At 39.6% G+C, this 72,089-nt stretch overlaps 2 protein-coding genes across 7 annotated transcripts; one reads left to right on the top strand and one right to left on the bottom strand.

Annotated features, from left to right (window-relative positions):
• Positions 1-1,298: 1,298 nt before the first annotated feature.
• On the bottom strand, positions 1,299-44,867 carry SFXN1 (sideroflexin 1). Of its 5 annotated transcripts, none has more exons than XM_043490667.1 (12): positions 44,680-44,820; positions 24,928-25,102; positions 23,987-24,157; positions 20,224-20,322; positions 19,531-19,606; positions 17,658-17,743; positions 16,366-16,493; positions 13,885-13,934; positions 7,220-7,269; positions 6,332-6,379; positions 5,024-5,047; positions 1,299-3,851 (listed from the first exon to the last, which is right to left on the bottom strand). In XM_043490667.1, the coding sequence occupies exons 2-12, from the start codon at positions 25,095-25,097 to the stop codon at positions 3,755-3,757; spliced, it is 999 nt and encodes a 332-aa protein (XP_043346602.1). In that variant the 5' UTR covers positions 25,098-25,102; positions 44,680-44,820; the 3' UTR covers positions 1,299-3,754. The 5 variants fall into 5 exon arrangements, 4 of the variants coding, with proteins under 4 accessions (XP_043346602.1, XP_038269185.1, XP_043346600.1 ...); XR_005294419.2 differs by lacking the exon at positions 5,024-5,047 and adding an exon at positions 11,330-11,419 and having other exon boundaries at positions 3,826-3,851; positions 44,680-44,796; XM_038413257.2 differs by lacking the exon at positions 5,024-5,047 and having other exon boundaries at positions 44,680-44,867.
• Positions 44,868-65,286: 20,419 nt separating this feature from the next.
• Positions 65,287-71,072, top strand: DRD1 (dopamine receptor D1). Of its 2 annotated transcripts, none has more exons than XM_043490668.1 (4): positions 65,287-65,486; positions 66,218-67,125; positions 67,275-67,400; positions 67,733-71,072. In XM_043490668.1, exon 4 carries the CDS (start codon positions 67,893-67,895, stop codon positions 69,246-69,248), a length of 1,356 nt encoding a protein of 451 aa, XP_043346603.1. In that variant the 5' UTR covers positions 65,287-65,486; positions 66,218-67,125; positions 67,275-67,400; positions 67,733-67,892; the 3' UTR covers positions 69,249-71,072. The 2 variants fall into 2 exon arrangements, with proteins under 2 accessions (XP_043346603.1, XP_038269571.1); XM_038413643.2 differs by having other exon boundaries at positions 67,885-71,066.
• The last annotated feature ends 1,017 nt before the right edge of the window (positions 71,073-72,089 follow it).

The following is a 72,089-nucleotide window of genomic DNA, read 5'->3' on the forward strand; positions in this document are numbered from 1 at the left end:
TGCTACCTCTTCAAAAAATCATTTTCTTCTCTACCACCAGATGGGAGTAAAGAGTAAAAACACAAGAACAGTTTTCACTCCAGAGGTAAACCTACCCAAGTCCCTCCATCCATCGTTTGCATTGCTGCAGGACCTCCACCACCCAGAGCTCTGTGGAGGGGCTTCTTCAGGTTACCAGGAAAAGAGGAAGTTTGCAATGGAGATGGTGTTACTCATACCACAGACATGCCCCAAATATGCCCAGGCCCAGGGCAGGTGCTTGAAATCACATATTAAAACATCTCCCTTCTGTACAGAGAAGGAATGATCAAGCTCATGATCAAATTCATGAATTTTCATGAAATTTAGGATTGGAACTGCCTTTACCTTATGATCCCCTAGCAGATAAACAATTGTATGTCTTTGAAATAGGCATTTGTTACAGGATACAGGTTTCCATGGGAGAAATTCCACCAGCCATAGAAATTTTGCCTGCTTAAGGACTGCTTAACATTCTGCAGTCCCTCCATCTATCCTATGAATACATACCAATTGCAAAGTCTACCTAAGGTACCATGCTATTAAGGAAGATTAAAATCCTAAGAAACTAAAGTGGAATGTCTGGGTAACATCACGCAGAGAGGAACTTTTGGTTTAGTATTGTAGATTTAGTGCCCTAAATTTGACTTCATTTCTTGGTACTCAGAGATAAATATTTCTGGGGTAAAGTCTGTTTGCACACAATGAAATGTGACAGATTGAAGGAGGAAAAGATTAGACATATCAGCAAACATGCCAAAGGGATACATGGTTATACAGAGTCTGCTATTGTAAACTGAAAGTTCCAAAATTTCAATTCATTATGCCACTTGAAAATTTAGAGCCTCCAACATGACAGCAGTAAATATGTGGGCTTTTTTTGTTGCAAGTACTGTTGGCATGAAATATTCTTATATATCGGTAGAGGGTTGACAGCCCTGGAATGAACATCTAAGACTGCCACTGAATTTCAAAGGCATAGCTGGGAGTTGTGCATCCAACTTCCACAGACTTTCACCAGGAGGTGGGTGCCCAACTGCCCTATATGGCTTTGAACCCCTCTCCACCATGTGCTTTTATTGCTTAACATTGGACAAGTATGTTTTGTTTTTAAATATTAGCTGAAAGATCCCACATGTTTAGTTAACTATGAATACAAATACTGTCAATATTAATTTTCAGATTTTTTCCTATGGCATACTTACATTGGAGTTGTACCTGCCTAAGACTGTTAAAGGAGCTGTGAAACAGTTATTTATGATGGCCCATGCGCAACAAACTTTACTGATTGCTTTATTATGAATTTTCAGACATCAGCACTCAAAGCCTCTGAGGTGCAAAAGATGAGCTATAGTCGACTGCACCATAAAATTCAATGTACAAAAATCTATATTTAGAAGACAATACAATAAGAAAAAAATCAATTCATTTCAGTCTGAGTTTATTTAATATTTTATCTAGTTCACTTTAAATAGAACATTAACTCCATCAATACTGGCAAGACATTGTGATAATACTTAAATTAAAAATGTAGTCAGTAACTGCATCACTGAAAATTATATTCCCCAAGTGGAAATATAACTATTCTATTTTTCTTGTTTTAAGTAAGAGTTTATTGCACTTTACTTGGAAATATTTTTTGAAAAACATTCTATTTCTAGCAGATCAGTATAAATTGTCTGATCTTTATATTATTTTGTTCTGCTTAATAATATCATGAAACTGTACAGATATTAGTTCTGTAGAAAAGCATTAATAGACCGAAGCTTCAAAAAAGAAAGTTAACAAAAAATATATACCCATGATTTTTTTTCTCCTCAGATCTATACTTTGGTCACTGAAGTATCTCCTTTATTTAATTGAAATCTATCAATAATATTCTTTAAACTAGGCTATATCATTTTTATAGAACATTTGCACATTTCAGAATTTTCAAAACTGAGGAAGTGAGTTCACATAAAATATATCTGATTGCAAGAGTTCAAAAATTAATGGGTGGAGAAATGGCGTGTTTAAAAATGAGACAAGCTCCTTTAAATAAGAGATTGTAATAATTAAATAAATTCCTTTCTGGCTCCTCTGCAGATGTGTATATACTTCTACATGTATTTCTAAAGCATTCAAGCATAACACAAATCTTTTGGAATTTATGTTTTTCATTTCTTCTCATGCAGAACTATTTATTTGCAATAAAATATATCTAGAGTCAGAATTCACTGGGGAAACCAGTTCACTCCCAACGAGAAAGGTTAAGACAAAAATGTGAAAGTAGGTAATTACAGAAGAAATGCAGGTAAGGCTCAGTGGCATTTAAGGAGACTAAAGCTTCAGATCTGTTAATCCTTTCAGATCAAACATAAACGTAACAAGCCATCAAACAAATCTTTGCTTTATGAGATAATTCACTCTGATCACAATCAAGCAAAATCAGCCACTAGACTGTTCTCTAAACTTCCAGACATTAGTTATGTTATATAGTCGCTGCATAACAACATACCGTCAGTAAAACACTCACCAATCATTGTGTATATTACTTTGAACATCTAAAAATGTGGGACAAAATTCTCTGCTGGTGCAAACTGGCACAGTGTCGGTGGAGATTCACAAATCTGTCCCAGTGGAGAATTTGGCTCTTTAAGTTTAAGCTTTCTAATGTTACATTAAATATGCTGTATATTAAATATAGGTGGGCCTGGGTAATACAACGGGTGTGTATTGGATACATTGAGAATATGATGAAATGTAACAGAAAGTGTTCAGTAATTTTGTGCAGTAATTGATTAAAACAGCAGCATACAATATGTTTCCTTTGTGCTTTTCCAGGAACAGAGAGGTTGGCCAAACAACCATCATATGCAAAAAGGTTATGCAGATTGTACTGCTGCAATATTGATCACTCAGAAAACAAGAGCACTCTTAAAGGACTGAACACAGCAGGACTGTATGTGCTGAATGTAGTTAAAAAGGAAACCCCAGGAACTTTCCACGAAGTTTGAAGATTATAAGACAAAAGAAAATAAGGCAAAATAAAATTAACCGCTTCCGCTATTTATTAGCAATGGCAAACGAGGCTAATGGGGCATGGCCATAATATAACTGTTCTTTGGAGTCATTACTCTTATAAGGCTAACACTGGACAGGGAGGGCCTGAAGAAAAGGATTTGTGATCACAACTTGAACCATGGGGCCAAAGACATTTACAAAGATATTTCCCTACGTTGAGGGAAAAATGAAAATCTGGATTCCTGCCCACTCTGGGTGGAACAGGTAGGGTTGCTCCAGGATTGTCCTAGTGTCTCCAGGAATTAAAGATTAATCTTGAATTAAAGATTATGTCATGTGATGAAATTGCCAGAAAGTTGGCAACGCTAGGAACAAGGAGCAAATCTCAGAAAAGATCATCTGATTTTCCTTCTGTGCTTGATTTTTTTTCCTTTTGAGGAGTTTTGTCTTTAGCTGCTTGCAAGCTAATGTAAACATTTTTGGATATGTGTGATTAAACTTTCAGTTAAAAAATGATGGCTACAAAGTGGGCAATACAACAGTAATGAGTTTGTGATTTAAGATAATTTTATCATAATTTTTTAAAATATATTTATATAAAATAACATGGATGGTCAAAATTGTTTAACAATCAAAGGAGAGGTCAAAATAGAGTTCTCTTCACCAACATTGGCACACAATTAAAAAAGGAGCTCAGGAGATTTTCCTCGAAGGGCATTCTACCTTCCTCGAATTATAATCCTTTATTAAAGTACACACGTTCTAAATCAGGGCTGAACTCTTGGATCTTGGCTCGCAATTCTGGCTCCAAACGTGTTACTGACATGGAACTGAGCAAAAGAAAGATAGTAAAATGAGTACACATACAAATGCTTGGATCTAAACTAAAAAAAGATGATGTATCTGCTCAAGGCGTTTTGGATTAGGAAAGGAGGAGGTTCTGGATCTATTTTTTTCCCCAAGATGATGTTCTTAGATCAGAAGCAAAATAACTTAACTTGCTTGGTAATGAGATGTTCTGCCTATTCAAGAAATAGCTGCTGCTCTAGTACCTTGGACTTCAACCCTGCTGGCTAGGTTCTCATGTAAATTTAGTGCTGGAAGATACAAACTATACCCTTTTATGAGACTTTCAAAAAATATTGTATTTGGCTGCTTTTGACGACTGTGTTATTTTATTCTGTTGAATCAAAGGAACTATTCTGTAGATGCAACATTTATTTCTCATTTGTAAAATGAATTCATCTGACAAGTCATGTAACAGCTACAATTTCTTAAATACATTTAAAAAAATTAATTTCCCTATAAAATTAGAGAGTCAACTCAGGACACATGAAAATGAATTTCAAGAAGCACTGATCTGACTCAGGAATAGTGCAGTGCTCACTACACTGACTTGCCAGTACAAATGTGCCAATCCAACTCAACATAGCCCTGCCATGTTCCTTGCTATTGCAACTCTTTGGCCTTTTCTTAGCCAGGAAGGCAAACAATGTCGTAACTGCATTGTTGGAATCAAGGGAGTTACACCAATCCAACTCAACATAGCCCTGCCATGTTCCTTGCTATTGCAACTCTTTGGCCTTTTCTTAGCCAGGAAGGCAAACAATGTCGTAACTGCATTGTTGGAATCAAGGGAGTTACACCGGTATAAAAATTATGCAAGTGAGATGAGAATGAGACCCAGGGTTTCCAGAAAAGCTAGTGAACTCACCCACTAACTTTGTTAACCAACTAACCTCCAGTTGCAACATTTAAATCACATTAAGTATTTTTTCCACTTGATGCAGTAATCATGACTTCCATTAATGACAAAAGGAAAGAATACATATCAGTGGAGTTTTTACACCAAGTTTACATAATTTATTGCATTTGAGCTGACCTTAATGTTTAGTCTGTCCAGGCTCCTTTAGGATCTCATGGACAATGAATGTCAGCTCCATGTTTATTTTCAAACAAAGCTAATGGTTTTGAGACACACTAACACGGATGAGGCTCTTACGTGGGGACAATCTTATTACCCAAACTACAAATAAAGCACACACAGTTCAGGTGGCGTCCATTCAGTATGAGTTTCCAAATGAAAATAAATGGGATCTCACCACTTTTTTGCATACATTAAAATGACACCACCACCTTAAGGAACAAAAATGCATCCTTTTGACCATGTTATCTCCCGCTCTTTGAATCCCTCTACTGGCTCCTCCCTGTGCTGTGTATCAAATCCAAACTCCTTGTCCTGACATTCAAGGCCCCATGTTATTCAACCCCAATCTATATGTTCAACTGTTTCCTTTTTTCCATTCACCCTATTCTCTCTGTTCCATCAATGATGCCCACTTTAACATCTCCTTTGCATCCCCTCCACTCCTGCTTCTGTATCTTCTTCAGAACTGCCCCTGCCAAAGGAATGCCCTCAAACCCCAGATCCTCCCCTCTCATTCAAATCCCTCCTAAAACTCATTTCTGACAATCAGCCTATCAGATGTTAAACCCTGCTCCCCAACTAAACGGAACTATTAATATGCACACCTGCCTTACTAAGTAACTGTGAAAAGAAAAGGAGTACTTGTGGCACCTTAGAGACTAACAAATTTATTAGAGCATAAGCTTTCGTGAGCTACAGCTCACTTCATCGGATGCATCCGATGAAGTGAGCTGTAGCTCACGAAAGCTTATGCTCTAATAAATTTGATAGTCTCTAAGGTGCCACAAGTACTCCTTTTCTTTTTGTGAATACAGACTAACACGGCTGTTACTGTGAAACCTGTCATTATGTAAGTAACTGTGGCAACTGTAAATGCGTTTCTTCCTAGCCCCACCAGAAGCAGCTGGCTAAGTAGTCACAGTATTCTTGGCTTGGTAATACTTAAAGGAATTTTAGTGAATCTATACCTTCACATTAGTTAATCCCATTCATTATTTTTTCTCATTGAATACAGGTGTGCCATGGAAAGGAACAAAGGCATTGCGAGGGGAAGGGATAGCTCAGTGGCTTGAGCATTGGCCTGCTAAATCCAGGGTTGTGAGTTCAGTCCTTGAGTGGGCCATTTAGGGGTCTGGGTCAAAAATTGGGGATTGGCCCTGCTTTGAGCAGAGGGTTGGACTAGATGATCTCCTGAGGTCCCTTCCAACCCTGATATTCTAACTGTCTTTTCTTTCCTCCCTCATGTGTATGACCCACACTTGTCATATGTGAATTTAGACTATATGCTCTTTGAGGTGCGGGGAACGGGACACTTATTTACTTTTTGCTGTGGAATGCCTTGCATGCTTCTGGGCTCTCAACATTAAAAAAACCCACATTTACCTTTTTTGAGGAAACAATGCACAGCATAGAGGTGTAGCAAACACCAAACTAGAAAAGACAAAAATAAGATTACAATATTTAGGGTAGAATCCTACTTTTCCAAAAGACATTGCTAGACACACAATTCAATCATTTTATTCTCTTTTCTTCTCAAGGACGGTAGGGCCCAGTCCTGTGATATGATTAGTGAAGTCAATTCTCCACTGCCTTGCACCATGTGTGGTCATTTACACCTATGCAGAGGGCAAAGAGGGCACAAAGCACTATCACCCATATAAAGCAGTGAAAATCTGATTTGATGACATTTCATACCCACTTTGCATAGATGTAAGTGTTATGCACAAGAGGTTAGGCAGTGAAGAATCAAGCCCCTCATTGCCTTCCACGAAAGCTTATGCTCAAATAAATTTGTAGTCTCTAAGGTGCCACAAGTCCTCCTTTTCTTTTTATGTGAGTTGAGAGCATTCACAACATTACAGGAATAGGTTCTACATTATCACCTGTTTAGGCAGTAGTTAAAACAGCTTATTTTAATCAGTTGTAGGCCTGAGCCACCATGCGAACCCCCTTCCTTTGCTGTTTATATCTACATTTGTAATTTCTCCACGCTGATGGCTACCATAAAAGAAGCAATGGAAGCAAGAGATTTGTGATTCATTTTTAAAAAACAAATAGGTAATATGACATAGAATGAGTAGATGTAAGCGATATAATCTTGCTAACACTTCACCTCACGAAGGAATGAATCGTTTCTGATGCTCATTGGCTTTACTGCCCAAAAACATACAGCCTTGATTTTTTAAAACATTTGCAAATTGTACCTCTTTACATCTTCCAAGGAAACTATAATCACACCTGCTAAAAACAGTAGACAAGAAACTCACTCACCAGACTCCAACTAATCCAACTTGAATCGGGGCACTCATCCACGGGAACCGCTGTGTTAAAAATAATTATTACATAGTGAATCAAGTGTGCTTTTCCCTCCCCACATTTTTGGAGATTTCGTGTACTCATAAGAAATGGACTGACAGCTATTAAGAGCTAAACATGGTGCAGATATATGGCGCAAGTTCTCCCCACTGCTTTGCCAGCACATTTCAATCCTGACCTCTAACACTGCTAAAGTTGAGGGCCTGGTCCCAAGTCCTCTGAAGACAGTGGAAAGACCCTCATTGACATCAGTGTGCATTGGATCAGATCTGATCTCAGATCTAGCTCCACTAGGAACTAGATTAATAGATGGCTGACAACCCATTTTGCTCATGACTGGATTCTGATTTGAGTCTAGGGGCCAGTTCCATGGTGGGACCACTTTGTGCTGCACTGACTTCAGAATGTAGCAGCAGCACCAGTTTCTGGCCCTTAGAGGATCAGCCCAGTGAAAAGAACCATATGCCAGAATAGAGGCTCATATGCTGCCCACTTTCTTGCCAGCATAAGGAATTTGCTCATGAAGACAGCCCTATGCTGTATTGAATCCTGGCTATTGTTTCAATCTGTTTGCACTCTCGGGTTGCTCTAACTTATGCCTGAGAACTTGCCAGCAGCTGCTTAAGGATCATGGGACTGCCAAGGTAAAGTTTTGCACCAACCTCTCTCCTCACCCCTTGATTTGCTCTGTATGCTTCTCAGCTGTCGCTGAGGTTCTGGCTCTAAATTCCTATGGATAAAACTAGAACTGTGCAACTGTGTGAGGGCCCCATTCCTTTTACAATTAAAGAAAAACATAAAATAGAAGCTGTGATTTGTTTAGCAAAGCAAAAAAAATTTTTTATACAAATGTGATATTTATGGCCAGTTCATCTCTATTGCACTTTCTTTTGCAAATCGCATCAAATGTACTTAGAAAGAAGACAAAACTTTTATTGGAGGTCTTTCGGTGATTTTTTAAAAAATACTATGTTAGAATTTTAGTTGAAATTAAATACTAATGAAATAAGACCAAACATTTTAATGAAACTCTGCTGTGATAGGCTTTTTCATTACCATCAAACGAAGGTCTCTAAAAAGCCTGAAACACACAATTGCTATCATAACAACATGTTGATTTGAAATAAAGCAGCTAATTAGTTAAGATTACACACTACAGTAAGTAAGTATAAAGATGATGTGTCTACAAGAAGCATTCCTCCAGCTGTAGGAAACTGGTGAACCAACAACAAAAGCGAATGTCAGTATTTTAAAGGGAAAAATGGAAGCAATAGGGAATGAAGGCAAAAAGGAATTTAAGAAAGTAAGTATGACAAGATTGGTGCTAAAAGATCACAGCAGAAACAAAGAAGTGGGAAAACATTACAGGAATTAGCTCTTTCTTCAGGGACAGAGAGAGAGAGAGAGAGGAAGTAACATAGCAGATTGTGCCCTTCTTTGTTTGAGGCAATCTGTAGTCCAGAAATGGTTGCAGGAGAGAACTGTCCAATTCATCTATTAGCTACAAAAGTAGATAACAGATGGAAAAAAGCAGCAGCAAGGCAATAAAGGAGGATGAATTCAGTGGTGCTGCACTGTTCTGACATTCCACTAATGCATCTTCATCTGACCTTTGCCCCATATAGATTAGTTCAAACGGCTTTAGTTTCATATAGTAGGAGTGTTAATGACAAGAGATGGTGGGAACAGCATCACAGGAGCAGAAGTGCTCAGAGACTGTATGCTTATCACAAAAAGAAAAGGAGTACTTGTGGCACCTTAGAGACTAACAAATTTATTAGAGCATAAGCTTTCGTGAGTTACAGCTCACTTCATCGGATGCATCCGATGAAGTGAGCTGTAGCTCACGAAAGCTTATGCTCTAATAAATCTGTTAGTCTCTAAGGTGCCACAAGTACTCCTTTTCTTTTTGCGAATACAGACTAACACGGCTGCTACTCTGAAACCTATGCTTATCACAGTTTGTGTACCAGCAGCAGAGGAATGTGGGATTGCTATCCTCTTTTGGGAATGTTCGTCAGATTCCTTACTGTGAAAGGCTATGATCAAGGGAGGATTATGGTTGAGAGATTCCAAGTATTGAACACTGAGGGAGTTGAGATATTCTCATAATACAGAGGCATCAGGTCACTTGGGGTATAATAAGATAGATCTGTGCTTTTATCACAGTAAAGCACAGTGGTATTCAGCCTTCATCTGAGTGGGATACTACTCAGAAAAACCCAGGTGTGTCTAACAGCCTGGACAGCATCATTGGCATAAACTGGTTCACTTGATGAAACGTTTTTTCTTTCATGACAGTAGGATGTAAAAAATGCCTGTTATGCAGATAAAGTTCTGACCTTTATTTTCCAAGAATACTGCTGGACTATGTTTATATTAAAAAAAGAATAGGAGGAAGAAGCCAGCATTAAAGATCAGTTTTAAGAACAAATATCTGGAAGGGTGAAAAAAATCTAACCAAATAAGGAGGCATAAGTAAAATACACTTAACTAAAAACAAGTTAGAGGCATCAGATGCAGAATGTGCATCTGGCTGGAGAGAAAACAAAAACAAAGAAACACAAGATAACAAAATAATTTGGTGAATACGAATTCTCTCTTTGAACTCATGAAGACAGTAGTTCTGAAAGTATCAGGACTTAGCTTTCAGATGGTTTGTACGGCAGGTGTCATTGTTGGATAGTGCACACAGCGAGGTTGTAGAAATGACAATTAAATATGAAAACTTGGTATTTTAGTTACTGCTTCTATTCACTGTTAGAAGAACTTTTGAATCTGCCATCTTGCCCAGTGTGACTATGCACTATTTGCAATTAGATAAATAAATAACATTACTGGAAACAGTTAAGGAATTAGAGGTATATGGAAGGAACTTGAATGCATCATAGGATAGTTCTTTGAAGAGCAGAACTATATGAGAGAAGACTGCAGAATAGGTTCTCTTTCTAATTAGGAAAAAAAGTTTGTAATGGTTGTTACAGTTGCAGACTAAGAAAATCTGATTAGATGGTTATATGACATGAAAGGGGAAAAAATACACAGGAATCAACCTGAGTATCAGAAATGATGTATATAGCAACAAGAGAAAGTGAACTTATATGAATTTATGAACCACGTTAGAAGTGGTTTAAAAATCTCAAAGTTCAGGCGGCAACCGGAATTTTCAGAAGTTTGTACGGAAGAAGCATCCAAAGCATTCTAATGGAATGGTTAGATGAGATGGAGGTGCACCTATAAATTCTGCATTTTTATACTTGTATAGTTTATGGCTCCTGCCACTGGCAGCAGCTATTGTGACTTGGTTTTCAGACATACATACCCAAGCATGAGTCAACAGAGATGGTGAATATAAATAATAATCATATAGTCATATAGCCTTTGTTTTTATTTCAAATATCAATGGAATTTACCATGATACCATTAAAACTGTTAGACATGAAGAAACAGAAAAAAGAGAAGATGTTCTATGGTAGTATATAAAGAAATGAAGACTTGCTGATTGACACACATTTGTTTATTTTCTGGCTTTTTGGTCTCTAAGGGTATGTATTCACTGCAATTAAAAACTGGCAGCTGGCCCATGCCATCTGACTTGGGCCAAGGGGCTGTTTAATTGCAGTGTAGATGTTCAGGCTTGGGCTGGATCCTGAGCTCTAGGTCTCCCCAAGGTGGGAGGGTCCCGGAGCTTGGTCTGCAGCCCGAGCCCAAACGTTTACACCATAGTTAAACAGACCCTTAGCCCGAGTTCTGCGAGCCCGAGCCAGTGGGCACAGGCCAGGTGCAGGTTTTTGATTGCTGTGTAGACATACCCAAAAAGGCACATAAGAATTATTTTCTGGAATGCTGGTGCACAAAGCGAAGACTGAGGGACATGTGTTAGTAAAGCAGATTGTAGATGGTGGTGTCACAATACTGCAGATGGAATAGTGCTTCTGGAAACCTCAAGAGGACATGCACAAGCTGCTAGTTAAAAATGCAGCTCATTCCTTAATAGTTTTAGAACTAATCTACACCAAATGTTACCACTGACTAACTGCAGAGCAAGGTTTCACCTGAACTCACAGTCTGTGAGGCTGAGGGGAAGGAACAGGAAAGCATGAACGATCATGATGGTACCAAAGAACATTGAAGAAATCTCTCGTGTGTGCTGATCTGCAAAATTCACAACACCCTTATGTTGATTATACTGCACAACAAATACTTGAAGTTTGACTCCAAGGACACACTGATTCCTCCCTCACTCTTTTTGTCATAAATGTCACGTTTCTGCCATGCAAGTTGATATGACACATGACAATTGTTTCATGCCGTGCACATGTAAAACCATTTTTGCTCTGAATTTGCAACCCCTTTGATTTCAGAAAACAAATGTCCTTGCTCTTTATGGACAGTAAATTTTCAGGTACACTGCTGTAGTTATCACGCCTCAAGTAGTCTAAAGGTCAAAGGTAGTCCATGAATAAGAGGTAGGGCAAATCAATATACATCTCATTTATACTAGGGAAAATATGATGTGTGTACATGGGAGCTTCACTCCTATCAGTTAGGAGAACCATGCAGTTTAAGTCTCCTACAGAGTACAGATTTTCATTCTAAAATTCAACAGCTATATTCCCTGTTTTAGCACTGTGAGGAACACAATTTTCTGAAGAAGCGAGCACTTCAGGAAAATGTAGTTTTCTAAATTTGGGGACAAAAGAAAATAAAAATTAAACAGTCTTACGAAAATGCACATTCACATATGTGTGTGCCTGCGCATGTGCACACACACACATAGGGTGACCAGATGTCCCAATTTTATAGAGACAGTCCTAATATTTGGGGCTTTTTTTTACATAGTCATCTATTATCTCCCACACCCGATCCTGATTTTTCACACTTGCTATCTGGTCGTCCTACACACACGTGTATATTTCAGCAGTGTAGTTGTGAAATCTAAACTCAACAATATAAAGACTATGAAGAACAGAAATATAAGAAATAATTCCTCAGAGTCAACTAAATGTGTAATCTAAAAATTGATTTACCCTAAAAATATACTTTTCCAAGGAGTGTCGGTAACTTTATACACAATACTTCTTTTCTGCTTCTAACAACAAGCATGCTCCTGACTCAACTTGTGTCTTTCCCATACAAAGATATGAGATTGTCCATAGCCACTCATGCAAAAGGAAGCCAGGGACATTAATGGGCAAAGAAATTCTACCTTTGTAACTGAGATACAGCCCTGGCTCAGGTCTCATGTGAAATCTGTATGATGTTTTATTCACAATGTTATTACTGCTGATTACAACCTCATGCATACACACAATGTAAAAGTTAACCAAAATACTTTAATAGATCAGAATTAGATTTATACTAACATAATATGAACAACTGGATAAGAACATCACACTACATTAGCTTAAATAAAATATGAGAAACATATCATACTTGCTGAAACACGCACACCCAATATTTGGGTTGCCCATAATGCTAGCGGGTCATTTTCAAACCAGATTTTTTTCCACTTCAAGATACTTTTTGATTGCAGCTAAGCAGAACCTCTCTTTATTGACCCAAACTTTAAAAAAATCCTAAAATAATTTGCATTATATTTGTAATAAATTCAGTGTTTACAAATATTGCACTGAAACAAGCAAATCTTGCTGAACAGAGAAGAATTGCATATTTTGGATTTTTTTTAAAAAACATAGTTATCGTATTTTATAATATGGTAGGCTCATTCATTTTTTGAGGCGGGGGAGCTGAGGGAAGGCAGGTGACACAAACATCATTCAAAATCAGATTGCAATCTGTGTGCAACCCACTGTGTTAGCTGATTCAGATAAATGTTCCTTAGATTTTGACCAAAATATCATCTACACATACATAATGCTATGCAGAGTAATCTACTCATTCCTTTCATAAATTTTTTTATTTAGACAGTGCTGAGGTGAAGAACAGGGTCTGTTCAAATGAATTATTAAAATATTTCATAATACTTCGATAGCACCTCTGATCAGAGCGATATATGAAAGCACTCTGCCAACCTTAAGCAAGCATAACACCCTATTATTTCTGCTTTACAGATGGGGAAACTGAAGCAGGTTAAAGAGCTGGATCCTATTTGGTGCTGAGCAACTCATTTGAAGTACTTAAGCACATGTCTAAGACCCACTGACTTCAATGGGGCTTCTGCAAGTGCTTAACATAAAGCATGTTCTGAACTGCGTTTGTGAACTGGGGCTTAGCTCCCTCAACTCCCACTGTCTTCAACGGCAGTTGAGGGGACTGCATATCTTCAAGGAGCTGCCCAAGTCCTCACAGGATTGAGCCCTAAGGTGACATGACAAGAGTCAGAGATTCTTGACTGGCAGACCGACCTTTAACAATTAGACAGCATTTCCAAACTATTCAGTAAAAGATTTAATAATTTAATTGGCAAAATCACATTACTGAAAATATTCTAAATGTTTCTTTATGTATATTCAGAAATAAAACTTTCCCTGTACTAGGGAATATAATAGTTAGCTGTCAGATCATAGAATATCTTCATGTAACATTTACTTAATACTTTGTATATGAAATACATGTGACTATATCCAATATGCATATATTTAGCAACTGAGGCTTACCTTCAAAAAGGCTTTTTTTTCCAAACTATTCATTATAAAGGGAGGTATAGCTGAAAGTGAGAAAATAAAAACAAAACAAAACAAATGCTTAAATCTTAGCAAACACCACCTAGTTTTCCATAAACCTTTTTGCAGTGGTTTAGAACAGTAGTTGGAAATCTTATGCCACCTTTAGAATCTGGAATACTTTCTGTGACTTCTTGCAGTGTGAACAATGACATAATCAAATAGCTTAATTATGACAGTTTCAATATTTTCACACATCTCTATAAATGTGTGCAAGCATTTTGCTTGGACAATTCAGTCTATTGTAAACTTTCCTCATTCTGGAGCAGACTCATCTTCTCCCGGTGCTCCTTTCCCATTGTGTAGGCACCTGCACTTTCCCTACAACTTCAGGTCAAAAAGAGCACCTGACTTTAAGTAAGCTGAAAGCATTGATTAGTAGAACCTATTAACAGCAGTAAGGAGGTGATACACCATAAACAACTATTGTCTCCTTGTACCTCTTGGGTTTTACCAGCCTGCACACAAATTTTAGCATGCACATCCATTGTGAGATTACATTGTCAAGGTATTAGCAGCCTAAATTAGTGTAAAATTAAGCACAGAAAAAAATATTTCCCTTACAGTAGAATCATCTTAATTGAGACACCTCAATGGGTGATCTATCATCATAATTAAGCACCTGCCTTGATTAAAAGGAGGACACTTTAAAGCAGTCAGTTAAGATTTAAAATGAACTGAGTATCATAATGAAGATTTCACTGTTTTTCATTTTGATTTGACTTCTCTTTTCCTGCTCCCCTCTGCCTTCCACAACCTCTCCGTATCTTTATTTGACAACTTGTCTTCTAAAACACTGGAATGGAGAATTTCTCACCTATTTAAAAACTGGTCAAGCACTCAGCAACCTGGCACTGGTTAAATATATGTCCAGACTTTTAGCTACCAATTCTGTTCCATTTGAGTAGAAATTACCACCACTCATTGACAGCAGTCTAAGACCCATATTCTCAGCAGTATTTAGGCAACTAGTTACTATCAATTTCAACGGCAGTTAGGGAGCCAAATACCTTTGAAGATCTGCGCCTAAGGCTCTGTCTACACCACGGGTCTCAAACATGTGGGCCGCGGAGTTATTTGCTGTGGCCTGCCAAGCTCCTTGTGCCCCCCCCAAGTTATTTCCTGCGGCCACCAAGCTCCCCTCACCTGCTGCCCCCCATTCCCCCAGCGCGCCACGTCCCCGCTCCTCTGCCTACCTTCAGGCGCTTCCCACTGCCACAGCTGTTTGGTGGCGTTTAGTGCTTTCCAGGAGGGAAGGGGAGGAGCGGTGAGCCATGCGCTTAGGGGAGGAGGCGGAGAAGAGGCGGGGCAGGGGCGGGAATTTGGGGAAGGGATTAGAATAGGGGCAGGGAGGGGGTGGAATTGGGGTGTGGACTTTGGGGAAGGGGTTGGAATGAGGCGGGGAAGGGGTGGGAAGAGATGGGCCGGGGCAGGGCCTCATGGAAGGGTGGAGAGGGGGTGGGGTTAGGGGCAGCGGGGGGGTGTCAGTGATGCGGCCCTTGGGCCAATGTTCTAGTCCTCATGTGGCCCTTGTGGTGATTTGAGTTTGAGATCCCTGGTCTACACTATCACTTATGTCAGTGAAACTTATATTGCTCAGGGGTGTGAAAAACACCCCCCCCCCCCCCCCGAGTGACATAAGTTTTGTCGCCATAAGTGGAAGTGTGCACAGCACTATCTGCGGGAGAGTCTCCTGCCGACATAGCTACTGCCACTTGTTGAGGTAGTTTTATGATGTCAACGGGGGAGCTCTCTCCTGTTGGCATAGAGTGGCTACACAAGCCATCTTAAAGTGGAGCCAGTGCACCAATACAGCTGTGCTGCTGTAAGATCCCTGGTGTAGCCAAGGCCTAAATCTCTTCCTGGGGAATCATTCCAATAAATTCTGTTCCATTTAAGAGGAACATGTAGCATGGTTCCGCCTAGAATGTCTAACCAGTGGTTCCCAAACTAGGGGCACTGCTTGCTCAGGGAAAGCACCTGGTGGGCCAGGGTGGTTTGTTTACCTGCTGCGTCCACAGGTTAGGCCGATCGTGGCTCCCACTGGCCACGATTTGCCATTCTCGGCCAATGGGGGCTGCAGGAAGTGGTGCGGGTCGAGGGACGTGCTGGCTGCCCTTCCCGCAGCTTCCATTGACCTGGAGTGGCAAGCTGCGGTCTGTGGGAGCCGCGAACGGCCGAACCTGAGGACGCAGCAGATAAACAAACTGGCCTGGCCCACGAGGGGCTTTCCCTGAACAAGCGGCGCCCCTAGTTTGGGAACCACTGGTCTAAACAAAGGTGAAACTATTGTCTCTACAACCTTAGGAGGGTTTGATCTAGTAGAGAAACATTTACACAGAATTCAAAATCTCTGTAGCTGTTTATTCTAACAACTGTAGGAGAATCATTATGTTTGACTACAGTTATACTAACCCATGCCAGGGGCAGCCATGAGAATCCTTGAGACAACCACCTGAGTAATGGCCTGCTGAGCAGCTTTGGCTGATTCACCTAACCTGTTCCCATTTTCGTCTGTAACAGGGATACCAAATTTGAGTTCCCTGTTGAAGTAAAAAAAAATGGTTTAACAACAATTAGTGGCACTCATTTTTATCTTTTTTTGTCATCTGATCCTAAATGTTTTTTTCTCCTTTAACTATGTCAAATCGAAAACATACTTCCAAGCAAGTGACGTAGGCCATGTGTACACTGCTTTTGTTGTTAAAACTTTTGTTGTTCAGGGGCGTGAAAGAAACACCCCCCTGAATGATGAAAGTTTTGATGACGGAAAGCACCACTAGGGACAGTGCTCTCCTGGCGACGAAGCTACTGCCCTCATTTGGGGTGGTTTTATTCTGTCCCCGGGAGAGCTCTCTCCTGGCGACAAAGAGCGGCTACACTGTGCACCTTATAACAGTGTGGATGCAGTGGCACAACCACGCTGTTGTAAGGTGCACAGTGTAGACACAGCCTTAATATTTTATGAACTTTAAATGAAGACTTTCGAGAGCTTTTAAAAAATAACTCCTTTGGTGCCAAACAAAAACATTTCTTTTGTAATCTTGTAGACCAAATATAGGGATTTTTTTTTTTGCTGGGGGAATAAACACACTAAAGAGTACTTCTCTACACAACGCACAGTCAACAAAAAAGAATTAGATATATTCATGGAGGACAGGTCCTTCAATGGCTATTAGCCAAGATGGTCAGGGATAAAAGCCCATGCTCTGGGTGTCCCTAAACCTCTAACTGCCAGAAGCTGGGACTGGATGACAGGGGATGAATCACTTCATAAATTTTCTTGTGCTGTTCATTCCCTCTGGAACCATCTGGCACCGGCTACAGTTGGAAGACAGGATTCTGGGCTAGATGAACCATTGGTCTGACCCATTATGGCCATTCTTATGTTCTTATAAGTCTCTATATATCAGCTCTTGAAGAAAAGATACTTGGCTTTTGAGATCCAAGAGCAAAGATCTAATGGGATACTAATCTTAGGAGAACAAAGATGTTCTATTTTATACTTGGGATATTTAAGCAAATGCCTTTAAAACCTAAAAAAGACTTCCCTTGAAATGCCATACGACATTGAAAACAGCTAAAATATGTAGAAACATTACAAAACTGATAAATTAACTGATAAACAAAACAAGTAGTTCATCTGCAAGTGTTGCCACAAAAATTACATTTCTTCTAGAATGAATGTATCACATTCTCTTTCTTACCTTTGCCTCATTAATGGAATATTTATGCAATTAGCAGCAGCTACAGCAGCAAAAGGAACAAAACGTCCTATAAGGGGCGAGACATGCTGTGAAAAGGGGAGGAAAAGGTTTTCAGGTTTCACAATCTTTTTTAAGAGTCTTAAGCCTTTTTTTTTTTTTTTTACATATAAAGCAGATTGTTCTCTCTGACTTAAAATTCTGAAAGAACCCACTGTGAAGTCAAGGGGAAAAATATCTGACATAAATCTTCTAACTGACAACCCCCTCTGTCGGGTAAGCATTGGCAGGAAGGTTGAAGGGGAGAGTCTTCACTATTAGCATCACCCTTGCCTAGAAGTATGAGCTTCCTGACACACCCATGAGCATAACAGCAAGGAGTGGCACCAAAGAGACCTTACATTTAATTCCATCCACTGGAAAGGTTATATCCATCAGACATCAATATTAGTACCTTTGTATACAGAAGCTATTGATCAAATCAATATGTTGTATAATCTATTATGCTCTACTTAAAATAGATTCTCTTGAACATTTCGTCATTACTGCATTTTATCGAAAACTGAAATTTAACAAAACTATGTAAGACATGATATTATATTTTGGGGGGAAGCGAGTAAAGGAAGAGGAAAAAATAAAGAGTATAGTTAAAGAATTAGACAATTTTCAACCTGAAATCAGTTTAACAGAAACATGTAGACATACTCCATAGCAGCTTCATGAACTCTGTAATGCCAGTCTGAGACAGAGTTGCAAAAAATGCTAAAATCGCAAGAAAAGAAATGTGTATCTTCACTCATCACCGGAGCGCTCCAGCATGTATTAAAATTAAGCATTTTGGGAACAAGAATATATAAGCCTTTCAGCTTGAAAGCTCAACAGAATCCCTTGTGCAGGATCAGGGTGATAAGAAAACTCCAATTCCCTACATTTTAAAAGTGAAAGCAACATCAATATAAAAAGGAAGGTAGTGAAAACTGTTGCAAGTATTGCTATTGCAAAATATAGTATTCTTGCAAATTTGATAAGTTTTAATCAAAGATTTTGATAAAAGTACTAAGTTCATTGGCAAAAACTTCTGACAAATTTTCAGGAGTTTTGACAATAACAATAAGTAATAGTAGAAAAATAGGTATATGAATAATTACATCCTACATAAATATTATTTTATGCTTAAATATCAGACTGCTTATTTCACAACTCAGATATGTCTACACTGAAACTCAACTGCAATCAAAGATATGATTGCAGCTGGAGGAAGCATACCCACGCTAGCTTTAATCTAGCTAGCATGGCTAACACCACAAGTACATACCCAGGGTCTCAGAAGGGCTCGTACAGCCTATGCCAAGGTCTGTGTCATCATGTCTTCACCGCTATTTTTAGCCATGTTAACTCGACTAAAGTTAGTGTGGGTATGTCTACCTGAGCCGCAATCACATCTTTGATTGCAGTTTGACTGCAGAAATAGCCATAGTCTTTGACACATATGGCCAAATTTTCAGCCAGACTGAGGTTCAGCCTCCATGTTTGCTGGTGCAGTTTTGCATCTACAAAAAATGTTCCTGCATATTTTGTCACATGAATGGATTATGAGCATATATATCTTAGTGGTTACTTGTCTAATTTCCTGATTTTCTTCAAAAAGATACTTAGACATGTAACACTGCTAGTGTAAAAATGGAGTACATGCAATTTGCACTAGCAAGAGGGAGGGACGGGCCACTGAAAAATCAATCCGCAGTTCTAAATGAGCAGTAGGTAATTATGGTTCCATAATGGGAATTGAGTTTAACAAGATGTAGAGGTACCAGAGGATGACTCAGCCACTAAAATTCTACTAAACATAAAAGTTTAACTAAGAAAAATTCAATACCTTGGTTAGTGCATTAAGTCCTAGAGCTGTTGCTACAGCACCTGTAGTGGCAGAAACATAAGCTGTTCCCAGCTGGCTAAAACAAAAATAAAAATTATTGCACTTGCACAACTTGCATTTATATTAGCTTGTAATATCTTCAAATTCTAAAACAACATGAATCAATATTGTACTAAAATAACTTAATTTAAAAACAAAGCTGCATTTTATTAATGTGGAATCAAATTTCTCTCTGCATCTCATCCTGTTCATTACATTTTAGCTTTTGCTCCTATGTCCAACTCTCTGAACTGAGGCTGTGAAGGATCATATGTCCTATAGTTAATCTGTTGATGTCCTTAATCAAAGACATTAACCAAAGCTTCGGACAAGATAACAAGCTAATTTAGCATTTTCAAATGACTGGTTAAAGAGTGCAATGAAGATCTCTATTAGAGATTATATTGGCATTTAAAAGATTGTTTAACTCATGGCAGTTATACTCATTTTTAAAAGGTTAAACATAATTATAATCTCAAATCATTCTCAAGCATCTCTTTGCAACTGTTCTAACTTGTTAGCACGCACTCACACTGATTTGTGCAGTGACTCATGTCCACATACTGTATCAGAAATTACTGAAGCTCAACCATCTTCAGATAGATGGCAGTGCTAGTTACAAAGATATTTGAACTCTTTGGTTAAGCATCTGACCTGACAGTAATTGGAGCATCTCCACTCCTGTTGGTGTAATTTACAATAGCGTTGAAGGACTGGTTAATCCACTGCCAGAAGACCACTGCTGGAGTAGTTCTTAAAACAAGAAAAAGTGTGTTTTTTTAAAATGGACATTAACAAAAAAAACAATGCTATACCAAGCAAGGCAAGTATGAACCTAAAGAGCTGCTTGACTGTTCTTATTTATCTGAGCAAAGTTATTCTGAAGTACTTCAGCCAATCAGAAACTAGTTTCTTACAGAATACTTTTAAAAACAAACATAGAAACACAACTAAAACCATAGCAGCAGGCAGTATAATAAAGCACAACCTTAATTATTCACTCAAAATGGGAGTTGAATTGCAACAACTGAGACTTTATGGCAAAAGCTTCACTTCTAAAATTTGAACAAAAATATACGAACTTACTTCCATCTTATATATAGACTACATTTACAGACTTGGTTATTTCTTGTGTACACACACACACACACTTGCCTTTTAAATCCACTTACTCCAAAATGTTCTTCAGTCTGCTACTGTGACATAATTTTTAACATGTCCTATGACACTGAAACATTTGTTTGAGTTCAGGAGTCAACGGGTGACTTTTTCATTATTAGCTCAACGCATAAGCAAATATTTCTGCCTCAACTAACAATAAATATTGATGTTGTACAGGAATGAATGTAAAATCTGTTTCAATATAGGCTCAATAACAGATTCATTTGAAAAAAAAAGTATCTGAGACCTCTTCTAAATTGTGTGAATGCTAGTAAGGAGATGCCTCAAGACAGAAATCCTACCTTGAAAGTATTTAAACACTTTAGCTGTTGGGGTAGTAAGAAAGCTAAAGATCATGCTCAAGTTCCAAAGCTACTGTCTGAAAATCTGATATGACTGCTATAATATCAAGACGGGTGTTTTAAAAATGCTTATGTGGGGGAGAGGGGTAAATGTTCTACTATGAATTCTGAGATGGAAAACATCCCATTAATGTGAACAAAGAATATAGATTAGAACATTCTTCCTATTAAATTCAAGTAAATTGCACTTGTGGGGCCTTTTTCAGATGACTAAATATTATGATTACCAGGTTGTTCAGTGAAAAAGCTCCAGAAGACAAGCCATTAGCAGAGACAAAGGACACAGAGATCAGCAAATCTTTTACATTTCTTAATATAGATTGCACCAATAATATTTGTTTTCGCTGGTTTGGGGTTTTTTGACTGATAGATTTTTTTATTATCCTTGCAGGGGCTCAATCTTGCTAGTTGATGAATACTCTTGTCCTCAATCCAATACAACACTTATGCACATCTCATTTGCTTACATGGGACAACTTACATGCTCAAAAATTAAGCATGTACTTAAGCACCTGGATGGATTGGGGTCAGAACACACACCACCTTGCAGGATCAAACCATAGATAATTTGCTGCTTTCAAATTCTGATCAGAAAGGTCGGGCTATCAAAGGGAATTGCTATTATTGAGGACTAGTTTTTGTCCACAGTGATTCCTTTCAGAGGACCATGAAAGCATAATTTATTTATTTGCTCAGACATGGAAGTAAGGACAGAAAGGAAACCTTGAATTGGTGGTCAGTATGGCTATTAATAGGGTCCAAGAGCAAAGACTGATGACAAGCTGTTGGGAAGTACTGACACAGCAAGTCATTTATACCGATCGAATGGCTAGGGAGATAACGTAGAGATGCTAGAATAAAGAAGCTATATTTGCTGAAGATTTTGCTGAATCCCAAATCTTATTTTTTTTTTCAAAAAAATCTTAAATCAGAAATCTCAATTTCAAGCGATTCAAATATGCCTCATTATTCCTGCTGCTTTCTAACATCTGATTCAGATCTCAAAGCAACCCTGAACGAATAGCTGGATTTTCTCCATCTCTGTCACTTCTCTTCTTCCCTTTCTCATGTGCATGTGTGTCCCTTTGCCTACCTACCTTATCTCCCTTTCTTTTCTATCTCATCCTGTTTAGATCTCAGCATGTTGAATGCATGTGCTCTGCTCTCTGTTATTCAGTGACAGGAAGCATTGCAGGATTTAATGACGACAAGGAGATACTGTGCCCAAAACAGCCACTTCAGCCGGTGTATCACCAGGAGAGGTAGACAGACTAACAATACCTAAATGGTATTTTTGAACAAACTCATAGGCCCTCCTTCCATTCTCATGTATGTTCCAGTGGTTCCTTTCTATTCTGAAGGAAAAGTCTGCAAAAGACAAAGGTCTAGATCCTCAGGACTAATTAGATGGCTTAGAACAGGGGACCCAAGAAAAGAAGGGGAAAATATGGATGGGGCTGATTCAGCCCCGGTGTAAGCTGGAGCAACCTCAGAGCTGTTCCATCCTATACCAGCTGCAACAGTGCCCTGGAAGCTGTTTCAATGGCCCAAGACCCCTGGAGTGCAAGGCACTCCAACCATGCCTCTTTTTCCCCCTGACACACCTCCTCCTGCCTTCTATGCTGGGGACAGGGCAGGAATGGGTGCCGTAGAAGTGGCTATACCTGCTTTACATCATCCAAGGATTTCCCTTCTGCAAGAACAATCTCCAGCTGATTGTTTAAGAAAGCTTTCTGATCTCTTTGCACTATCTAGGATCTGACCCAATGAGATCAGTGTCTTCTGGACTAGTAAATAACTATTGATACAACCTAGTTTTGAATTGGATGATGTCTCATAAGGATATGAAGAAAGATAGGAATTAGGAAAAGGCATAAAGCAGTATTCATGATTATTAGGTCTGTAGGTAAGAATATAATGGAACCTGCATATGAACAAAGTTACCTTTATTTTTCTAATCCGCTTCTTAATATGCTGTAAAAGGCTGCTAATATTGTGAGCATGTTAATGGTTAGTGACTTCTTCACAAATTTCACTGCTTTGAATTTTAATACAATGAACCAACACATAACCCTGTCAAGAGACAGAGGTGTCAGTGATCGACAGCAGCACTGATGGATTTCTTTGACATTCCTAGCTGGAGCTTGGTGGCTAAGATTCTTTTACACAGAGCTAGGATATCTTGCAAAACGGCTCTTGCCTTTTCTTGAGGACATAAGATAAAGTGAGGATAATTTTAGAATCCCTGAATCAAATACAATAATGTTATTGCCTCTAACTCCTCCACTGGTTCTTCTAAGAAAAATAATATTATTTCAGAAATAAATAAATAAACTAAAATAAAATTCTAGTGCAAAGACTGCTCACAGAAGTTACTAAGACTGGCCTTTGAAAGTAGACTCCACTGAATTTGTGAAGGTTTAGAGTAAGGGTAATTCAGGTGCTTTTGAGGAAAAGGGAGGTAATAAAAGGGACATGGGACTGGACGATGGATAGACTGAAGGATGTTTAACACTTACTTTGCAGAGAGCATCCTACATGCCAGATCTCTACAGTGAGAATTTTCAGACAGAATCTCCTCCTCTTAGTTCTCCAGATAAATCTCCTATATGGATGGGATTTTGGAACATTCAACTTCCTCAGTTAAATGAGGAAAAGCAGGATATTTGGTGAATTATTAGAGGGGGATAAAAAGCTCACCTCACAGCTACTTCTAGAGGAAACTAGCAATAAATGCAGGTAAAAGGGATGCAATGACGGAAGAGAAAAGGAGGCAAAATTTTATATTAAAAAGTATTTAAAAACATCTTTTAAAATGTTCGGATGAGCTAACTACATTAATTACCACCTACTGAATTTACTGACGTTGTTTGTGTTATATTGGCATCACTTACCTATAAAAGGTCATCATACAACCTGTGATAGTCATGTTCATTGGTACCTGAGCTGACATTCGGCCAATCAAAATCATCTTTTCACCAGTGTCTGGGTGAAAAGCTGAATCATACACATATTTTGCTCTCCATAGTTCATCTTCTGTCAACCCAGGAGCTACAATACCTTGTCTTGGAAACAAAAAAAAAATGTTGTTATAAAATACAGCAATTAGTAAAAACAAACAAATATGGTACTAAAGGACTTTTGGATCAACAGAATAAATTTAAAAAGATAGAAGTGAGTATTGTACTTTAGCTTCTATTGTACTGCATGTTAAGAATCCCACGGACAAGTGCATTTGGTAGACTTGCCTTTACATAGCTTGTTGAAGAAAGAATCAAAATTCCCTGCAATGGTTAGGTACCTTATCTGATACTGTCCATAACAAACTTCTACCTGTTCAAAACAATGTAGAGATGTCAGCTATATAACTTCCATTAAAGTCACTAATAATCACACAGACAAAAACTCATGCCCAAGTCTGAAAATTTACCTTCAGATATCTGAGAAGCTATTTATCTCAAATAATAGAACAAGCAGTCAAAGTTAGCTTTCAGTATTGTTGCTATACCAACTATTTATTGGAATCAGATAGCTCATCCATAGACCAGAGGGCTTGCTTAACATGGGCTCTCAGACCATGTCGTTTGTTGATTCATAACTCTAGATGTTAATTCATAACTCTAGAAACAAATATCATCACATATACTTGGCATTACAAGAAGATACAATAGAATACCTAGAGGAAGCAATATTGCTTTGAAAATGTTTTAAATATTTCATTAGATGGATATAATCACCTATTGATATGAGTGACACTTAGCAAACCACAATCACTTATGGTCCAAGAAAAAAATTGTCATTATTACTGATGGCCAAAAATATCCAACTATCATACCTGTAATCATGTACAATTTTTCTTGCATTTTCTAGTTGTTCATTAGGTAATAAAATATTCCTGGGATCTGTTACAGTAAAGAAATGATTGGCTCTTCCAACAAAAGTGCTTTGATCCCAACGGGGTTCCTTGATATTAATGTTTAATGGTATATCTGCTGACATTTTCATGAACTCTATGTGCAAAGAAAAAAGATTTCAGTTTGATAATTCTTGTAATACATAATGTACCAAGAACCTCTAAGGGTGTAATCTTGCCAGGTGCCAAACACTCTAAAATTCCATTAAAAATCCTAAATGAGCAAGTACGTACTTTGAATGCAATGTATTTATCCCATATGCTTTCCAAAAACAACAAAGTGATTGGCATTAGTCAAGTTGTCAGTCACATGAGGAACAAGTGCAAGTTTATCTGAACATACATATATATTTCTACATTCCTTCTCTTAAATAGCCGCACAATAAAAGAATGGTTCTCAGAAGATGAGTAACTGAAGAGCAGAATTTTACTGATAATAGCCTCACAAAATAATGGATAATGCAAAATACTAATTCAGTATTTGCTTTACTTGAATTAATTATGTATTCTCTTGACACTCCACCAGACTGGAATAAGGTGACTTAAAGCGAATTAAAAATTAAATGTTTTGAGAAGACATGCTTTAAGTGAGTTAAACTATTCTTCTACCACTGTATTTTGTGAGAACGCCTGTAAAAAAAATTCTGGCACAGCAAACAAAATTAAAGTTAGAAACACAATACAATATCTTTTACTGTAACAGCTGTATTTTCTAAAACTTACTGTAGATTATCCTTTATTTTAAAAAGTTTTACCCAGCAATCCATAATACTAAGAAGGTGTGCCAGTTTTCCTAGGCATAAAGGCAGGGAAGAGCACCTCTGCCAGTTAACCTCACAGACCAGCAGTGTTCTGCCACCTCAGCAGAACAGGGAAACTTATTCATAGTTTGCAGTAATAATAGTTGCTTCCACACCAAGAACAAATATCATCTGCTCAACCATTCATTCTGTCTAATCACTAAATAAGTATATGGAAAATGCTAATTAATCATGATTGGTTGGGGCTAATAAACAAATTTATACATCTAACTGAGAAGTGATGTTAAAGACAAACCACTGTGTTTCTTAAGGGCCTAAGACTGAATGAGACCATAAAAACAATGTTTTTTCAATGCGTTTCTAAACATGAATTTTTAAACTGTACGATATTCCGTCTAGTATTGAAAACAACCACAGTCTTACAGACTTCAGTGAAAAAGAAGAGAAAAGCAAACACATACAATCCAATATGTGATCAAACACAAGACCTTGAGAGAATGACAGTTTCACTGTAGAGACACTACGGCAAAAGCAGACAAAAGATCATACCAGCAAGAGCACATGCTCAGCTCCCACTGATGTCACTGGGAATGGAGCATGTCCATGTCTATAGGGGCTAGGGCCCAGAAAATTAAAAGTTTTGTGACTGTAAAACAATTTTAGCATCCTGAAGAAAGAAGGCAGTTCCTAGTATAATACAGACTGTATCAACTGTAGCATTGTTAAAAGTGGATTTCTACAACCCGTTCATTGTTCTGAAACAAATAAAAAACCCAAAACAAACCACCAAAGTTAATTAGACTTAAGAAAAGGAAAAATGTTTTGTGAGAATGATATTTGTACTGTTGTCAGGAGAAACCAGTACACTGTGTACCAGTACACTACCATTAAGATCTAGTTATCTAGTGGTGAAGTTCCAAAAGTTAAGACTTTTAATTGTTAAAATGCCAAACTTAAAGATATCTGCATCCCTGTTGGGTTCATTGTTATCTAACTGGAGCTTCAGGATTCTATCAGATGAAAATTAATTATATAGTGTGATTTTGATTCAATAAGTATTCAACATTAACTTGTACAGGTACAGTAAATATAAATCTATATAGCAAAATCCCATTAAAGAGAAGACACACCATTAAAGTTCATGATAGGGCCTTGTTATTTTATGAATATTTTCATAGCCTGATCTACAAACACTTTTTAAGGATCACTCAAGAGTCATAAACATAACCAGATATGGATAGTTTTAACAGGATTTATATAGCTAGAGAACTGATAAAAAGGAATTTCCAAAGTTTTGTCTGTACAGTAATTTATATCAGTCTTCCCCCTCTGTCATCATAACATGAGAAATGGAGAAGTTTGGTATTAGGACAAAATCTTAAAAAAAATCAGATTTAGGTCAGTTAGAAATATTCTAATGTTAAAATAGAATTTAAAACAAACTAGATAGGTCAATAAAAATAACTTTTAAAATAGCATATTTTAAACACTGATCTTCAGATTATCACTGATATGGTGCAACACTGAAACTTGGCCCAAATATATTTAAAAGACAAGCCTTTTCTATACAGATCTGGGCAGAGTAATAACCTAGTGTATTTTAAATTTTGCACTGTATGAGACACAAAGCATAGGAAAAAAGTGATTCCCCTGTGACAGAATGTACCCCTATATTCTCATGCCTACACACTACTGTAATAATTGTTGTACAAGGCATGTCTTGTAAGGTATCATTTGAAAACTCATAATTTTCTGGTGAATATTGACCTGATAAAATATTTGTGGCAACACTGTATGTGAAGTTATAAGATTCCACTGTATGCCACTATTAACACGTATTCCAAACTGACGTTGGCAAATAGGTCTGTCTCAAAAATGCTTAATTTGCATTTATATAGTAAACAGAGTCATCAAGCAGGAAGGGAAACAAAGGAAGCTCAAACAAGTGAGAAAAAAGCAGCAGGGAACATCCTTCCCCCTGGACTTTTTGTCTCCAGGTACCCAGCTGGAAATGTTTTTTCAAGTGGGGACTGGTATCATAAAAAGGAGGGACAAACACTCCATGGCACCCCTCTCGCTCTCCCAGTCCATTGCATTCAAAGCATCCGAAGCACCAAAGGAAGCATTAGTTGTATTCTGGGAGAAGGGGTCCTGAACTAAGAAGTCTGGTCAGTAAGACTGCTGAAAACATGTGGTGAGAAAATTCTCATTTGAATTTAACATAGTTTGTTAAGTTAGGCATCAGTTGTGTTTTACCTTTATTTCTCTTGTAACCATTTCTGACTTTTATGTCTCATACCTTGTACTCACTTAAAGTCCTTCTCTTTGTAGTTAATAAACTAGTTTAATTGTTATATCTAATCCAGACTGTTTAAACCGAAGTGTTTGGAAAACTCCATTTGGGGTGGTGAGTTGTGTGTATATTATTTCCATTAAAGAAATAACAGACTTCATTTAAAGTTGTATTATCCAGGAGAGAGCTGGGCAGTACAGGACATACATTTCTTGGGGGAAATTTAAGACTGGGAGTGTGTTGGGGTCACCCTGCATTACAACAAAGGCCAGTGAGAGCCAGAGCGTAACCCAAGTGTGGCTGGCAGGCTGCAGTTACATACAAACATTCAGGAAGTGACTTGCATGCTGGAAGGCTGTTTGTGAGCAGCCCAGGTTGGAACTGCTTCAGCAATGCATCATAAGGCACCCAAGGGCAGAGCAAGGGTGGCACAGCTGCTCATTAGTCTACATTTTAGTAGAGTATGTCACACCTTCCACACGGCATTCTTTCATATTTTGATCAAAGACAAGTCAAATACTGTTTGTGAGAAAATTAGTGAATACACTGGAGTTCAGCAATTAAACTTGGGTTATGATGTCACTGAACCTGGATAGTTCTATGTGAACAAATTCTGATGAGTATTTTCATCTTAACTTAGCTTCTTTTTTTACTTAGTTGATGCTTGCTCGCTGATGGATAAAGATCAGGCACAAATTATGAAAGCTGTTTGAATTGGATGTGACTATTTTATCAAAATTAGATGTGTAGAGAAAAAAGTATAAAAAGAAGCACTTTATTACACAACTTCTAAAAACATCTTCAACATATGAATTTTACACCAAAACAGAACTAGTCCATTCATGAAAGGTGGAGAGGTTAACACATCCCACAGACATGAACAATTACTCAAAGTCTTTTTTCCACCTCAAGAACACTTTGGAAGTCTTTGGAAAAGCAATTAAGTTATCTACAGATAGAAATTTCTTGGTCTTCTTCCTATCCTAAGGAGCCCAAAACAGCAAAAGGTTGTTAGAAATATAAAATGCCATCCATATTCATACTGGAGATTAGGAAGCTGGTTTAGACCACTAATGCTATTGGTTAAAAAACCTGAGAATCCTTGGAATCAAGAAATTAACCATTTGTGAAAGTCAGGCCCGGATCCACAAAGGGACTATTAGGCACCTAGAAAATCACTAGAATCTACAAACCCTGGGTTAGGCCCCTAGACTCCCTATACAATAGATGAGGAAACACAGGTGGGATCCACAAAAGCCCCAGCACTCTAGGTCGGAAGTTACCTAAGCTAGCCAAAGGGAGATACCTTTCCTTATAATCTTTACCCAATGGTCAGAGTACTCACCCTGATTCAATTCCCCCCCTCCTCGGCCTGAGAAGATATTTGAAAAGGTGCCTCCCACCTCTCCTCTAGGTGCCTCATTAAGGCAGCAAGGTGCGTGCCCAGAGGCAGAAACTTGGGTGCCTACGTAACTTTTACAGTGAAAATGTAGGCAACGACTGAGCCTAGGCACCTGAAGAGTTAGGCAGCAGCCAAGTGGGGGTTTTGTGCATCACAGTAATACCTAAATCTGGGGTGTAAGCCCCTAAATCCTTTTGTAACATATGTCATGGGGACTACACATTTATTTTGTAAACAAAGTTAATACTGAGAACTGATGGCTGTGACAAAGATATTCCCTCTCCATGCAATTATGTCAGAAAAGATTTTTTAAACAATAAGATATTCAGGGAAAGGGCTTTGTCTTCCTTTGTGTCTACACAGCATCTAGAACCTTTTGGATGCTTTTATAATTATTTATTGTTTAAATTACAATGAAGGCCTAGTAGTCACACACCATGCATAGCTTACTACATTTCACATATTATGAAAGACACCATAGTTTTCTAAGCTGTTAATTCCCTACAAGATCTGTCACTGAGATTCAGTTTGCCCAAATTCTGCTCCACGTTTATCTCCTATCAAAATCAATGACTGTTGGCACACACGTGAAGGCAAAATTGGCTCCAACTAATCTTACCAAGTATGCAAAGCAGCTGTGTTATACATGAAATTTAATAGTGGAAAAAGAAGAACTGGCAAATACAATTCATTTGGCTTTCCATAACAGAATAGACAAAGTCCCTCCGAAGAGGTTTTGAAGGAAACTAAGTAGTCAACAGAAGCAAAGTTCTGTCATGGATTAGAAAGAAACTGGTAGAAAGACAGGTAACAGATTAGGAGTCACCTTCCAGCACAGTAAATGGTTAACCATGGAATGACCCAATGATCCACACAAGGACCAACACTGTTAAATAAAACTTGTTAATGACCTTGATGAAGTCATATTTTGTTCTCATTTACCTTGATACTATTCCTTTATGCATGTCCCTGATAATTATACACTATTTCTTTCAGTTAAATAACCATTCTTTAGAAGAAAAAAAGATTTGATCTTATAGTGTTTTCAATCTAAATAAAAACAAATGATCTCCTATCACAATATAATATTTTTACATTTAGTCTATAGTGTCAAACATAGAAGATTGAAATAACAAAGCCATTACATTAAAAAGATTTCTGTTTCAGCCAGTTCCAAGATTAACCTTTAACAAACATTCTACTGTGCTAGACAACAAATCCTATTCTTGACTTAAACATCAGTCAATACCTGATTGCTATCCTGCTAAAAACTCATAAACAAAGTTTACAGTATGCATACATATTTCTCCTTGTCAGGAACCACATGGATTTTTGTTTCTAGTCCCCTAATTTATTCTGGCACCAGAAAAACTGTAAATTGTATAGATAAATTGACACTTTTTTGTCCTGGCGGTGCAGAGGTTAGTAGTATAAAGAGGTATTCACTCAAAGGCTGCAAACATCTAAACAAAAACAAAAAGCACAAATCATGAGTGCATATTGCAGCCAGTGAACTGTCTGCTACTACTACTGTCTGATGTTTCAAGCCTGTTTTCCTGGTTTATACTCTTAATGTGTTAAGATCATTTAAGCATCTAAATGTTTCTCTAGACAAGTGTTATTAGCCTGGCTATTTTACTAAAGGAGGTCTGTGATGCACTGCTTGCGCAATGCTGTTTTAGGAATGTTGTTACTGTCTCAATAAACAGAAGCCTATGCTGTCACAGGTCATTTCAAAGACTCGCAAAGCAGTTCATGTTCTCACATCTTTTATTTTGACAATTGCATTGGATTAAGAGGTTGGATTATTTGGCAATAAAGTCAAATTAGCTATTCTGAATGCTGGCCTTGTCAAAGCAAAGTGTGCCAAGGTCTTTCCAACAGATGGGACTTGAAAAAAATCACATGACCTAAATATGAAATAGAACACAAACTTGTGAAACCAGAAAAAATAAAGATGAAATAAGGACAAATAGTTTCCAGTAATGATTAGGGCACATGAAGAGTTCCCACTGACCTAACTGGGAGTTGCTCACTTGCAACAGAATTCACTATTGGTCCCCAGATAAAAAAGGTTTATCTACTGCAGTTGATGCCCAACACCTATTAGCCCAAGATCTACATCTTCTTGCTAAGGTTAAAAGTACTAGTGCCATCACTCCTTTTCAGGCCAGAACCTTGCAATTTAAATGGCACCTTTATGTGCCGATTGTTGTTGCAATTCAATATTGTACTCATAATAATTAACTTTCTATTTAATAGTTTTATTACCTAGCTGAATAACAGAAAACAAAATTTGTTGTATATAATTATTCAATGAATTTGACAAGTAGTCATCAAATGATATATTCACTAAATATGCTTTAACCAATTAAGGAGTCAGTCTAATAATGCATAGGAGTATATGTCAACTGAATTATTCAATAATTACCAGTGAACTTTAAAAAATATAGTCACTTATTATTGTACCAGCTCTACTTACTACCTCTTTCTTCCTTTCTGTCATAACTTCGTTCCATTATGAACTTCACTTTTTCCTTCTCGGAGAGAGATCCAAGTACCGTAAATATATTCAAAACTACTGTATATTTACTAAAATAAGTAACCATAAACCAGGGGACTCAAAGAGCACTAATACTGTTGGCCAAACGTACTGTAAATATAGTTTCAGTACATGTTAAATATACAGATAACTTACATTATCTCTCATATTTCAAAGATCCACAATCAGCTTACACAAGAGAAGCTCAAAGTCCCCCAGGATGCTAGAAGGATAATAAAACCAATTCAATATGGGGGTGGGAAGTTGGGGAATCTACTTCTATTATTATATTGAAAGGGAATCTTAGTTAGGAGACAGTACTATCTATTTGCATTTTTTTTTTTTAGAGAGAGTTGGCCACCTTCCTTCATCAAAAAGCGGAACACCTTTCTAATGCAGGAACTTCAAAAGAAACAAGTTGGCACAATGACAAGCTATTTATAAAAGTACTTTGAAATGCTGAAGGTACTCTTCATGGTAACTAAGTAACTGCTAATAGACCAGTAAAATCTAATAATACTTTACTTTTATACAGTGACTTTCACCAAGGTTCTCAAAAAGACCTTTAACAACACTTATCAGGTTTCTCAACACCTCTGTGAGATATCATTTCCCCCATTTTAAAGATAAGGACACTGAGGCAAAGAAGTAATAACTTGCTCATGTCTACAAGGCAAGTCCGAGCCAAGAACAGAACCCAGAATGTCTGAATACTAATCTTTAACCATCTCTGCAACAGCAATTACTTACATACTCTATGACAGTGGTTCCCAAACTTGTTCCACCGCTTGTGCAGGGAAAGCCCCTGGCGGGCCGAGCCGGTTTCTTTACCTGCAGTGTCCGCAGGTTTGGCCGATCGCGGCTCCCAGTGGCTGCGGTTCGCTACTCCAGGCCAATGGGAGCTGCTGGAAGCGGTGCAGACTGAGGGACTACTGGCCGCCGCTTCCAGCAGCTCCCATTGGTCTAGAGCAGTGAACCGCGGCCACTGGGATCCGCGATCAGCCGAACGTGCGGACGCGGCAGGTAAACAAACCGGCCCAGCCTGCCAGGGGCTTTCCCTGCACAAGCGGCGGAACAAGTTTGGGAACCACTGCTCTATGATAGTGTAGTAAATAAATTCTCTTAAATTATCCAGTTGGGGAAGGGAGGGAAGGAAGAAAAAGAATTCCCACTTGTCATCTAATGTGCTTTATAGATTGTTAATTAGCATGTGGAAATAAAATGAGTCAGCGCAGAGTGCATCAAAAGCATCTTATGCTCTCTTGGTCCTGCCTTACTCAAAAGGGCGCACACATTAAGTGTTAGTTGAAACTTCCAAGCGATTTTCAAGAGGACCAAAAACAATTAAGCAAGACTCAATGCCACTGATATCATTAGGTATCAATTTGATTTCTGGGAGATATATCAATTAAGCATAAACTGGTACTTTATTTTAGGAATCTTAGTAGGTAGACTATTGATACTGATGCAGGTGATTCTACCAGATCCACGTAGGTAAAGTTTGATCACATGTGAGAAACTTGTCTGGCCAAATCATTATACAGTAGGGGCAGATACATTTTACTAAGAATAAAATACTGCTTAGAAAAAGAGAGGGGGGAAAAGAATAAATCCTGCTACTTCCAAATGTTGAGACCCAGCATGTTGTGTATCTAAATTGTACTCTTTCCAAGCTTCCTGGGGCATGTGCTGTACCTTCCTCTAAATTCTATATAGCATCAACATTACCAGCATTCAAATAATAAATAAAAATGTAAACTTGCATTAATATGAGACAATTAATGATCTGTTCATTGACTAACAGTTTAGTACAATTTTCAGATTTTGTTAGCTTGTAATGTACAGTAAATTGAAAGAAGCCAATATGACCTGTTTCATATATTTAAGGTAATGAACTTTTGCTTTGATTCACTATTGCAAATAGCTCATTTTTAATCTCTAACACTTAATATGATGAATTCTTCCACAGTGCTATATAATCTTTCCCATATTTAAGAAAGAGGTCTACAAAGAGAAGCTGTATTCATTTCAAAGAGTCATTTTGTTTTAAAAAGGTTTGACATTTACATAAGGTTCACACAGTGCCAGGGACTGTACAAAAAATCTTCTGCTGCATGAATGCTGGTTTAATCATCAAAGTAATGCTAACATTGTAAAGTTATGCATTCATTTAAATATTAGTGTTTCTTCTGATCATAAAACCAGCACTAAAGTGACGGGAAAATATCTAGAATTTCCTTGAGAGGTGTGGAGCATGTAAAATTTTAAGTCAGCTTCCATCCTGCCAAATTCAATAGGCCAAATTCAGAGGTGAACTGTTAGTTACTGACTGATAAGTGAGAATAAGCAATATTCTCTGAATTGCTGTAACTTACACAAGGAGGGTAAGATCTATAATTGTAAAAGAAATTAACAAGGGGTGTAACGTGTCTGTTAAAGTAGGATCCTCTCTGTGTAAATTACACTCAGCCACTTTTGCACCCACAGACGTTTAATTTTGACCATTTTACATAACTAGAGTTAGTAGAAACTGACTGATGTTTCAATCATTTCAAGTTTTCCACTACGTTTTTTTATTAAAAATCTGATTTTTTTAATGAAAAGTATTTTTTCACAAAAAAATGCAAGTTTTCAATCACTTATGGAGCTGTTGAAATATTTCAACAATTGAAACATTTTGATGAAATTTTAACATTTTTACCATTTAAAAAAAATTCCCAGGGCATTTTTAACTGGATTTTCAACCAATTCTACACAAAACCTATGAACTCAGATTTCTAATAGACTCATGGCCTCCTATTTTCCTTTTTGTGTTTCTCTCCTACACTTTCCTGCATAACCTCTCTACACACAATTCTCATCACGACTTCAATGGCGGGATCATACTCTTGGTAGTTACTTTAAAACAATATCTTCATTAATTAACATATTAGCTCCTTAGATTTAATCACCATCTGTAAGAAATAACAAGGGCCCTCAATTAATGGGTTTTCAGCTGTGTGTTTTGTCGTTTTAACTATTAAAATGTGAAGTGCATCAGTTCAGCAAGTTTTCAGCATCAAAAGACTGTGATAATTTAAGTATCAGTCTTTACAGAATGGAAAATGATATGGATAATCTGAAATATGGGAGTAGGTGGAAAGCAGAAAAAGGTAATGGAAGCTTCAACTGCAAGACAACATGGAGAGAATGCACTGTTAAAGTCTAGCAGCTGTTGAAAGGACTGGCATTCCTTCATATGGGAATGAGCCATCTCTATCAAAAACAAGTGTTTACATTTTCCTTGAGGATGAATGTTCAAATGACTACAAATTAAATAAGACGAAGAGGGCCAACAACATTGTTTCATCAGATGGACTGATTTAAATCAAGGCTATTGAAATTGAGATTTTAATCAGCAAGTGGAAAGCCTTGATAAATCATCAACTGGAAATGCAAAAGTGGATTAAACTTATTTTCTAAAGAAAGATGCACTCTCATTGGTTGATATGACCATTAAAACATACTGATTTACAGCTAAACAGAACCTTTACATTAGATTTGGTACATTTTTTGCTACCTAGGAGGGTACACTATAACTATAACATTTATTTAAGCAATTATATAGTTTAATATTTTCAGATTCTTATTAATAAATACATTTTTAGTAAGTTAGAAAATGGCAAATGATATATTGCCTATTTACTAGTTAATTAACATTTTGATCATGATTTGCGTCAAGCTACATTAGGATGGTAACTGGAATTTAATTAAACACACAAAACAGCATATAAAATCATTTTGATTAAACAAACAAACCTTAAATATTTTGGATACATAAACGTCAGTATTTTTCCATGTGCTGGAGAGTAAGTTTCCATGCGGGGTGGGGTTATAAATATTCATAATTTGAGAACTGAGTCAAATCAGAGCTCCATTAGGGCGAAGCCAAAAAAACAGGAGTCTGAGACCACACAGATTGGCTCAGTGGATGATCCTAATGAGATACCTGATGGTGTTTCCTGGAATCAGAGGCTGGGCCCCCTGTGAAGACATCAGACTCTTGTACCCACCAGCACAAGATCAAACTCTACTGTCTATTGTGACATATTCATAAAGCTTGACCTCAAAAGTTAAAAGTTTTTCCCCGATTCTTTCTTTACATAGAAAAGAAGCCTTGAACTCAAAGTTTTTGATAGATGCTCATGGATTCAGCATATTTATTTTTTATTTAAAATGTTTAAGAAATAATACTAGGCCTTAGCATATTTTAAAGAGGTTTATTTTTAAAAAGAAAAAATAATTTAACAAATTAAAATAATCTGATTGAATAAAAAAATCTGATCTTTATGATTTTTTTCAAAAATTTTTTGATTTTTATCCACCCTGTCACATTAACTTATATAGGTGAGGATTTTTATAGGAGTAGGTGGGTGAGATTCTGTGGCCTGCGCTGTGCAGGAGGTCGGACTAGATGATCAGAATGGTCCCTTCTGACCTTAGTATCTATGAATCTATGAACTTAATGCACCAAGGAAAGAATGATAAATGTCATGGCAGAGAATATTCATTACTTATCTTTTAAAAATTATTGTAACACCATATTTTTCATTACTATAGGTAAAACATTTCAAAATGTTAAATGATACATGAATGATGAAAACCAGTGACAATTATGTTCACCATTTTTAGCCCCAATCCTGCTTGGAGCTCTGTGTGTGCACAGCTGTCAGTCCACATGGAGTTAAGTGAAAGATGGGGAAGTTAATTAGCAGCTGCCTAAGAAAACAAAAAGTTTTCTTCCTCCTCTGGATTTTTTTCTGTATATGGTATATTTGGCAGATGCAGAAATCTTGAGAAAATAAAAGCAAGTATGAAAAATCTAAAATACATCATATCATCCAGAGATGTGATTAATACAATCCAAAGAGCAAAGACGACAGTTTGTGTTAAGTGAAAATGCATTGATTCAAGATAATTCTGTATACTTCAGACAATAAATTTATCTGAGCGTAATGAAACCCTAAGTCCTCTTAACACATAAAGGGTAACAGTGTAAGGAGCCCACACTTTACAGTCACCTAAAAGTTGAAAAAAAGCTGCTAAGCTTTCTGATTTCATAGTGGAAAGCACTGTTAAAATGGTATACACATAACAAAGAGCAAGGATATTTCCTTGTCTTGCCAAATTTACAAACTTTTCACAGAAATATTTTTGATATAGAAGTATTATCCTTGGTGCTCCTGGGATTGTAAAATCCCAATTTTTGTTTTGTTTTGCTTGTTGGTAGACCATCTGTTAACAACAGAGAGGTAGATACCAACAGTCTGAATGGGAAAAACAGTTCATGTATTTCTTTCCTGTTCTGCATAACTTATCATCCACTGTTAGTAAATAGTGAAGATGTACATAAAATCCCATACAAACTAAACTACACAAGCAAAGTGTTTTAATAAATACTTTGGAAACTATCCCTATACACAAAAAATACTTCAGCTGTGAAACAAGAAATGGGAACCATGCACAAAGGTATTATTATCATGGCTATTTTTAAATGTATTGAAGACGCCCTACTTAACTGGAAGGCATAATTCTCTTTTCTGGTGAAATAATGAGCCTGCAGCCAAAGATCCTTTGAACTGGTACAATACCTTGTATTCATGCGGTCTTGTAACAGTATTTTAATCAGCTCTATGTTAGTCAGATACATTCATTTTCAGAAGCTAGTTTTAAATTACCCTAGAGGAATACCAGACTTAAGGCCAGTCTGAAGGCACAAAAATCCAACACCAGAAGTGATCAAATAAATTTGATAACAAATTATGTAAGACCTGATTCCGATTTCACTTACACCAGTTTTCCATTTGTTTAACTCCACTCCAATGGAGTTGCTCCTGATTTATACTGTGATCAGAACTATATCAGGTCCTTCTCCTCTTCCGTTACGCATCAATTAGAAGTAACGGAAGAGGAGAAGGACCTTGGAGTATTGGTTGATCATAGGATGACTATGAGCTGCCAATGTGATATGACTGTGAAAAAAGCTAATGCGGTTTTGGGATGCATCAAGAGAGGCATTTCCAGTAGGGATAAGGAGGTTTTAGTACCGTTATACAAGGCACTGGTGAGACCTCACCTAGAATACTGTGTGCAGTTCTGGTCTCCCATGTTTAAAAAGGATGAATTCAAACTGGAGCAGGTACAGAGAAGGGCTACTAGGATGATCCGAGGAATGGAAAACTTGTCTAATGAAAGGAGACTTAAGGAGCTTGGCTTGTTTAGCCTAACTAAAAGAAGGTTGAGGGGAGATATGATTGCTCTCTATAAATATATCAGAGGGATAAATACAGGAGAGGGAGAGGAATTATTTCAGCTCAGCACCAATGTGGACACAAGAACAAATGGGTATAAACTGGCCACCAGGAAGTTTAGACTTGAAATCAGACGAAGGTTTTTAACCATCAGAGGAGTGAAGTTTTGGAATAGCCTTCCAAGGGAAGCAGTGGGGGCAAAAGATCTATCTGGCTTTAAGATTCTACTCGATAAGTTTATGGAGGAGATGGTATGATGGGATAATGGGATTTTGGTAAGTAATTGATCTTTAAATATTCAGGGTAAATAGGCCAAATCCCCTGAGATGGGATATTAGATGGATGGGATCTGAGTTACTATAGAAAATTCTTTCCTGGGTATCTGGCTGGTGAATCTTGCCCATATGCTCAGGGTTTAGCTGATTGCCATATTTGGGGTAGGGAAGGAATTTTCCTCCAGGGCAGATTGGAGAGGCCCTGGAGGTTTTTTGCCTTCCTCTGTAGCATGGGGCATGGTTGACTTGAGGGAGGCTTCTCTGCTCCTTGAAGTCTTTGAACCATGATTTAAGGACTTCAATAGCTCAGACATGGGTGAGGTTTTTCATAGGAGTGGGTGGGTGAGATTCTGTGGCCTGCACTGTGCAGGAGGTCGGACTAGATGATCAGAATGGTCCCTTCTGACCTTAGTATCTATGAATCTATATCCTTAGTGATACAAAATCTGTACCTGAATATTACGAATAATAAAATTGTAAGAAAGAAAAATAATGAACATTTTGGTTACATAAAATTAAGATAACTCAGGAAATCAGATAAATTTAATGAAAAGTTTTTAAAGGGAACATGCATGGGAAGTAAATGAACGAATCTTGTAAAAAGATTTCAGCAGCTACAGTCATCTGATGAAGCCAGAGCTCAACAGCTATCAAATCATTTACTGCTCTTTTTTGGGATCTTATTTTATCACTTCCAGAGATTACATTATTAAATAAACACCATCAGAAGTGGAATGATCTATTTAATAAGAGTATTGAATTAATAGCGCCACAACATTTTCACCCCTGAGGCTTCAAAATCTGAGAAAATTAAACACAAGCAGCACAATTATCTCATCAGGTATTCAACTTCCAGTTATTGTCAGCATTCCTTTTCAAATAGCTCACTAGCAGAGATGCTGAAAAACAAAATTAATTATGCAGACATGTCAACTATTAACATAATTCACACTAAACAGTCAAGCTGAAGTGATTGTCACAATGCAAGGACATGCACTATGGGAAAGTATTAAAAACCCCAAAGATATTTTTATTTAACACAGTTGAACAGTTGCTTCTGCTGTGAATATACAGACATTTTTTTTTATTTGTTACTTTTTGACAATAAAATTTTCACTGATTCCAGAAACACAACACATTCACCACTTGAATTCAAATTATATTTACTTTTTAATAAAGCTCGGACATAAAGATCCAGATGGTTCTAATCCAGAATTCAAGATTATGAGGAAAAATATCATAAACAACAATATTTATTAAGCACTTTTCACTTATAGATCTCAGAATGCTTCATAAGAGAAGGAATCATTACCTTGAATTTACAGATGGGGAAATTGAGTCACAGAGAGGTTATATGGCTTGACGGCGTGTCAAAGGACAGAGAGAAAGGCAATGACAAAATTGGAAATATAAACTAGGTCTCCTACAACAGTGTCATCCAGTGTCAGGTCCAATGTCCTATCCACTGGACCACACTGCCTCCAGATTAAGTTAGTTGGGTAAAAAAAACCTCTCCTATGTCAGTTTAGTCTAACTTCAATACAGTCTTAAAGATGTTGTTAAGAAAGAAGTCAGATGCATAAAGTTATGTATAACTTTCTCTCCCGCATCTCTTCCTCCTCCTTTGTCTACATTATGTTCCATTTAGGCCCAAGTCTTGCAAACACTGACAAACATGCATAAATTTAGGTGTGTGAGTAGTTTCATTCGTTGGGACGAGGGATGCCACAGTCCTAAAAAAACAAACAAACAAAAACCCAAAAAACAAACAAAACCACCACCCATGCCTGTGCTTAACTTGATGCACTGTGAATACTCCATATGCAATTCTTAGCAGAATCATGACCTCAGATTAGACTCCTCAGATGTGGGCCCTTATCTTTATATATAGTTAGGTGTGCATGGCACTTTAGAAGACATTATAAAAGATGTTTGTGCATAACAGATAAGAACTCTTTAAGGGACACTCTCAACTCATTTTTTAATTGGCTAATTTTTTAAAATCAGTTTTTGAGAGAAACTTTATTTAATAGTTTTTGTCTTTTCTGATCCCCTACTGATATTTAGGAGGGTAATTTGAAGGGGCATCTAAAAGCAATACTACCAAACACACTCAAGTTTGCCCCTTCTTACTCTCTGATAAGATGGAAACATCTGCCATTTTTTTTCAAGTGTCCCATACCAAACTTAATGGGTTTAAATAAATGGGTTTAATAAACTTGAAAAATATCATACGAAGTGACAGTATCCTCCCCTGAAAATGAAATCACAAACCAGAGCAAAGTCTAAACAACAGTTTTTAGTACAAAGGCTACTGTTAGTTTTACCATGGAATCAGCAGCAGTGGAAGACTTTAAACTTTGTTTAAAGGTTAACAACAGTAGCTGCAATGGGTCTGAAAACTGCACTTTCAGAAGTCATCAGGAATTAAACTCTCAAGTGTAATGTTTCAAAGTTCACTTTTTTCTTTATTAAATGTAAAATGTTATATGGCTACTTTGTAACCTGAAGCAAGAGTCACAAATGAAGAAGCAACTATATGTGATTCAATTAGTCATAGATCAGATGAGTTTTCAAAGGGTGATACACTTGGTAACTTTTTTACTCACAATAAAATACAAATGAAAAGCACTGAATTTAGCTGTAGTCAAAATTTAAGGTTTTAGAACATTTTAAGTTGTACTGGTTACTAAAATCACAATGACAAATTAATTAACTCCCAGGTGAGCAGAAATCTTCTCTGTACAAGTGTTACCAGTTTCTGCAGAATCTAAGCGTTCATTGAATAAAATAAAAATAAAGTTTCTAGACCATATATTTGTGAACATAAACTTCTAAATGTGAGCCAAGTATAAACTAATGCAGTGATGCCTTCCTAACTCTACAGATGGACATCTCTAGCGCCAGAATAAAAACAGGACAGCTAATGTTATTATGATGGATGGGCAGGAGGATTCCAACACTGCTAATGATTGAGGAAGCAGCATTTATGTACAATGAGGACTGCCATTTCCAAAACCTTGGGCAAAGGCACTAGTGCGGGGGCAATAATCCCAGAAGAGGGCTCTGCTGAATCGGTGTCAGCAAAGCCTCTCCCCCCCACAACCCTTCTGCTTTGTAGGGTGTCCTTATACAAGCATTCTCTGCTGTGCTGGCAGACAGGGGACCCACTGTTTCTGTCCTTCACTCTATCCAACATCTTCAGCCTGATGCTCCCTGATTTTGGGCAGGATGAAGTCCAAGAGAATGGCCCCAGATGCCTGTCACCATAGCAGCAGGCTTTGTTGGTAAGCCAAGTGTCCTCCTGCCACTCCAGCAGAAGACTCTGTGTGTCTGACCAGCATAAATTGAACAGGAAGGAGGCAAGTTGTGTGGAAGGTCCAGCTTTAACTGGAGAAGCAGAGTGCTTCCACAGAAAGACTAGCAGGGATGTATTTGACCTGCATGAGACAGGGAAGGGACCTACATGGGGCATAATAAAAAGCAAACATTTCCCCCCTTGAACCTGCAACTGGGGTCCAGCGGCAGCTCTAGCAGAGACAAAGCGTCCCCTGGCCTATTATACCTACCACCCATGATGCTGGGTACATTTTCAAGCCCTGTGCAACCTCACCCATCAGAATGGGAGATGGCATGAAAACAAACTGCTGTGATGCAAAAGCTCATTTAAGCGAATGGCAGTAGCTATTAATTTGAGCCAACACCCTTATAATTTATTAGGATATGCCAAACATCACAGCATGATTTATAAGGATGCTAATGCTATGAAAATTTGCTAACCATTCTCACTAGCTTAATTTTGAAATTAACACACTGGCATTTCAAGAACATAAGAACGCCCCTGCTGGATCAGACCAAAGGCCATCTAGACCAGTATCCTGTCTTCCGACAGTGGCCAATGCCAAGTGCCCCAGAGGCAATGAACAGAACAGGTCATCATCAAGTGATCTGACCCTGGTCACCTTTTTTGCACATGTCTGCACTAGAATTAAAGACCGGCATGAATTAACGGTCAGCTGACTCTGGCTTGGGCTGCAGAGTTAAAAATCGCTGTGTAGATGTCCGGGCTTGGGCTGGAGTCTGGGCTCTGAGACCCCTCCTCCCTACCTCATGGGATCCCAGAGCCCAACACAGCAATTTTACATCCTTGTAGCCTGAGCCCGAGTCAGCTGACCCAGGCCAGCCATGGGTGTTTAACTACTGTGTAGATGTACTCTTTTTGGGTAGTCTCAGTCTTGTCCCCAATGGATATGGATTATCCTTCCCCCAGACCTGAAAATGCCCATCACAATGATGTGTCTTTTGACAGTTTCTGTGGAGTAGCCAGGGCCTGAAGATGCTGGGGACCGAACTACTCCCTCCCACCTGGAAAAGGTGACCCCTCTACCTCAAGGCTGAAGCAGTCTGACAAGGCAACGATGGGGCGGCACACACTGCAACTACTCCTACTGTAATGTTCTGATGATAAAAAGACTTCAGACTCCAGAAACATCAGGCCAACACCTCTCATTTTAAAGTATAATTAGTGCTAGATTGTTTTAAGGGAGGATAATTTTGGGGGAGAGGAGCATCTTTACATGATGCCAAATATGCAGCGTATTTCAGATTTATCTCTGTCATTTAGCAGCGCTGTTCCCTCTCGGCGTTATGCTGGCAGCCCCAGTTTAAAAAGATGATAGCTGGGAGAGAGCAGCAGCGCAAGACAGCGAGAAAGAAAATTACAAACCAGTTGCCAGATTTTTTCTACCCTAAAGTAGCATTTGCTGGTCAAATATCCCTTGAAACCAGAAAGCTTTGATTGCAATGCCTACTTTTCCAACTGCATTAATAAAAAAACACATCACTTGCTAGAACCAGCCCCTCCCACCACAACACCACTACCAGACAGATTTATAAGGCAAAAAGTAAGTCCTGTTTGTAGCCTAGCAACAAAAGCTGTAGTCTGTGTTGAATGGATAGGGCCTGCTGCGGAGACTGACTCCTCAATACAGCAGCCATCTTTGGTGTGTAACTTGGAGGGAGATTTCGTCATTCTGCACTGAAGCCACTTCCAGATGCTAGAGGTTTGCAGCAGCAGCAGCCAGCTCAGCAGCGTGCTTTCAATTTACAGCCCCTCCTCTGATCCCTGCCGCCCCTGAGCCACACACATGGGCATTCACCACACATTTCTCCCCTATTTTTTCCAAAGAGCTTCTTTGCCAAGGAACAGTTATTTCAAGCTCTTCATTTCATCCCCAAAGGCAACTGCTTCAAGCTTGCCTCCTCCGGAGGGTTAATGCGTTTTCTTCCCCTTATCTGTGTCAACAGGAAACTGAAGCAGGGGTTCATGCATCCGATGCAGTGAGCTGTAGCTCACGAAAGCTTATGCTCTAATAAATGTGTTAGTCTCTAAGGGGCCACGAGTCCTCCTTTTCTTGAAGCAGGGGTTATTTCTCTTTATCTAGACACTCATATGGGCCTCATCGTGGTGCTTTTCCCCATTATAAGGCATCTTTTCCGGAAAGGATTGGAACTGAGGGTCTTTACTGTGCCTAGGTATAAATCTGCGCCCCCCCCCCATGCCCTCATCTTGATTATACATCCCGCCCCAAGCCGGGTGCATTAGTCGAGTCACCTGGGTGTACCCGAGGAGCAGCAGATCCAGCACAGAGGAACCCACCGGTGCCCCAGGGCACGTGTGCGGCTACTAGCCAACCCTGGAGGGTACGGGCCAAACACGGACCCCCCCCCGCGCGCTCACTCTGCAATGTCATGCCTGTTTATTAATTGGAGCGCGGGGGGGGGTCCAATCTGGAGGGAGGTTGCTGCATTAGGGGTGACCCCCAGGCCTCCCTCTTGCATAGAGGGGAGGGACTCTGCCTAAGGACATAACCCCGGGAAGCTGCCCCCCAGGCACCGGTCTTTTGGGGATGCGATTACCCGGGAAGGGGCTCGCTGCAGTGGGGGCTGCCCGGCAGGGGAGCCCCCAGTCCGCCGCGCGTGGAGGGGGCTGCGGCAGGAAGCGTAACTGACTCGCCCACCCGCCCCCCCCGGGAGGCTGCCCCAGTTCCCCGGGCGTGGGAAGGGCAGGCGGCGTTAACCCTGGCGGGGCTCCCGCTGCCGCGCACTCACCGCGCCCGCTGCCCGCCGCTCCGCACAGCCCGCCGCCGGAAGAGAGTCCGCCAGCGCCGGGCAGGCGGGAGCGGGAGGCGGGCGCCCGGCCCGCCGAGGGGAGGAGACGAGACGAGCGGGGGAGGGGGCAGCCCCCGGTGGAGGGAAGGGGGGGGGCAGCAAGGCCGGAGCAATGGGGCAGGAACGGGGAGGGGAAGAGATAGGCGGGGGAAATCATGGGGATTAGCCGTAGCTTGTTGGATCCGTTCTGTAATGAGGCCCCTTTGCAGCCCCCCCGGGGGGGGGCACTGCCCTTCCCTGCGCCGCCCCCCAACCCGGTGGGAGGGTGGCTAAGCACAGTCCCCGCTCCGCTCCCCGCCCGCGGGGCGGCGACGATGCGTAGAGGCCCGGGTGCTGAGAGCCATTGAACCGAACTGGGTTCAGAGTAGCCGCCGTGTGAGTCTGTATTCGCAAAAGGAAAAGGAGGACTTGTGGCCCCTTAGAGACTAACACATTTATTAGAGCGTGAGCTTTCGTGAGCTACAGAAGTGAGCCGTAGCTCACGAAAGCGTGTGCTAAACTTGTTCGTCTCTAAGGGGCCACAAGTCCTCCTTTTTCCTTTCTGTTGAACCGAACCGTAAACCCTGCGGATGATGTAAAACACTTCAAGCCGGGGGCACCCTCAGCATCCCCAGTCCCAGCACCGATCCTGCCCGCCCGTCCCCGGGAGGGCTGAGGTGCCTGGAGGGTGCCAGGGACTGAGAAGTGCCCCCTTACAATCAGCTTTCCACACTTAAGTTTTGCCATTTTGAAGGTGTAATTTCAAAATCTGACACTTGCCTCCAAAGCAAGGCTGGCCTGGGAGACCTGGAACAGCCAGACAGCTCCCTAGTTTGTTGTTGGTGGTGTTTTTTTTTAATATGTGCAATTGTCTTTCATTAAAATGAACAAGGTAATTCAAAATTATACTTGTAGGCCTTCAGATACTTGAAGCTGTGCTAAAGCAAACATTAATTTTCATTAAACATTCAAACAAAACATTAATTTTCAAAAAAAGAAAAGGAGTACTTGTGGCACCTTAGAGACTAACAAATTTATTAGAGCATAAGCTTTCGTGAGCTGTAGCTCACGAAAGCTTATGCTCTAATAAATTTGTTAGTCTCTAAGGTGCCACAAGTACTGCTTTTCTTTTTGCGAATACAGACTAACACAGCTGCTACTCTGAAACCTGTAGTATCCAAGACACTCACAGCAATAACAAGGTAAGCTCTCTTCAAAGAGATAGCGTGCACACTGCTTAGCTGGCACAACTCAGGGTCAGATCCTTTATAACAGCACACCACTGGAATCTACTTAAAGTGAAAACAAATATAACCCTTCTGCTAGTCAGAGTTAGGAGCAACAAGGGCCGGGTTCAGTATCTAGGGGTTCCATTCCAATAACACAATGCAAAACCGGCTTGAGCCCCCACCCAGTGACCTGGAACAAATATACACCACCCCTGCTGGGCGCCTCTAAGAGGCAATACTTCCCCTCTTGCAAGTACAGAGTCTGAGTGCAGCAAAAGCCTTTTAATAACAGAGAGAAACAATGTGGCATTATGTTGGGGAAACACCATCAACAGGATTCATAACACAACCCATGAGCAAAACCCATCCCAAGCAAATTGGGCTGTGTTCTTTCCCTTTGGTTCTTGAGTCTAGCAAACCAAAAGTCACCCAAAGTCCCACAACCCAAAAGTCTCTGTCCCTGGTCAGTGCAGAGTTTGAAAGTTTATCTGCAGAGCTTTACCTCCTAACCTAGGTGGAATTGGGAGGGTTAAGGGGCACCTTATGTAGCCTGAAGCTGATTGCCCTACCTCTCTGTGGGGCTCTACTCCGCTCTATCAGCTGTCCTACAAATTGCATTGCATTGCATTGCTCTGCTCTGCTCTGCTCTGCTCTGCTTATGAGCTGCTCAAGCCATCCTGGCGACTGCTCCACAATATATCTTCAGGCGCCCCCCACTACTTAACACAACACTCAGTGATTTCAGCTTTGTCATGATTTCAGCTTGTAGTAGGGTAGCCTCAGTGCTGGTGCACCATTGGCCGAAAGTGAATTGAGCTCAGCAGCCTGTAACTAAATGCCTAATAGAATCAATATTGGCTCTGATATTCCACGGGGGCGGGGGAGGGGGGAGCAAGAGGAGCAATTAACATGTAGGACCCTCATCAGGGGCCCATACATTGGATACTGGGATAGGTAAATAGACATGCTTTTGTGTGGCAGAAGATTTGTTTGTCTCCTCTGCCTTGTTGCAGACTTTAAAGCATGATTTCAGTATATATATATTATCATTATAATATAAATCAAATAATTCTTTATATAGTGTCAGTACAAACAGTTCATAATCATATTAATGACCAGTGTGACATTGGCTTTCATTTGAAACTTTACAGGATACTTTTTGGATAAGTACTATGAAAGCAGTGTGTTGGGTGTAGTGAGTTTGTAAGGTCTGATGGAAGTCGCTGACACAGAATAGTGAACTTTTCCTACTGGCACCAGTGGTCTTCTGGATCACATCATGAAGCTAAAGGCATAATGAAAAAGCTGACATAACACTTAATGGTATTACTGGTCACTTCTGTAACGCTTATATACTTCATCTGGATGACAAGCAAATTGGATCATCAATCAATTTCATGAAAACTTCAAAGGAAAAATGTGTGGTTCAAAGGCCAATCCTGACAATAAAAATGGACTTTTTAATTTACTTTATCATTTTCACTTCTGCTTTTATAAATATTGCAGAGAAAAGGAGCAACAGGGAAATGCTCACAGGAAAGGAGAAGGAAAGAACCCATGACAGGAAAGAAATTTACTCTCAGTGCCTGGTCCTAAAATGTAATTGAAAACAACTCAGCATCACTGGAGATATTTTTGCACAGTGGCTGCTTCTAAAAACAAAAATGCCAATGTTTGACATGATCATGTATGAATTAGTTGGCTCTGATTTCAAGCATTTTCTTGATCTTTAGTAATTATCATGCTTAACATCCAACCTATAGCATATCATAGCTTTTGTTTTTAAATTAAGGACTGGATTGTTCATGAGATTATTGAAAGTTAGGGGAGATACTCAGTTGTGCTGCTCCTGCTCTTTCCTGCCCTCTGTTTCAAAGTGATCACAATGGAAAACAGACAAACTGTCTTGCATCCTGGTATAGTTTTAAAGAAATAGCACAAGTATCTTCACATACACCCTCTCTCCCCTCCTTTTATTTTAAGCTAGGGCTGTCGATTAATCGCAGTTAATTCACATGATTAACTCAAAAAAATTAACTGCGATTAAAAAAATTAATTGTGATTAATTGCACAGTTAAACAATAGAATACCAACTGAAAGTTATTAAATATTTTGGATGTTTTTCTACATTTTCAAATATATTTATTTCTATTACAACACAGAATACAAACTGTACAGTGCTCACTTTATATTATTATTTTTGATTAAAAATATTTGCACTGTAAAAATGATAAACAAAAGAAATAGTATTTTTCAATTCACCTCATACAAGTACTGTAGTGCAATCTCTATATCGCAGAAGGGTAACTTACAAATGTAGATTTATTTTGTTACATAACTGCACTCAAAAACAAAACAATGTAAAACTTTAGAGCCTACAAGTCTACTCAGTCTACTTCTTGTTCAGCCAATTGCTAAGACAAACAAGTTTGTTTACAGGAGATACTGCTGACTGCTTCTTACTTACAATGTCATCTGAAACTGGAGAATGCTTTCAGATGTCTTAAAAGAACAACACTCCGATGTGGAAACTACAGAACCCGAACCGCCAAAAAAGAAAATCAACCTTCTGCTGGTGGCATCTGACTCAGATGATGAAATGAACATGTGTCGGTCCGCTCAGCCTTGGATCGTTATTGAGCAGAACCTGTCATCAGCATGGACACATGTATTCTGGAATGGTGGTTGAAGCACGAAGGGACATATGAATCTTTAGTGCATCTAGCACGTAAATATCTTGCAATGCTGGCTGCAACAGTGCCATGTGAATGCCTGTTCTCACTCTCAGGTGACATCGTAAACAAGATGTGGGCAGCTTATCTCCTGCAAATTGTAACCAAACTCGTTTGTCTGAGCGATTGGCTGAGTAGGACTGAGTGGACTTGTAGGTTCTAAAGTTTTACATTGTTTTATTTCTGAGTGCAGTTATTGTTTGTAAATAATTCTACATTTGTAAGTTCAACTTTCATGATAAAGAGATTACGGTACAGTGCTTGTATTAGATGAATTGAAATATACTATTTCTTTTGTTTCTACAAGCAAATATTTGTAATAAAAATAAATATAAAGTGAGCACTGTACGCTTTGTATTCTGTTTTGTAATTGAAATCAATATGTTTGAAAATGTAGAAAACATCCAAAAATATTTAAATAAATGGTATTCTATTATTGTTTAACAGTGCGATTTATTGTTTTAATCTCTTGATAGCCCTAATATAAACATATATAGATAATTCCTTGTATTTACTATTTGTCTAGCTCTGGTCATCTGGTTTTCAGAAGGATTTTATCCACCTAATATGTATGCATTATTAAATTACAAAGATGTAAATTTATGCTCTGTAGGTTTGTACTCTTCTCAATATGGTTATTATCTCTCTTCACTAAGGCTGTATTCTGTTTACCATTTTAATACTCTTCTAATATGTCCTTAAGGATTGCTTCCAGGTCACCCAGTCTGCTGGTTGCTTAACCCTGTCTAGCTTAGCGTCACACTGAACTTTTCCAGTTTTGATCAAAATTTTTTGTTTTTCAATAAAAACTCAAAATTTTCTGCACATTTTTACAAAAGTATTTTTTCATTTTCATTGAAATCCCTCCCTCTATTTGTATACGAATTCTAATTCTGGGCCTTTTCCCAGCCTATGCCATACCCTCTAGAAAACTGGTTTCCAAACTTGTTCCGCTGCTTGTGCAGGGAAAGCCCCTGGCGGGCCAGGCTGGTTTGTTTACCTGCCGCATCAGCACGTTCGGGCGATCACGGCTCCCAGTGGCCGCAGTTCGCTGCTCTAGGCCAATGGGAGCTGCTGGAAGCGGCGGCCAGTACGTCCCTCTGTCCGCGCCGCTTCCAGCAGCTCCCATTAGCCTGGAGCAGCGAACCGCGGCTACTGGGAGCCGTGATCGGCCAAATCTGCGGAAGCTCACGAAAGCTTATGCTCAAATAAATTTGTTAGTCTCTAAGGTGCCACAAGCACTCCTTTTCTTTTTGCGAATACAGACTAACACGGCTGCTACTCTGAAACCTAGTTTATTATTGACACTTGAGAAAATCTAAGTGTATAACTGCTGCATATTACATTATGGCTCGCTATTAACATACATATCCTCTAAGGGGCACTGCAAGACTAGGTTATCAGCAGCACAATGTCATATACAACATATTGAAACAGGCTAAAGGCAAAACCTGGGATATCATGTCAGGTTTTTCTGATCTTTGTGAAAGGTGGGTATGCAACAGGTGGGAAATGAAGTGTGCTTACGTCTCTGAAGTGATGTGGATGGCATTAGAAAGTGCTGAGCTGCTGACTCTTCTCGAAGATGAGCGTTATGGTCTATTGCTTTATACTGATTTCTCCCTTTTCAGAGATTTCCCAGAAGGAATCACAGAGGTCCTAGGAGCAATCCATTATCATTGAGGTGAAGGGAGGGTTGGGGATGATTCTCTGGTGAGTGATACAATTCTTTCTCTCTCTGGATGCTGCTGAGTTACACCTGCCAGACAAGATCTTTATCTCTATAGCAAAGTCCTTAAAAGCACAGTTCCCAATACCACATCTTCCCTTTCAACACAAAACTTAATAAAAATAACACTTAAAAACAACACTGTTATAACACACAATGACAAACACTTATAAGCAAACTCATAACTGCCACTTACTAACAATATTCAATTAGTCTCTGAGGTGCTCTGTGCTGTCATGTGGACCCACAGGGCTCTCCTAGAACATCGGCACTATGGCTGTGAGGAGGAGGCAAGTCCACTTGTTCCGATTGTTCCATGTCCTGGTGCTCCACTGTCTCAAATCTGCACTGGTTGTTGCCTGTCTGAAACCCTCTGAGGCAAAATGGCAGACTCAATACCCCTTTATCTCCATCCCTTCTGGGATTTGGAGAAGGTGTTGTCGCCTGTTCCTCAGTAGTACATGTCCATCTGGAGTGACAATCTCATATGACCACAGATCAAGCTTTTGTGACACAGTGCTGTTTGTAACCATTGTGTCCCATCACAGAGATTTTCATGAAATGGTGGCAGCTCCCGGGCCCCCAAATCAGACTGGGTTTCTTGTTTTGCCTTATCTGTCTTGTTACAAATCTGCAAGTCCTCAGTGACTCCGACATCCATTTCTTATAGTGCAGGCATTCTGTTTTCTTGTGAACAAAATGTCAGCAGGTGACAAGCTGTGCTTCATTGATACCATTCTGTAATTAACAGTGCTAAATACAGATCAGAGTCTGACTTCCCAGCCATTTTCAGAAGGCACTTAATTGTTTTGACACTGTTTTCCACCAAACCCACTGGATTGCAGATAATGGGAACTAGTGATTACATGCCTAAATCTGTACTTCACTGCAAATTGCGTAAACTTATGCCCATTAAACTGTTGCCAAACATTACTATGTCAGGTATACCATCGCTAGAAAAAATAGATTTGGTATGCACAATCACTTATTTAGTGGTAGTAACTTCTAGTAAGGCTATCTTGGGGAAGTGAGAACAACAATCTAGGACAAGTACATATTCCATGCAGCAAAAACAAATCTATGCCTATTTTGCTCCAGAGGGCTAATTTTTCCTGTGCCACCAACATGGGCAATTTTGCTTGACTTGGCATGTATTTTTGCTATATGCAACAAGATTTAACAGCTTCCTCAGTGTCACTGTTCATTTGACATTAAAATGTATCTGGCTCTTCTTTTAACTTTTTCAATCCCTAAACAACTTTCATGTATCCCTTTTATTCCTAGTGTCATATGGCGTTCAGTGATCACTCAGTGGCTTAAGGTGCTTGCAAGAGATCTGCTTTATTCTGAGTGTGGTTCCAGCTGGTTGTGCATAAAAACAAGAGCTTCCCAGCGCCCCATCCAGACTCTTCATCTATGAAGCTCGGCCCACCTCCAGTACTACAGACTAGATGGATCGCTGGTCTCATCTGGTATGGCAATATATATGTTCCATTTTCCTTTGAGGACCAGACATTGTTGATTACAAATAGTTTTCTACCGAGTCTTTTCACTGGCTTACAGCAATCTCAAATACAGAAAGTATTTTTATTTAGAAATCACCTCACAATTGTTTTCTATGCAAAGCACTGTAATGGTTTTCTTACTTCTAGTTATACTGAAATTCCCTTTTTGAGAACGGGTATGCCCTACTTTGGGGCCTTTTCTTGCAGTCCTTACTCATGCAATTATTTCCATTGAAGTCAATGGGATTATTCACGCAAGAAGAGTCGATACCAGCAGTTCTCAACAGGGATCTGTGGCCCTCTGGGTGTCCATGAGCCCTTTCAGGAGGACCATGGGGCCCTGCTGTTGAAACCTGGTGCCCCAAGCCCTGACATCTCCCCCTCGCCCCAGGCTGAAGCCAGGAACGGGGCTGAAGCCAGGAGCAGCACGGGGCTGACGGCAGGAGCCCCAGCGCCCCACCGTAAGCTGGGAGCCACACAGGACTGGAGTCCCGGCACTCTGTGGGCAGAAGCCCTGAGCCCATGGGCAGAGTTGGCGCGGGCACCAGGGTGTTCCCCCCCACCCCCAAACTGCAGTGCCTTACTCAGAGTGGGGCAGTCCAGGGGCAGCTCGTCCTCTCCTCCAGCCCCGCTCATGCCCAGCCCTCTGGCCATGTTGTACGTGGGAAGCCAGAGCCAGGCAGTGTGGGGAAGCTGCTCCTCTGGCTGGTGGTGCCATGGATTGGGCAGGCGTGGCATTCCCCCTTCTGTTGCTGGTGCCTGCTCCTCAGCTCACAGCTTATGCAGTCAGTAAGAGCCACCTGGGTGGGGCTGGGAGCCACCTGGGTGGGGCTGGCAGAGCCCTCGGGGAGCAGCCACCGCAGGGGGAGCCCTCCTGGCACACAGCCCCTAACTATCCTTCTCTCTGCACTGTGAGCTACCCCCCTGCCCACGCACAGCCCCTTGCTACCCCCTGCCTGCACCCTGAGCTACACCCCCACTGCACATGGCCCCTAGCTACATCCTGCCTACACTCTAGGTGGTTTTCAAACTTTTTGAGCTGAGTCCCCCTTTGAGTTATATTTTTTGGTTGCAACCCTCCACAAGCCAGACAGGTTGGATGGCCTGCTGAGGTGAGTCGGGGGTAGAGGTGGCGATACCTCCCTGGACCCCGCTGTGCAGAGCTGGCCTGAGCCCTGTCAGCCCTTGCCCCCCCCATAATAGAAGTCAAACTAGCCTATGCCCAAGGGGTCCCCCCAGCCCAGAGTCCCAAGTCCCCTTCACCCCTGCTGGGCCCTGGAGTTTTTATAGCATGTTGAGGGGGGCCTCAGTAAGAAAAAAGTTGAGAACCTCTGATCTACACGATCAGGCCCATGTCTGATTATTTAAAAGCTAATAGATGGGAAATACATGTTAGAAGTTTGATGCTTTGAGGAAATGGAAAAATTATGCAAATTAGCTTTAATACAATAGCACTAATTACACTGCTTAGAGAAAGACAATATTTAATTATAAAAAGAAAAGGAGTACTTGTGGCACCTTAGAGACTAACAAATTTATTAGAGCATAAGCTTTCGTGAGCTACAGCTCACTTCATCGGATGCATTCATCGGATGAAGTGAGCTGTAGCTCACGAAAGCTTATGCTCTAATAAATTTGTTAGTCTCTAAGGTGCCACAAGTACTCCTTTTCTTTTTGCGAATACAGACTAACACGGCTGCTACTCTGAAACAATATTTAATTATTACTTTCTACATGGCTGACCATCTTGTATGTGTTCGCTGAAATTGTTTAGGACACATTAAAGCTGCCTATTGGCTTTTGAGTTATAATCACTCCAGGATATGATTAAAAAGCACTAAAACACACACATGGGGATTGCCAACAAATCCTCCCTATACCATATGCTTTTCAATAAGCTTTGAGAAAGCATTGCTCAAACTAAGGCTGGATTCCCCAGAGAGGTACTGAACTCTTGTAGGAGGAGGCACGCAAGCCCAAGGAAAATTGCAAAAAGTTTTATTTTAGTTTTTTCCTTTCTTGTTGGAATATTTTCACTAAGGAAAGGACCCAGCAGGCACAGAACAAGCGGGAATCATCATGGTTACATCATGGGAGGGCAGATTTAAGTTCTGATGAGGGTTCTTTTATAGTTAGGGTATCCTGAGAATTTGGGGATAGTTTCCCCAAGCTCCATTTGTATACTACTGAGGATATCAGAATATGTAGCTAAAGAAGGAGATGTAGTGATAAAGTTAAGAGACTCTTACTTACAGATAGTAAAAAGTAACCAAAATCAATAGCTACGTGAGCTAATACATATATACATTTGAAATTTTAATTTAATTTTTAATTTTTCACAACAAAACTGTATTGAGCGTCACAATTTTCTGAATTTATGGACATCCTTGAAAATGACATGTTAAAATGCAATATGGGAACCTCATTACATCTGTATTTCCTGTAAGGGTTACTCTGGTCCCTGCTTGGAGCTTTTTCTATAGTTGACAGATAGCCATTTTGTTCTTCTTCCTGTAGCAATGCTCAGAAAGTAAAAGTTCAAGGTGGCTGAAGCTGAGCCAGGAACCATCTGTGAGTGGGCAGACAAAAAACTATGAGACTGTCTATAGAGTGTGATTCATTCTGGGGGTTAGAAGGTGCTTGGCGTGGTGAGGGAGAGGGAAATTACCCAGAGTATTTTTACTCATTTGAGTTTGGGAAAGGTAGTATAATTAAATAAGAGGACATCAAGATAGTTTGGGATAGAGCTGGTTGAATTTTTCTTTACCAAAACAAAATAAATAGCAAATAATTATAGAGTCATGTAAGCAAATAAAAAAATAGTAGCGTGTTAAATAAATAAGATAAAAAAGTAAAATTTTCACGGGTGAGAAACTCTAAAGCAAGATGTCGGAGCTTGGTAGAAATTTTCACCATCAAATTCACCTGTAGCTGAAAATAAGCATGTGAAATTTCAGCCCCAAAGATCTATTTTTGGTAAGTTTAAAGGCATGAAAAATAGGAATCAGCCTGGAATGTCCACTGAACCTTTAAATATGGCCTATACTGAGATCCCATAATATACTATAGCTCAGAAAAGGCCCAGCTCCTTTATAGGGTCCCTCTCCCATCTGTTGTTCCTCACCAATCCACTCTGAGACATTCAACATGTTTATCTTTCAGTTAAAAGTAGTTGAAGGCTTAGATTATTCTAAAACTACCAGAGGGATTTTAATGTGATTTTACTGCTCATGGAATGGGTGAAATGGATAACCCAGTGGAGTAACATCCTCTATTTATCTACTATACACATTTAGGATAGGCAGCAGAAAGCGTCATCCCGTTCCTTCACCACCATGTCTCAAAACTGGAGGGATCACTTCTAGGGATGAGAGAGACGCTCCAGTTGATCCTTTGCCTTGCCGCTGAGATTTCCAGTCTGTGTGCCAATCAGTGCCAATTGTGGTGGTGGATTTTGTGATGTGGATGTCTATCTACTAGCAATTCAGGGTAACTGATTTTAAAAATGCCAATATATGGCCTACTCCTGAGAGATATTCAGCCATCACTGGCTTCTCTGGGAGTTTTGGTTCTCAGCATCTTGCAGGATAAGAAACTAAGTGCATCACCCCTGTACATCTCAAGATGAATATATGATAGACACAAAAGTGTAATTGCAAACACATTTTAGCTTTATTCTGCATTAAATATCAACATTACACATTTTAATTTCTTGCTGAGAAACTTATCATGCTGATAAGCTACTGAAAATCTTCCTGAAGCTTCAGGTTGAAATTTAGCAGCTCTCTGTGTATTTTACTCCTTGGAGATGATTCTCTGCCACCTCCTTGCATGTAGTAAAAATAGTGGAAACATTGACAACGGAGTACCTGGGCTTAGGGGCTTTCCCATTTGGCACAGAACCTCTGCAATACATCTACACTGGCTCCCGTGTGTAAAGGAATGCCAGGAGCCAGGAAGGGAAGGAAGACGGCATGGTCAGGGTATGTTTTGCTCTTGCTATTCCAGGCTGGTGGAGACAGCCAACTGGGAACTGTCCCAGCCAGAACAAAATGAGCCTTATGTTGCTGTAACTAACACCAGAGCTGAGCAGACCCTCAGTCTCAAAATTCAGGAAGTACAAAGGTGGCTTAAAGCTTTGCCCCCCACTTTGGTCCAATATTCAATGAAGGAATGGAGAAACAGAAAACCATGTAGATCATTATGTCTATGTCAAATCACCATATAGCATTGTAGGAACACTATCAGGTGAAATTTGATCCCGAATTCTGGTTCTATAAAAACACATTTTTACAATACCTATAACAAATAGAATTGGTATTATGGCTTTAAAAAAGGGGGGGGGGGAGACTTTAAAAAAAACCCAAACAAACCAAATAAACAAGCATTCCCTTTTGTGTTTGCATCCAAAGCATTGGAACATTTTGCCAGTGCAAGACACCAAGAAAATGAAACTAACTAACATCTGAAATTGAAATGACCAACCTATTTTCATGGCTCAAATTGAGATAAATGCAAAAAATGTAAACAACCATTATAAATAATGAAAAATCAAGTAGATGGTGTCAGATTTAACAATCTGAATTAATTAGCAACATTGTTAAAGAAAACTGCTCTAAATTTGTCTGATTTTTAGCCTGAAAATGCCGTTTTTAAAAAAAACAAAGCCAATTGTACTCCTCATAGCTGCAGAGGACCTAGCCAGTGTGTCCTTAGAGTGGTATAAATACAAAAAAGACATTTAGGTTTTATAAGGTTGCCATAGCTGAATATAAACATGCCATAAAAAATGACCTTGCACTGTTATAACTAAGCGCACAAGACAGTTTTGAGACATTGGAGGACGCTGGCCCTCAGACAGATTTTTACCAATCTTTTGATGAATTGCAGAGAACATTTCCAGACAAGGAAAGCACCACCCTTCAGTGATCGCTCTTCTAGTTCCACTCACAGCAAACAAGTCACATAGCAATAGAGGGCAGACAAGGAATTAAGGGTATCAAAGCAGACTGTGACTAGATGAATATCATGAATTTTGGATCAGAATGAGGCAATGATCTCATCTGACATGGCAATTGTCAAAATCAGCACTGGCACCACTGCAGTGAAGGCTGTGGTTGGAATGGAAATCCTAATGAGGGAAGCTAGAGGAAAAAAGGAGCTGGGATTTTTTTTAATAGGTCAGAACACTGGGTTAATTCTTTAATTTTCACCTGAACTTCGAATTGAGGCAGAAGGGACATTTGTTTAATGTCTCATCTAAAAGACAGTGCTCTAGCTCTGTTTGTCTATGTGTTTTACACCTTGTTGTGAACACCATCAGGCTCAGATTGATCTGTTCTGGCAAAGAGGCCAATAGCCATATTGCTGCTTCCAGGAATACTCTGTTTCCAGGGCCTGATGGTCAGAACCTAGGTCTATATAGCTGTGTCATCTCTATGGAGCGCAGTGGTCTTGGGGGATCAGGGTCTCTTAGGTAGTAAGCTCCCAGACCATGGAATGCCTTGTAAATTAGAATCAGCTCTTAGAACTTTGCTCTCATGAGACTGGAAGTTGTGGAGCATAGGTGTGAGGCTAATGAGGTATGATGTTGCATGTTGTACCAGCTTCAACTTTTTTTTTTGGTGGGGTTGTACCCAACTCTTAGATCAAGGACTCCATTTAGAACCTGCCTAGTACTACACTAGATATGAATCTAAATCCTATTATGAGTTCTAAACCACTGGGGCCATATTCTCATCTGCAGCCCAGCAGTGCTTCATGCTGAGTTGGTCCTGTGATAAAAACTCTGAACAATGCTGGGGGAATAGCCCCCAAACTGGGGGAACACAAAGAGCACTTTGCTTCCTTCCTTCTCAGGTATACTCGTCATTGAGGCTCTTGCCCTGTGTATTTTGGACCATGCCCAATATAATAATAATTAAAGTACAAGGCTGAGTACTAGGTTTACCTATGGTTGGGCACAACTACTACAAAAAGGCTGAAGCAGGTAGAGTACGCAGCATTTCAACTCATTGGCAATAAGTCAAGTCCATGAAAATGTGCATTTATTTATATTAAAAATAGGCAGGATACAACATAAAAAGTGTGACGCCTGTTTTAATGTATGCCAGCTGACAATGACTCCAGGGATTCTTACAGGAACTGGAAATCAGTGGGGTGCAAAGGGGTTCCAGACATGCTCCATCCTCACCACACATCCTATACCAGCTACTGCCAGATGTTTGTCATTGGAACTGCTATGTCAGATCTTTGCTATCTGATGATTCCTCTACATAGGAGAGGATCCTTTGGGGATTGGATCTATTGGGTTTAGGATCCACTTTGTGGACCAACACAAATGGCCGGGATGCAGCTCAGGATTGGGGCCATAACCTCAAACCAAGAATGCCACTTACTGAGTTATTTTCTGGCAAACCATGCTATTACAGATTCTATTTCTGCAGTCATAAGTCAGTATAACACACATCAGTGTGTGAACAGTTTTGCTGCTGACATCACTGTTTATTTGTATTCCATCCTTAGCCATCCACTCGGGATTGATTATGTCTCAGATTAATTTCATTTTAATGAATTATCCTGTACCTTTGGCTTTGGCTATTCATTTTATATTTGCTAATTAATATGCCAAAGCCAGCCTTAAAAGGAAAGTGCCTGGCATTTTATTGATTACTTCATTTTGATTCATGTGGTCATGTTTCTACTTCTCTGTATGTTGCTTAGCTGGGGTGAAAACAAAAGAAAAGTCTTTAAGCCAATAAAGTAAGTCAATTAAGTCAATAAAATAAATAATAAATAATAATAATAATGTTGCCCCTCGCCCGAGGTGTAGTACGCTCAGACCTCCTCACTGATGGTTGCTCCTTGAGGTGGCTTTTCCCTTCGCCTGGCATGGGTTGAATCCTGGTTCTTTTTTGTGACACCTGGTGCCTCTATCCCTGGTGACTCCTCACTGTGTCTGGGATACAAAGGATGCTGTCCCTTGGGAAAACTGAATAATCCTACCACTGCTGGCAAGGAGTATAAAACTCAGTACAAGAAACAATCAAATATATCAACACAAATCCCAACAAAGAAATGACACAGCCCAAAATAATAATGTAACAAAGGGGGGCTTTATTGGGGCTCTTCCAACTGGCAGCCTGTGGACCAGATCTGGTCCCTGTGCTCCCCTGCTAGGTGGACCCTTTCCCTTCCTGGTTGCAGAGCATCTTCAGAGCTGGCAGATGCCAATCTGGGTGGGGTGGATGGAGATGCTCAGAGACAGGTCAGCATGGGGATGCTGCAGCCAGGATGGGCCTGGGCCAGAGCCACCTTCAGCCCGGGGTGGAGCTGCCTGTACAGCAGAGCCTCCAGTGAGGAGAAGGACAGAACAGCTGACACCTGGTGGACCAAATGGAAGGCCCTCTGGCCCACAGGTTACTAACTGAAGAACACTGCCCTAGAGGCTCAGTTCAGATTTCGAGGAGCTAGCAGACACCAAATGGGGGTTACAATAATAACCACCCTTGGTCCTACATTAATGCATAAGAGGAGGACTGGGACTCATTCAGTATTTTTGGTTTGCCATCATCAGAGGGCTAGTCATACCATCGGTGCTCAGCATACCCATCGGTTATAGCCCACACTTGTCTGCATTCATTTGAACATAAAGTACAATGATGCATCAAGTGTATATTTTGTTGCTTTAAATAATCAGATGGTTTGTTTCATTTATTTTTTATTATTTCACTTAATTTTTTTAAAAGAAAGGATCTTGGCTGCAGGGTCTGGATTTCCAGAGGTGGGGCCCCATTTTGCTGCAGCCAGAACAGACACGAGCCTTGTGGTTCTGGGAAGAGAGGATGCTGAGGGACCATTGCTCTGTAGCATTATTTGCCTCCCTACAACCTCTGGATCATTAATGGGTAAGGTAATGCTGTTCTTATCAGCATTAACTTACATTGCCCTTCTGCAGTTTGGTATCCCAACTCTGCACGCCCCTGGAGGGAAGAGGCAGTAGGCAGCCCTGGTCATTTAGCTGCTGAATTATGTCATCTGGAAGGAGAGTTGTAGAAGGCAGGAGCTGGGGGAATCACAGGGCCTTCACATCTCTGGAGAGCCAGTGATTTTTGAGGGCTGAACCACATCTTCATTCTCTGAGGGAGGAGGCAAACTGAGCCTCTTGTCCAGCTGTGGACCAATAGCATGGAAACTCCATGAAGTGATCCTTGAGGAGTTTCAGAATTCCCTATGTGGATCATTCTCGGTGTGGTGTAGCCCCACTCTGATTTGACTAAATGTATGAAGCAGGATTAAGCTTAGTTTTAGTGTGCTTATGGAGAAAGACTTTTCTTTCTGTGGAGCTGGGGAAGGAAATGGGCGAAATCTAATGAAAAAAGTAAATGGTGACTTTATAGCAGCAGGTTAAATAGCATCATTCTCTTCATATCTATTTAGGCTGAGTTTACAGCTTACAGGGCTCCCCTGGGATGGAGGGATAGGAAATTGTTTTGGTGACATCTGCTGCTCAGAGCCCAAAGTATAAGTTCTGTTGTTTCTCCCTCTCTCTCGAGTGCATTTGTTCAGCTTGCTAATCTCCGAAGAGAATCAATTTGTTATAAAGCACTGTGAGCTACATTTCAAAGGGATCCTTGGTGGTTTATATTCAATGAATCCTTTCAGAGATCAGCAAACTGAATAAACATCTCCTGAGAATGAGAAGAAAAGAACTTTAACTTCGGACTCTGAGCATTAGCTATCGCTCACTCTCTGTCACTTGTATATGCGATTGTAGATCCTTTTGGCTGTGTAGGCAAAATCATGCAAACAAAGACGACAAGATTTGAAAAATCTGGTATCTAAATCTCCAAATGAAGTAAGTTCCTTTAATAAAGTGATGCAGAGTTTCCTAGTGTAAGTTCAACTAGGTTGGAGTATTGTTTATCGATTAGAGCCAGACTGCGGGATTAAATTCTCAGCTCTGTCACTGACTTACTGAGTTGCCCTGGGCAAGTCATTTAGGCTCAAACTTTCATAAATGGCTTCTATTTTTGAGTGACGAGTTTTAGACATGAAAGCTGTGGGCATTTACTTTAAAGTGGCTGGATTCCACACTCACCACTCCCGTTTTTCAGTGGGAGTTGTGGTTACTGGGCACCTATGAAGGTCCAGCCTTACCTGTTTAAAGCTGGGCCACCTAAAAACAGAGGCACCCAAAATTTACCACTTTTGAAAATTTGAGCTTAACCTCTCTGTGCTTCTAGTTAAACATCTGTAGACCAGCCATAACACCAGCCTCACTGTGTCTTAGTTGTTTGTGAATTATTTTGCGATCCCTGGATGCAAGAGGCTTTATAGTACAAAGTAATTAATAGAACTGTCTATCACCTTTGTATAATATCTATGATTTGTCATCATGCACTTCCTCCCACACCACATCTTTTCCCTTTGGAGGTGCCTGACCCCGATAATATCAATTTAACTGATGTGGCTCCTGGATCTTTAAGGAGGTTTTTTGTTCAATGCCCAACAACCACTGATTTTCAAGTAGGCGACACTAAGGCTAATCTTGTTTTAGCTTATCAATATAACAGCTATTTGGAAACTTGGAAACTTGTTTAGACTTTATCTCTGCTAACATTCCCATGCTGATTTCATGTCTGATAAATTCCATGCACATGGCCTCATTCCCAGAGTGAAAAGAGCACAATGTTTAGCCACATACTGTAAACAATTTTTGTAAATGAGCTGCCTTTCCCCCAGCTTTAGTATGTGTGCCATTTTGAAGATAGGAGCATATTTATCTCTGGATGAAAAATTCACACCTCATTCAATTCTGACTCAGTTTTCCAAAGACCTTGTGGATTAAAACCATTTGTGCCAAGGTGCTACACAATATAGTCAGAGACATGTATATTTAACCCTTCATGTGCTTTATTACTTCAACAGTTTGTGGGAGCTGTGTTTATCTGAGGTGATTGGTAATGGTGCTAGAAAGGATTTCAACTCTTGGACACTAGTTTGATGCTGGCATAGGTCAATAGTGATTTAAAGACATTAACTAGCCAAACAGCTGTTTGGTAGCCTAAGTGACGTGAATGGGGTGATCGCTGGTCTTGTTCCTGAAACTCATGAAACACCATCATAACTGCTCCCTTGCTGGCTGTTTCAGTCAGGTCCTGACCTGGAAGAGAGCTAATCCCTCCATGACAGGTTAAAGGCACATGAGTGGGGAGATGAGTCCAGCCTCTGTTGTGGGTAAATGATTTCCAAGGTTGTGTCAATCTGGCACCTTACACCAGCTCTAAATTCACTTTAATAATACTGGGGTTTTAATGGCTTTCATTTTATTACTCACCTGGTTAAAACACTATTAAATCATACAAGTTTTAAAAGCCTGCAATTTATCTGCAGTGACGTCTGAGTACCACAGGGCTCACAGTATAAAATGCTAGATTTGAAAACCTGCCTCGATATTTACAGGGCTTTGTTACTCCATCCAAGCCGCTCTTGAACCAAACACAGTCTTCTTCCACAGACTTGCCACTGGAGAACATTTAAGTTTATGCTAGAGATTGGGGAGACAATTTCCAGAACTGAAATCCACACCAATTCTGGCTTCTGAAACCAACCACTGAATCACTAACCAAGCAGAGAATGTCACATCTTCAGTGGTTGTAAGAGATTCACAGGCTTATTATTTTAGATTTAACTAATTTTTTTCAAAAATACCACCCATACAAACAGCTTTAGGCTTCATAACAATTGATTAAATTTATAGTTCCAAATGAATACCATCCAGCAACAAAAAATAATCATACAAAAATACTGAATTAACTCAGCTAGCCAATAAATTAAAGAAACAAAACAGAACCTTTCCCCTCTGCAGGAACATATCCTCAACCTCTCCTCCAAACCCTGGAAGATCATCTAAACTATTTTGGATCAGAAGAGATACCAGTTTATAGCCAACCTTGGTTATATTGGCTTCTCCTGGAATAATCTAGGGCTGAATGGTGACAGTGATGAAAAGTCCACCTGGAGGAGTTACTCAGATTTACACCCGTGGAAGTGAAATCAGAACCTTGCTCTAAGTTCCTATATACAGCCACGATTCCCTATATTGGTCAGGCTGTCCCGTGGCCTCTGTTGCAAGATGGGAGTAGGAATTTGGAGAGTTTTGAAGGCCAAATAAATGCTCTACTTTTGTGTTTTGAAAAAAGATTAAATATATTTTAAGAGAGAAAAAAAGAGAAAATGTACAAAGAATTTTGTTAGAGTGACTGCCAACCTCAATTACCAAACACTACAGTATTGATTTTCTTGTCTATTTTTTACTTCTTCCTTCAAGGATGATGGTTAAAGGACAGGACAATAAGATGTGGGAACGAGAACTTGCTAAAAACAATTTCAAAAAGACGAAAAAGAAGAAAGAAGAAAGAAAGAAAGAAAGAAAAAAGGAAAGAAAGAGAAAGGCAAATACAAGCATTTCAGTTAGCTATTCAAGGTTAGTTTCATGTTATCTGCTATAACTGACATTATGAAAAATTATAGATGGCATAAAACCAACTTTACTAATGATAAACCCTAGGACATTTGTCTTTGATAGTGCTTGACAGCTCAGTGATTTGTTCTTTTTTGAGACTAACTCCCTCCCCGAATTGTCTATGATGTCTTATATCTTCATTTACTGACTTCAGAGGAGTAAGGTTTCTGTACAATGGAGATTTACATGCAAAGCAGCATTTTTACTTTCTTTCATTGCATAGACCAGAGCTGAGCTCAAATGCATCATGGGAAAAAGGGCATTTCTAGCCCTAACTCTCTTTTGCTCCTAGCCAGAACTCTGCCCCATAATACCGAGTTGAGTTTGTGGCTCCAAGTGTTCACCTGGAAACTTTTGCAAAGACAAAATTGTGGCTGGGAAACAGCAGCAGATTTTTGCACTACAGAAAATGGAGTCCTTTGAATTTTTAAAACAGACATAAAGCCAAATGACTAAAACTCAAGTTTTTGGAAAAACTCTGCAGCTTGAGGAAAGATGTTCCTTATGCGTAAAACACTGGACTGCAAGTCAGGAGATCCGGGTTAATTTGTACTCTGCCAGAATTTTCCTGCGTGACCTTGGCAAGTCGCTTCATCTTTCTGTCAATGGGATCTGTAAATTGGGGAGAATTAATGCTGATGTTCTCCCACCCTTTGTCTGACTTGTCTAGCTAGATTTTAAACTTTTCAGAGCAAGGACTGCCTTCCTGTAGGTATGAACCATGCCTAGCACAGCCATGGGTGTGAGGACTGCCTGGTGTGCCACCTTGGCCAGGTAGAGATACTGGTGTGAGACTCAACACCTTGCTGTAGTTTCTCATTTTCAGCAATAGCAGACAAAAAGGCTGAATCTCTTAAGAAGAGTCAGACACAGCATTTTGTGGTAGCTTGGGAAGCAGTTTTTTGCTGCTCCCCTTCTCTCCAGATGCCAGTCCCTGTGAGCAGCAGTCCCTGTGAGCAGCATTTAGTGCATCAGTAACCCACAGGGCAGGGCACAATGTGCAAGTCAATAGCAGAGCTGTCATGAGGGGAGTGGAAAGATTTAATTCTATGATTTGATTAAGATTGATTTACATGGTAAAAAGTGTGTGTGTGTGTGCGTGTGAACCTAAAACTCCATGTTGATTCCATGATTCACTTTCCTCCTAAAAAAGAAAAGGAGTACTTGTGGCACCTTAGAGACTAACAAATTTATTAGAGCATAAGCTTTCATGAGCTACAGCTCACTTCAAATGCATCCGATGAAATGAGCTATAGCTCACGAAAGCTTATGCTCTAATAAATTTGTTAGTCTCTAAGGTGCCACAAGTACTCCTTTTCTTTTTGCGAATACAGACTAACACGGCTGCTACTCTGAAACCTTTCCTCCTAAGTATGTGTTTGCGCCTGTTGTTTCTGGGATGAAATGGTGAAACTTCCTCCCTTGTATTTTGACGGTGTTTTTTGAGGGGAAGGGGGAATTTTGGCCAGAAAGTTCAAAAGACTGGTCTGAGCCTCCAATTTACTGTGGGAGATGTGGCTGGAATCAACAGATACGTGCCATTTTCTGTCTATTCTGTAACCCAGTCTTCAGCTGCGTAGAGCTAGCAAAAGGAACTCACTTTCCTTTTGGGAAGGTGCCCTGCATGGTGGTCTTGATCTTTCATACCTTGCTTGGCTGCCTAAGGCTCCTCTTACATAAATCCATCCTATGCTATAAGGATCTGGGAGCCAAGGGAGAAGTCACCATCCTCCCTTGTTCTCCTTTTTTATTCCACCCATCACTTCACCCACACACAAGGTGCTGTCAAATAATGTGTGGAAAAGAAACCTGGGTTCATCCAGCAGGGGGAGCCAGGCTCCCACTAACTCACTGCACCCCTGGAATGTGGTGAACAATGAACGTCAAAGAGTGTGTGGATGTGGAGTGAAAACCGTGAGGTGGGAAAGAAACGAGAAATAAACCAACAGGGAAAGATGAGGCGAGTGTCCTTTCGGCTGGGATCCCTGCCTCATCTGCAAGCCATAACAGCCAGCCTGTGGGATAAATGACTTCTCCCCTATGTTGGTGAGTACATGCGACAGGGGAAAGAGTTTGACTAGGTCTTAGTGTCAAGTCTAGTTGTGTGTGTTGTGTATTTTGTTAGTCTGGTGTAAATGTGTGTGTGTGATTTGTTTGTGTTTAGTGTGTCTGTGCATTTTGGGGCTGTTTGATTTGTTTGGGAGTTTTCTAGTTTTTTTGTAACTCTTCAGTGCTTGGTGTGTGTGTGTTTTGTGTCTGATTATGGGTTGCTGAGCATTAGTGTTTGTGTATAATCTTTACTTGCACAGTGAATGTATGTGTGCGCACATGGATGTTGTCATTTACATTTTTTAGAATATTTCAAAGGGGACACGTTAATTGCATCTGCTTACTTTTCATGTCAATTAATTAACCTTATCTAGTTTTAAATGGTGAAATACTCTGTGTTACCCCATGTGCCACTGAGATGAATGTAATTTAGGACAGCTGAAATTAATACCCTTTGCTCAATCAAACGCCAGGGTGTTGGCATTTATTACCCTTTTTGTGTCTCCCTCTGTGTGTGTGGCTTGAGTGTGCAGTATACAGCCTACTAAGCTACATAATTATTGGGGACAGTGAGAGAGAAGGAAGTCGTGTGGCATGCTCTGGAAACGCTCCTTTATGGAATCACTCCTTGGATGCCAGAGGGAGTGACGGGGGGGGAGGGGGGGCTGCTGCGGCGTTTGGCCATTGAATAGTCCCATGTCTGTCTTTTCCTTTTCTTAATGCTTTAGGAAGGAGACCCAAGTGAAACAGACACTTCCTGGAGAGGCGATGTTGCCACCCGATACCCCAGGCAGAAGGAAGTCTTTGCTATCAGGGTCCCCCACTCAGCAAGACGGAGGAAAAGTCCCTGGGACTGGAGATGTAAATCCCAGGGCAGGGTGCAGGAGATCCTGAAGAGCCTGCTGCATCTGGGCTTTGTGTAAAGGGAAAGGCATGTTGCGGTTGGACCTGATCCCTGGAATGCAACTGTGAGGAGCAGCAGTTGGAAAGAGGATTATTCCTTGATGATTATGGAGAACTAGCTTGTCAGCAAAGTGTCAGAGCAAACTCTTTCCTACAGGAATAGTAACACATTCCCACAGCTTATGGTAGCCACCGGCCTGAAAGCTACATCAGTGGCTGAAGGGAGCTCCACTCAGGTCTTTCCCATTTCTTCCTCCTCTTCCTCTTATTTCTTCTTCCAGTGAAGATTGAAAAACAGAAACATCACTCAGATCTTTCTAGAGTGTTGGAAATATCGTGCCTTTGTGTGGGATGATTTGTACTGATGTGCCACTTCAATGGGATGTACAAAGTGTGACTTGGGTGATGACCGTTTAGCCAGGACTGAGCTGGTTAACAAAGTTTGCAGGCTGAGCACAAAGACTGGGTGGAATGGAAGCAGCTTGCCATGCACTTATAGGACTCTAGTTTTAAACAAGAGATCTTTATGAAGGAGCTTGAAAACCAGACCTATTGTTCATCTGAAAATTAATTCTTGCCGATTAAACGATTGGCTTTTATTTTTTCCCCACCTGATGCAATGCAGTGCCTCTTTGTTGGTTTTGTATATGTGATTTGCTATGCAATTCAAATACTAAATAAGAAGGAGAGACAAACTTTCATCCCAAGACAAACAGAAAATCAAAGGTGAAAGGTAGGATTCAGATTTTCTCATTTAATTAAAAATAAATAACGCGAGCCATTCTTTACTGAAACCCTTTAAACACACACACACACACACTCACACACACACACACACACACACACACACACACACTGTAAATTTATTTTCTTTGCTTCTAGGACTGTGAGACCTCAACAATGAGGAGTTGCTCCCTGAAGTTTCCCATAAACAGAGAACCAATGTATTTTGTAGCTGGAATGCACTGAGGGTGAAAAGGGGAGAAAAAACCATCTCATCAGTTAGAGGTTTGTGAAATTAAATTAGAAACAAAAGCACCTAATGTAATACGCTTCAGTAGATCTGAAGGACTAGTCAAATGGACACTGGAAACACTGGATCAATAGCCTATTTAAGTGGGAATATATGCGAGCTTGAAAAGTGATTGCATTCTTGTCTGTTGGGTATTTTTGAAGGGGACTCAAACAGGACATATGCAGATGGCCTGTTTCAATTGGGATATTTTGTGCTTGAGCAGTACAATGTAATTTGAAAAAAAAATCAATGCAGAGTTGACTGTGTTTGTAAATTTCAGCTACTTGCCACACTGCTTTTGATGCCTGTTAATGTAATTCCTAAGGAGTATGAGGTCCACCCAAGGGTGAAGAGACTATAACACAAACCTTCGGTCTGCCTGGCAATGAGTAATTAATGGACGCCTGATGTATCTGTAGTCTCTGCTAGCAAAGGAGTTGATGTCATCATGATTTTCATGATATGATTTTTCCTCAGGAGAAGCTATGACTTGGAACGACACCACAATGGACGGGGAAGGCTTGCTCGTTGAAAGGGACTCCTCCTTTCGGATCCTTACAGGTTGCTTCCTTTCTTTGCTGATACTTTCCACGCTTCTGGGGAACACATTGGTGTGTGCAGCTGTCATTAGATTTCGCCATCTGAGGTCCAAGGTGACCAACTTCTTTGTAATCTCCTTGGCAGTGTCAGATCTTTTAGTGGCAGTCTTGGTCATGCCTTGGAAAGCTGTTGCTGAGATAGCTGGTTTCTGGCCTTTTGGTTCATTCTGTAACATCTGGGTGGCATTTGATATTATGTGCTCCACGGCCTCAATCTTAAACCTTTGTGTCATTAGTGTAGACAGATACTGGGCCATCTCTAGTCCATTCAGGTATGAGAGGAAAATGACCCCCAAGGCAGCTTTCATCATGATCAGTGTGGCATGGACCTTGTCTGTATTGATTTCCTTCATTCCTGTGCAGCTGAACTGGCACAAGGCTACAACCACAAGCTCTTTAGAGCTAAATGCCAGTTTCCAAGGCATAACTATGGACAACTGTGATTCCAGTCTAAACAGGATGTATGCCATCTCCTCTTCTCTAATTAGCTTTTACATCCCAGTGGCCATCATGATTGTCACATATACAAGGATATACAGGATTGCTCAAAAACAGATAAGACGCATCTCAGCTTTGGAAAGAGCAGCAGTGCATGCTAAGAACTGCCAAAACACCACAGGGAATGGAAACAGTATGGATTGCCAACAACCAGAAAGCTCCTTCAAAATGTCCTTCAAGAGGGAAACAAAAGTCTTAAAGACTTTGTCAGTGATCATGGGGGTGTTTGTATGCTGCTGGTTACCCTTTTTCATATTGAACTGCATGGTGCCCTTTTGTGAGCCCAGCCCACCATCCAAGGGAGCAGAACCCTTTTGCATTAGTTCCACCACCTTTGATGTTTTTGTTTGGTTTGGATGGGCTAATTCCTCACTGAACCCCATCATTTATGCCTTCAATGCTGATTTCCGCAAGGCATTTTCAACTCTGCTAGGATGCTACAGACTCTGCCCTACTTCCAACAACGCTATAGAGACTGTTAGTATCAACAACAATGGGGCAGTTGTTTTTTCAAGCCATCATGAGCCCAGAGGTTCTAGCCCAAAAGAGTGTAACCTGGTGTATCTGATCCCACATGCTATTATCTGCCCAGAAGAAGAACTTCTGAAAAAGGAAGAAGAGGGTGAACTATCTAAGACCTTGGAGAAAATGTCTCCAGCACTGTCCGGTATCTTGGATTTTGAAGCTGATGTGTCTTTGGAAAAGATCAACCCCATCACTCAGAATGGGCAACATAAAACATGAACATTGAAGTTAGCCCAGCAAAATCTAACAGTCAAAAAAGATATACAAGATTTTTTGGTAAGAAACTAAGCTCTAGTGAGAATTATACTGTCATGCAAAGCTCAGATTTGATTACTGGGTGTTCAAATCAAACATAAAATTTTAAACAAAAAAGATATTGAAAACCTAAAGGTATTTCTGTGTTGTTCATACTGAATAAAACAGAGACACAAATTTAGGTACAATGCAGTGTCAAAGAAAATATTTCTTCTGCTCTATAAGTATTTATAGAAATTGGTTTCTATCTTAAATTGGCACAAGAAAAAACCCATTAACAACTTAACAATTAACCTTTGAAGAAAATGGGAGGATTTACTTTGCCATGTCTAGTTCTACTGGATGCTACCAGGTTCTAAGTAAAGTTTGAGGGATTAAAAAGGTAGGTAGATGCCTTCTTACATTATTTCTGAAAAACAACTGAGCCTTACAAATGAGAATGGGTATTTTTAAAGATTTGGGAGATAATATGTTGATTCTGGTTTTATTTATTTATTGTTTTAAATGGATATTTTTCATATGTTATAACAGATCTAGCTTTATTTAACTTATTTAAAATGTCTAAATAATGGGATATTTCAAGGGTCTTGCAATTTAATTTTGACCAGTCAACTAGTCAGCACTTTAATAATGACCATTAAACACAAAACAAAAAACCCTCTCTGATAGTCTGGATAGCCAACGAAGTAAATAAAGAAGAAGCAATCATAAAAAGCACAGCAAAAGATGGGGGAGTTAATGAAGCTGAAGCTGTGTAGAATTTATTCATTTTTTGTGGGATTGCTTAAAAAAAATAGGACCAGAGTTGACTGATTGACAAGTTGAGAAAGCTCTTCCCCTATAGAAATAAAAGGAATTGCTGCTATTTACTTTAAAAAGTTTCATGTTACAAAGACTTTGCTAGAATGTCAGTTTGTGGATCTGTAAATACCTTAAATATGAATACCACCTTAAGAAGAATTCAATTTGAGAAGAGAAGCTTCTTATATAACAATCATTAGTATATAATGTTTTGTATTTATGTAAGATAAACAGCTTTCTCAGACTTTTCTTATTTCAAGTCTTGGATATCTTTTCTGAATAAACACAATTGATTATAATGGTAGTAAATATGACAAATCTCGTTACCATCTGTATTATTACAGAAACACCAGTAGTCAAAAATCATGCTGTCTGTCTGCTAATGTATCACAGCCAGAATAACTTAACAAATGAGGTACTTTAGTACTTTACCCTGAAAACTAGAATGACATTAATTTTAGTCTTAAATATGTTAATAGTACACTGAATAATGAATAGTGCCTCATTTTGATTTTGGATGAAGACATTTCTAAATGTGTATGGAGCTTCAATCCCCATTTCCCAATGTCTTGTGAGCTCCATAAAATTTGCCAATGTTTATTTTGACAACTGCTACTTTTTCATTGTACTTTGAAATCAAAATCCCTGCCGTTTTTCCTTTATAATGTCAAAAGTAGTCAGTAAACATTAGCAACAGTCATCGGCAGGCATTACTATACGGACACATTCCAAGAAAACCATTTGTTTTTGGAGTGTTAGCAAAATATTCTTCAGAGAAACTCTTCGCAACATTTATCAGAAAGTGTTATCAGGAAAAGAAAACTGAGAGAAAAATTAGAAGTCTAATGAAATATATACATCCTGCATCAGGTCTGTGTTATTTATGTATTGTGAATGTTTTCATAATTTTATTGCCTGTATGCTGCTTTCATACATATAATAAAATTATTTTGTGAACAGAAGGTCAAATAAAACAATCTACATTGCATTTATTAAATACATTCTGGTTTTTGTTTCTCATATTGGTTACATTAAAGACAAGGACATATTAACGTTTCCCCACTTGCCCTAATGTGGAACCATACCAATGAGGTTAATAGGAATTTTCCATAGGAGCAGAAGAAAGCCCTTTGTATTGAGATGGCTTCATGTTTCTATTTCAATTGGCTGCTACCATTCATTCTGGACTGGAATTTAAAAGAGCTCAGATGTCTGATTTCGAAATAGCTGCTTTAAAATGATGGGTCTGAACCATTTAAATGAATAGGGCCTGATTCACTGGTGACTGGTTGATATCAAAGATGTTGGACTGGTGTAAAACAGGAATAACGTAGTGGTGAATTACACATCTGGGGCCTTTTTGTTGTCCTTCTTTAAAGCTCTGTGATATTCTTCAAAGTGATTTGTAAAAATAGCATTGTAAGGTTCCATCACGATTGTCTCTCAATGTGTTTCTGTTCAAAACTACTCCATTTACAAGTAAAAAGAAGATGGACCAGACCCTCAGTTGGTATATATCAATGTTGTTCTATTGACTCCAATGGAACTATGCAAATTTATCCCAGCTGAGGGTCCAGCCCACTGTCTTGTCTCTTTATCAGACTGTAAATCCATTTTGAAAATGGAATGTCAACTCCCATTCTTTCTGCTTCAGGTATTACTGGTATTAAAGATTCTGCAATCAAGACTGAGCCAGAGTAGAATGCAGCTCATTCTCCCAAAGCTGTATTGGCTCTGCAATTCTAACATGAGTAAAAGTAATACAGATTTATTTTAGTCAGTAAAACCAGCAGACCTGATTGTGAATGCACATTTCACCAGGTCTCTAGAGCAAGGAGGTGTAGTTTGATAATCACTTTGCAAAACAGAAACCTACTTTTAGTCTTTTTTAGCTTGTTGGCCAGAGATTCTCTCTGCTTTGGGGTGATACCTGGGTCCTGATATTTGTAATAAATTTGAGAAGTATGAAGGATTGGCTTCCATTTCAAAGAGTAACAAGCAAAA

This window comes from Dermochelys coriacea, chromosome 8 (genome assembly GCF_009764565.3).
Source record: "Dermochelys coriacea isolate rDerCor1 chromosome 8, rDerCor1.pri.v4, whole genome shotgun sequence".
Classification (NCBI taxonomy): Eukaryota; Metazoa; Chordata; order Testudines; family Dermochelyidae; genus Dermochelys; species Dermochelys coriacea.

Excerpts from the sequence above, each read along its gene's own strand:
- DRD1 (XM_043490668.1), top strand. The coding sequence starts at position 67,893 with ATGACTTGGAACGACACCACAATGGACGGGGAAGGCTTGCTCGTTGAA.
- SFXN1 (XM_043490667.1), bottom strand. The coding sequence starts at position 25,097 with ATGAAAATGTCAGCAGATATACCATTAAACATTAATATCAAGGAACCC. Across the intron at positions 24,158-24,927 it reads AAAATTGTACATGATTACAG|ACAAGGTATTGTAGCTCCTG; the intron begins GTATGATAGTTG and ends TTTGTTTCCAAG. Across the intron at positions 3,852-5,023 it reads GGTAATAAGATTGTCCCCAC|TTCCATGTCAGTAACACGTT; the intron begins GTAAGAGCCTCA and ends TCTTTTGCTCAG.